This window comes from Heterodontus francisci, chromosome 20 (genome assembly GCF_036365525.1).
Source record: "Heterodontus francisci isolate sHetFra1 chromosome 20, sHetFra1.hap1, whole genome shotgun sequence".
Lineage (NCBI taxonomy): Eukaryota > Metazoa > Chordata > Chondrichthyes > Heterodontiformes > Heterodontidae > Heterodontus > Heterodontus francisci.
This window is the reverse complement of record NC_090390.1, coordinates 88,059,877-88,131,965: the sequence shown is the minus strand read 5'-3', so window position 1 is coordinate 88,131,965 and position 72,089 is coordinate 88,059,877. Positions and strand designations below refer to the sequence as shown.

The 72,089-nt window shown below is 49.7% G+C and overlaps 1 protein-coding gene across 1 annotated transcript; it reads right to left on the bottom strand.

Annotated features, from left to right (window-relative positions):
• Positions 1–12,197: 12,197 nt before the first annotated feature.
• Positions 12,198–59,623, bottom strand: LOC137380985 (kazal-type serine protease inhibitor domain-containing protein 1-like). Its single transcript, XM_068053405.1, has 5 exons — positions 59,417–59,623; positions 45,830–46,415; positions 37,835–37,995; positions 13,703–13,850; positions 12,198–12,410 (listed from the first exon to the last, which is right to left on the bottom strand). Exons 2-5 carry the CDS (start codon positions 46,317–46,319, stop codon positions 12,334–12,336), a joined length of 876 nt encoding a protein of 291 aa, XP_067909506.1. The 5' UTR covers positions 46,320–46,415; positions 59,417–59,623; the 3' UTR covers positions 12,198–12,333.
• Between the last annotated feature and the right edge of the window lie 12,466 nt (positions 59,624–72,089).

Sequence of the window (72,089 nt, the reverse complement as noted above, 5' to 3'; positions counted from 1 at the left end):
AATAACACACTGTAATGTCAGAGAATAATGCACTCTAATGTCAGACTGTCAGTAACACACTGTAATATCAGAGTGTTAGCAACACACTGTAATGTCAGAGTGTTAGTAACACACTGCAATGTCAGAGTGTTAGTAACACACTGTAATGTCAGAGTGTTAGTAACACACTGTCATGTCAGAGTGTCAGTAACACACTGTAATGTCAGAGAGTAACGCACTCTAATATCAGAGTGTCAGTAACACCCTGCAATGTCAGAGTGTCAATAACACACTGTAATGTCAGAGAATAATGCACTCTAATGTCAGAGTGTCAGTAACACACTGTAATATCAGAGTGTTAGCAACACACTGTAATGTCAGAGTGTTAGTAACACACTGCAATGTCAGAGTGTTAGTAACACACTGTAATGTCAGAGTGTTAGTAACACACTGTAATGTCAGAGTGTCTGTAACACACTGTAATGTCAGAGTGTTAGTAACACACTGTAATGTCAGAGTGTCAGTAACACCCTGCAATGTCAGAGTGTCAGTAACACACTGTAATGTCAGAGTGTCAGTAACACACTGTATTATCAGAGTGTTAGCAACACACTGCAATGTCAGAGTGTCAGTAACACACTGTAATGTCAGAGTGTTAGCAACACACTGTCATGTCAGAGTGTCAGTAACACACTGTAATGTCAGAGAGTAACGCACTCTAATATCAGAGTGTTAGTAACACACTGTAATGTCAGAGTGTTAGTAACACACTGTCATGTCAGAGTGTCAGTAACACACTGTAATGTCAGAGAGTAACGCACTCTAATATCAGAGTGTCAGTAACACACTGTAATGTCAGAGTGTCAGTAACACACTGTAATGTCAGAGTGTTAGTAACACACTGTCATGTCAGAGTGTCAGTAACACACTGTAATGTCAGAGAGTAACGCACTCTAATATCAGAGTGTCAGTAACACACTGTCATGTCAGAGTGTCAATAACACACTGTAATGTCAGAGAATAATGCACTCTAATGTCAGAGTGTCAGTAACACACTGCAATGTCAGAGTGTCAATAACACACTGTAATGTCAGAGAATAATGCACTCTAATGTCAGAGTGTCAGTAACACACTGCAATGTCAGAATGTCAGTAGCACACTGTAATGTTAGAGTGTTAGTAACACACTGTAATGTCAGAGTGTCAGTAACACACTGTCGTGTCAGAGTGTCAGTAACACACTGTAATGTCAGAGAGTAACGCACTCTGATATCAGAGTGTCAGTAACACACTGTAATGTCAGAGTGTCTATAACACACTGTAATGTCAGAGAGTAACGCACTCTAATATCAGAGTGTCAGTAACACACTGTAATGTCAGAGAGTAACGCACTCTGATATCAGAGTGTCAGTAACACACTGTAATGTCAGAGTGTCAATAACACACTGTAATGTCAGAGAGTAACGCACTCTGATATCAGAGTGTCAGTAACACACTGCAATGTCAGAGTGTCAGTAACACACTGTAATGTCAGAGTGTCAATAACACACTGTAATGTCAGAGAATAATGCACTCTAATGTCAGACTGTCTGTAACACACTGTAATATCAGAGTGTTAGCAACACACTGTAATGTCAGAGTGTTAGTAACACACTGCAATGTCAGAGTGTTAGTAACACACTGTAATGTCAGAGTGTTAGTAACACACTGTCATGTCAGAGTGTCAGTAACACACTGTAATGTCAGAGAGTAACGCACTCTAATATCAGAGTGTCAGTAACACACTGTAATGTCAGAGTGTCAATAACACACTGTAATGTCAGAGAATAATGCACTCTAATGTCAGAGTGTCAGTAACACACTGTAATATCAGAGTGTTAGCAACACACTGTAATGTCAGAGTGTTAGTAACACACTGCAATGTCAGAGTGTTAGTAACACACTGTAATGTCAGAGTGTTAGTAACACACTGTAATGTCAGAGTGTCTGTAACACACTGTAATGTCAGAGTGTTAGTAACACACTGTAATGTCAGAGTGTCAGTAACACACTGCAATGTCAGAGTGTCAGTAACACACTGTAATGTCAGAGTGTCAGTAACACACTGTATTATCAGAGTGTTAGCAACACACTGCAATGTCAGAGTGTCAGTAACACACTGTAATGTCAGAGTGTTAGCAACACACTGTCATGTCAGAGTGTCAGTAACACACTGTAATGTCAGAGAGTAACGCACTCTAATATCAGAGTGTTAGTAACACACTGTAATGTCAGAGTGTTAGTAACACACTGTCATGTCAGAGTGTCAGTAACACACTGTAATGTCAGAGAGTAACGCACTCTAATATCAGAGTGTCAGTAACACACTGTAATGTCAGAGTGTCAGTAACACACTGTAATGTCAGAGTGTTAGTAACACACTGTCATGTCAGAGTGTCAGTAACACACTGTAATGTCAGAGAGTAACGCACTCTAATATCAGAGTGTCAGTAACACACTGTCATGTCAGAGTGTCAATAACACTCTGTAATGTCAGAGAATAATGCACTCTAATGTCAGAGTGTCAGTAACACACTGCAATGTCAGAGTGTCAGTAACACACTGTAATGTTAGAGTGTTAGTAACACACTGTAATGTCAGAGTGTCAGTAACACACTGTCGTGTCAGAGTGTCAGTAACACACTGTAATGTCAGAGAGTAACGCACTCTGATATCAGAGTGTCAGTAACACACTGTAATGTCAGAGTGTCAATAACACACTGTCATGTCAGAGAGTAACGCACTCTAATATCAGATTGTCAGTAACACACTGTAATGTCAGAGAGTAACGCACTCTGATATCAGAGTGTCAGTAACACACTGTAATGTCAGAGTGTCTATAACACACTGTAATGTCAGAGAGTAACGCACTCTAATATCAGAGTGTCAGTAACACACTGTAATGTCAGAGAGTAACGCACTCTGATATCAGAGTGTCAGTAACACACTGTAATGTCAGAGTGTCAATAACACACTGTAATGTCAGAGAGTAACGCACTCTGATATCAGAGTGTCAGTAACACACTGCAATGTCAGAGTGTCAGTAACACACTGTAATGTCAGAGTGTCAATAACACACTGTAATGTCAGAGAATAATGCACTCTAATGTCAGACTGTCTGTAACACACTGTAATATCAGAGTGTTAGCAACACACTGTAATGTCAGAGTGTTAGTAACACACTGCAATGTCAGAGTGTTAGTAACACACTGTAATGTCAGAGTGTTAGTAACACACTGTCATGTCAGAGTGTCAGTAACACACTGTAATGTCAGAGAGTAACGCACTCTAATATCAGAGTGTCAGTAACACACTGTAATGTCAGAGTGTCAATAACACACTGTAATGTCAGAGAATAATGCACTCTAATGTCAGAGTGTCAGTAACACACTGTAATATCAGAGTGTTAGCAACACACTGTAATGTCAGAGTGTTAGTAACACACTGCAATGTCAGAGTGTTAGTAACACACTGTAATGTCAGAGTGTTAGTAACACACTGTAATGTCAGAGTGTCTGTAACACACTGTAATGTCAGAGTGTTAGTAACACACTGTAATGTCAGAGTGTCAGTAACACACTGCAATGTCAGAGTGTCAGTAACACACTGTAATGTCAGAGTGTCAGTAACACACTGTATTATCAGAGTGTTAGCAACACACTGCAATGTCAGAGTGTCAGTAACACACTGTAATGTCAGAGTGTTAGCAACACACTGTCATGTCAGAGTGTCAGTAACACACTGTAATGTCAGAGAGTAACGCACTCTAATATCAGAGTGTTAGTAACACACTGTAATGTCAGAGTGTTAGTAACACACTGTCATGTCAGAGTGTCAGTAACACACTGTAATGTCAGAGAGTAACGCACTCTAATATCAGAGTGTCAGTAACACACTGTAATGTCAGAGTGTCAGTAACACACTGTAATGTCAGAGTGTTAGTAACACACTGTCATGTCAGAGTGTCAGTAACACACTGTAATGTCAGAGAGTAACGCACTCTAATATCAGAGTGTCAGTAACACACTGTCATGTCAGAGTGTCAATAACACTCTGTAATGTCAGAGAATAATGCACTCTAATGTCAGAGTGTCAGTAACACACTGCAATGTCAGAGTGTCAGTAACACACTGTAATGTTAGAGTGTTAGTAACACACTGTAATGTCAGAGTGTCAGTAACACACTGTCGTGTCAGAGTGTCAGTAACACACTGTAATGTCAGAGAGTAACGCACTCTGATATCAGAGTGTCAGTAACACACTGTAATGTCAGAGTGTCAATAACACACTGTCATGTCAGAGAGTAACGCACTCTAATATCAGATTGTCAGTAACACACTGTAATGTCAGAGAGTAACGCACTCTGATATCAGAGTGTCAGTAACACACTGTAATGTCAGAGTGTCAATAACACACTGTAATGTCAGAGAGTAACGCACTCTGATATCAGAGTGTCAGTAACACACTGCAATGTCAGAGTGTCAGTAACACAGTGTAATGTCAGAGAATAATGCACTCTAATGTCAGAGTGTCAGTAACACACTGCAATGTCAGAGTGTTAGTAACACACTGTAATGTCAGAGTGTTAGTAACACACTGTAATATCAGAGAGTAACACACTGTAATGTCAGAGTGTTAGTAACACACTTTAATGTCAGAGTGTTAGTAACACACTGTAATATCAGAGAGTAACACACTAATATCAGAGTGTCAGTAACACACTGTAATATCAGAGAGTAACATATTGTAATGTCAGAGTGTTAGTAACACACTGTAATGTCACAGTGTCAGTAACACACTGCAATGTCAGACTGTTAGTAACACACTGCATTGTCAGAGCCTTAGTAACACACTGTAATGTCAGTGTTCATAACAGACTGTAATTTCAGACTGTTGGTAACACACTGTAATGTCAGAGTGTCAGTAACACATTGTAATGTCAGAGTGTCAGTAACACATTGTAATATCAGACTGTTAGTAACACACTGCAATGTCAGAGCATTAGTAACACACTGTAATGTCAGTGTTCATAACAGACTGTAATTTCAGACTGTTGGTAACACACTGTAATGTCAGAGTGTTAGTAACACACTGTAATATGAGAGTGTCAGTAACTCGCTGTCATGTCAGAGTGTTATGAAAACACTGTAATTTCAGAGACTAACATACTGTAATATCAGAATGTCTGTAATGCATGTAACCGAGTGTCACTAACACACTGTAATATTGGAGTATCTTTAACATACTGTAATATCAGAATGTCAGCAGTACACTGTAATATCAGAGTGTCAGTAACATTGCTCTTGGACACAAAAATCCAACAGGAAAGGTGAATCAACCGTGCCTAACAAAAGAAGTTAAGGATTGCATTAGGTCAAAGTAAGTGACTTATAAATTCGCCAGATTGGGAGCAATTTAAAATCCAACAAAGGAGGACCAAGAAACTGATAAAGGGAAAAGAGATTATGAATCTAAGCTAGTTAGAAAAATAAAGGCAGACTGTAAAACCTTCTTGAGGTTTGTGAAAAGGAAACGATGAGCAAGGAAGAATGTGGGTCCATTGCAGGCGGAGACAGGAGAGTTTGTGGTGGAGAATGAGGAAATAGCAGAGAGACTAAACAATTACTTTGTGTCTCTCTTCACGGAGGAAGACACAGAAAATCTCCCAGAAATACTCGGGAACCGAGGGACTTGTAAAAATGAGGAACTGAAAGTAGTTATTATCAATAAAGAGGTTGTACTCGAAAAATTAATTGGGTTGAAAGTTGATAAATCCCCTGGAGCAGATGAGCTACATCCCAGAGTATTGAAGGAGGTGGCTATAGAGATAGTGGATGAATTGGTGATTATCTTTCAAAATTCTATCGATTCTGGAAGGGTTCCTGCAGACTGGAAAGTAGCAAATGTAACCCAACTATTTAAGAAGGGAGCAAGAGAGAAAACGGAGAACTACAGCCTGTTAGTTTGACATCAGTAGTGAGGAAAATGTTAGAATCTATTATAAAGGATGAGGTAACTAGACACTTGGAAAATAATGATCTGATTGGGCAGAGTCAACATGGATTTGTGAAAGGGAAATCATGTTTGACAAACCTGTTGGTGTTTTTTGAGGATGTTATTTGTAGCATAGATAAAGGAGAACCAGTGTATTTGGATTTTCAGAAGGCTTTTGATAAGGTCCCACACAGGATGTTAGTAAAAATATTAGAGCACATGAGATTGGGGGTAATACACTGTGATGGATTGAGAATTGGTTAACAGACAGAAAGCAGAGAGTAGGAATAAATGGGTCATTCTCAGGATGGCAGGCTGTTACCTGTGGGATACTGCAAGGTTCAGTGCTTGGGCCACAGCTGTTTACAATCTATATAAATGATTTGGATGTGGGGACCAAATGTAATATTTCCAAATTCGCTGATGACACAAAACTAGGAGGGAATGTGAATTTTGAGGAGGATGCAAAGAGGTTTCAAGGGGATTTGGACAGGCTAAGTGAATGGGCAAGAACATGGCAGATGGAATATAATGTGAATAAGTGTGAAGTTATCCACTTTGGTAGAAAAAATACAGAAAGGTAGAGTATTTCTTAAATGGTGAGAGGTTGGGAAGTGTTGATGTCCAAAGAGACCTGGGTTTCCTTGTTCATGAGTCACTAAAAGCTAGTATGCAGGTGCAGCAAGCAATTAAGAAGGCAAATGGTATGTTGGCCTTCATTGCAAGGGGATTTGAGTACAGGAGTAAAGAAGTCTTACTGCAATTGTATAGAGCCTTGGTGAGACTGCACCTGGAGTATTGTGTACAGTTTTGGTCTCCTCACCTTAGGAAGGATATACTTGCCATAGAGGGAGTGCAATGGAGGTTCACCAGACTGATCCCTGGGATGGTGGGACTGTCCTATGAAGAGAGATTGGGGAAACTGGGCCTGTATTCTCTAGAGTTTCGAAGAATGAGAGGTGATCTCATTGAAACCTACAAACGTCTTACAGGGTATGACAGGGTAGATGTGGACAGGATGTTTCCCCTGGCTGGTGAGTCTAGAACAAGGGGACACAGTCTCAGAATGAGGGGCAGGTTATTTAAGACTGAGATGAGGAGGAATTTCTTCACTCAGAGGGTGGTGAATCTGTGGAATTCTCTATCCCAGGGGGTTGTGGAAGCTCAATCATTGAGCATGTTCAAGACAGAAATCGATAGATTTCTGAATACTAATGACATCAAGGGATATGGGGATTGTGGGGAAAAAGGGCGTAGAGGTAGATGATCAGCCATGATCTGTTTGAATGGTGGAGCAGACTTGACAGGCCGAATGACCTACTCCTGCTCCTATTTCCTATGATCCTATGATATCAAAGACTGCCGAGTACTGAAACCATCAAAGGAATCTGAATAACCCTAGACCAGCTGGACTAAGTGTAAACATAGGTCTGCTCTTAATCAAATATTTATATATGCTATTAAATGATGAAAAGTCTATGGTTTCAGAGAGTACATATCCTGAGTCTGTGCTTGGATATCTTTTAACTACAGACTCTCATTATTGTAAATTACAGCTGATTTCATGCCATTGGCATGATTTGGATAGAGTCAGTGACAGCAAGGGGAAATGGGAAGAGTTGTATGGTTTATTGGAGGGCACTTATTCTCACTCTGTTTCCAGTCTGGGCCACCAAGGGACAGCTTTTAATGTGTTCTGGTGTTAATGACCAGGGGGAAGGGTCCCTGCCTCCTTTCGGGATGTTGTTTCTGGTTAGGTCAGAGGGGCCTTGCGAGGTGTCCCGCAGTGAGTCGTATGCTGGCAGCCTTGGCCTCAGTGCCTTGTCCTTAGAAGTCCCTCCCCGCTTCCACAAGCTTCATCATCCCCTCCAGGCTACTGGCCAAAGTGGAAATGGATGAGGGCAGGAAATATCTCCCAACTGTCAGTGACAAGAAGGGAGATTATCTGACAGCCAGTGTGAAAATTGCTGGCCGTGGTTTTCTCAAAGGTAAGTCTTTTCATGTAACCTGTTCCTGTTCTTGTTGTCAGTTGTGGCTCAGAGGGTAGCAGACTTCCCTCTAGATCACAAGCTCATAGTTTTAAGTCCCATTACAGAGTCTTAAGCTCACAATCCAGGCTGTCACTCCCAGTGCAATACTGAGGGAGTGCTGCACTGTCGGAGGGTCAGTGCTGAGGGAGTGCTGCACTGTCGGAGGGTCAGTGCTGAGGGAGTGCTGCACTGTCGGAGGGTCAGTGCTGAGGGAGTGCTGCACTGTCGGAGGGTCGGTGCTGAGGGAGTGCTGCACTGTCGGAGGGTCAGTGCTGAGGGAGTGCTGCACTGTTGGAGGGTCAGTGCTGAGGGAGTGCTGCACTGTCAGAGGGTCAGTGCTGAGGGAGTGCTGCACTGTTGGAGGGTCAGTACTGAGGGAGTGCTGCACTGTCAGAGGGTCAGTGCTGAGGGAGTGCTGCACTGTCGGAGGGTCAGTACTGAGGGAGTGCTGCACTGTCGGAGGGTCAGTGCTGAGGGAGTGCTGCACTGTTGGAGGGTCAGTGCTGAGGGAGTGCTGCACTGTCGGAGGGTCAGTGCTGAGGGAGTGCTGCACTGTCGGAGGGTCAGTGCTGAGGGAGTGCTGCACTGTTGGAGGTGCTGTCCTTTGGATAAGACCTTAAGCTGAAGTCCGATCTGCCTTTTCAGGTGGATGTAAATGATCCCATGCACTATTTTGATGAGCAGGGGAGTTCTCCCCGTTTTCCGGTCAATATTTATCATGGAAGCATCGAATCTTACAACAGAGAAGGTGAGCATGTTCTCAACCAGCCACTAACATGATTATCCAGACAATAGAACAGCATTTCGTGATGTCATGAGTGGGAATTGTGCACAAAATAGCTGTTTCCAGTTGTGAAGTAAATTTACATTAATAATGCTGGGGAATACTTTCTCAACTCTACACACCTTACTGAAACTGGAAAGGTCCACATTTAGGATTGGCGTATTTCCATCTATGAAAGATGATGGACAGGCAGCAAACAATCCATTTATTTTTATTCATTCATGGGATGTGGCCATCGATGGCTAGGGCAGCATTTATTGCCCATCCCTAATTGCCCTTGAGAAGGTGATGTTGAGCTGCCTTCTTGAACCACTGCAGTCCATGTGAGGTAGGTACACCCACAGTGCTGTTAGGAAGGGAGTTCCAGGATTTTGAACCAGTGACAGTGAGGGGACGGTGATATAGTTTGACAGGGCTGGGTTTGCCGTTGTTGTTTCTGGTGCCAAAGTCGATTCCGAGTGGTTCATCCGGTTTCATTCCTTCTCAATTTTGAAGCGGGTTTGATACAATTGAGTGGCTGGAGGGTAGTTAATAGTTAACCACATTGCTGTGGGTCTGGAGTCATATGTAGGCCAGACCAGGTAAGGACAGCAGATTTCCTTCCCTAAAGGACATTAGTGAACCAGATGTGTTTTTATGACAATGGATAATGGTTTCATGGTCATCATTAGAGTAGCTTTTAATTCCAGATTTTTTTTAAAATTGAATTCAAATTCCACCATCTGCCGTGGTGGGATTCGAACCCCTGTCCCCAGAGCAATACATGGGTCTCTGGATTGCTAGTCCAGTGACAATACCAGTACACCACTGCCTTTAGGTGGGGTGTCTTCTCTTGGTGCACCTTTGCTGATGGCTGTGAAGGTGAATCCTTGAGAGGCAGGTTCTGCTACAAGTGCTGCACGTGAAGCTGCCAAGTGACACTGTTGTCTTTGACGTTGGTGCCTGTTGTCAAGCTGCTGTAGCAACCGGTCATCATGGTACTGCACATCAGTCCACAGGATGTGTCGCCATTTCCCTCTTTCACCAGCTAGTGACTCCCAAGTGTGATAGTCAACATTCATGTCATGCTTGCAAGCATCCTTGAAGCAGAACTTTGGGTGCATCTCTGGTCATCTGGCCCTGGCTACCTCACCATATTGAAGGTCCTTGGATACACGACCGCCTTTCATCCTGCAGATGTGTCTGATCCACCGAAGCTGCCTCTGTTTGATCAGTGCCAGCACACTTGGGAACTCTGCCTTTGAGAGGACTGCTGCATTTGTGATTTTGTCCTGCCAGGATATACCCATAAAGCTTTGCAGACAGCAAAGATGGAAATTACTGAGCTTCTTTTCCTGGTAGCTGTAAGTCGCCCATGTTTCACAGTCACACAGGTTTAAAACAGTGCACTAAAAGCCTGACACCCTGCACTAGTTACAGATTTGAGGGATGTGGATTAACAAACTATTTTAGCTTCATAACTCAATTGCCCTTTCTCTCTCTCTCTCTCTCTTTCTCCATAACTTTCTTTCATCCCTCTCTCTCTCTCTCTCTGGCTGTCTTTTCTTTCCCCTCTCTCTATCTCCCTGGAGCTCTGTTTTTCTGCCTTTTTCTGTCCCTCTTTCTCTCTTTTCTATCTCTTTCTGTCTCTATCCTCTCTCTTTCTCCTCTCTCTGTCTCTTTCTTTCTCTGTCTCTCTCTAGCTGTTTCTCTCATCTCTCGCTAACTTGCATTCCCACTTACTTTGGCTCAGTATTTCAGGACTGTACTGAATGGGCAAATCGTTTATCTAAGTGTTAATGTGCAAAGGATTAACCTTTTAATATGCTGCTCTGTTTTGAAGTGTTCTGAAGGGTTTAGAATGTGCTGATTGCAGAAAATATAAACTGCTGTAAAAGTGCTCAGATTGGGCACAGGATTTCTCATTGAATTGTTTTGACTTGGGCAGAGATTCCAGACAATTGGAAGCCAAGTAGGAGCAACACAACACCCTGGAATTCTACAACTGAGGAAGGTAGTTATTCAGGGACCTGTTTAAAGCAAACTAATTGCTTTTGCCTGCTCGGTTCCTGTTTCTGATCACTGCACAGTACATCCTGTTGTGGCAGGTGTGGGGATGTCAGACTCTCACTGGACGAATATCTCTGACCTTTACACATAGAGAATGAGCAGCTCAGTCAGGTGTGAGACAGAAACCCTGAGAGAGTCTAGGGCACCAGGAGAGATAGCAACAGAAGAAATCTGGGGAAGAATGTGATTCTTTTAAAGAAATGATCCAGAGATTTGGAAGCAGATGGAATCAGAATGGCGTTTGTTATTAGGGGGAGAACTGAAGGAACAAGATCTCCCACAAGGCCCTGAGAGCAGAGGACAGCAGTCTGAGGGAAAAAGGAATGAAGCACCTTACAAACCCTCAACCTCTACCAACTAGAAGGACAAGGGCAGCAGATACATGGGAACACCACCACCTGCAAGTTCCCCTCCAAGTCACACACCATCCTGACTTGGAACTATATCGCCGTTCCTTCACTGTCGCTGGGTCAAAATCCTGGAACTCCCTTCCTAACAGCACTGTGGGTGTACCTACCCCAAATGGACTGCAGCGGTTCAAGAAGGCAGCTCACCACCACCTTCTCAAGGGCAATTAGGGATGGGCAATAAATGCTGGTCTTACCAGCAATGCCGACATCCGGTGAATTAATTTTTAAAAATTCAGATAACCAATGGATGTTAAAGCAGCTCCCCAGACTCGGGAGAAAACAGGACTCATGGAAATCTTACCATAAGCCTTTCATTAAAGTATCAGTCGGAACAGCAGAATTCCATAGCAGTAATTGAGTCAGGTAGAGTATGGATTGGGATCTCTGAGACCTGTCCAGTATGTAATGGAGTTAACACCTAACTCCTTCTCATCATATGGACACTACTGGATGCCAACTCATTGAATGGATCACCCAATGGCCCTGTCTGGAAACAGCTCGTTTTTTTTATTCTTTCATGGGATGTGGGCGTCGCTGGCAAAGCCAGCATTTGTTGCCCATCTCTAATTGTCCTTGACAACTGAATGCCTTGCTCGGCCATTTTGGAGGGGAGTTAAGAGTCAACCACATTGCTGTGAGTCTGGAGTCACATGTAGGCCAGACCAGGTAAGGATGGCAGATTAAAGGACATAAGTGAAGCAGATGTGTTTTTATGACAATCAATGATAGCTTTCAATTCCAGATTATTTTTATTATTAATTAATTAAATTTAAATTCCAGCAGCTGCCTTGGTGGGAATTAACCTGGGCCTTCAGAATTACATTGCCACTACACCACCATCTCTCCCACTCAATTAGCTACCAGTGGAGACCATTAATAGCCAGTGTTACTGGACCAATAGAGAGAAAGAGTGAAAGCAAGATACAGTAATTATCGGGTAGATACTATCACACTTTATTGTAATTTATTGCCACATTCTGGTGGTTTGTGTTGTCTCCTGGTGCACTGGTGTCCTCACGCCTGCCGTTTAGTCCAATGTTTGCATTTCATCAGTAATAGTCTTCAGAGTATTCCTCCACGAAATACTCAGGCTGGATCCATCGATTCTCCACCTCAGCCACCTGATCTGAAAGACAGCAACACCAAGAGAGTATTGGAAAGGCAAAATACTGTGGATGCTGGAAATCAGAAATAAAAAAACAGAAAGTGCTGGAAATACACAACAGCATCTGTGGAGAGAGAAACAGAGTTAACGGTCCGGGTCGATGACCTTTCATCAGAATATTCCAGGTTGGTTATGGAGTACCTTTCCACACAAAGGGTAGTGGAAATCTGGAACTCTCTGTATCACTAAAAGGCTGTGGATGCTGGGGGTTGTTTGGAGTGTTCAGTACTGAGGATGAAGGGTTTTTGCTGGATAAAGTATCAAGGGATATGGAGCCAAAGTGGATAAATGGGATTGAGGTAGAAATCAGCTGCCATCTAATTGAATGGCGGAACAGACTCTGTGGCTGAATGGCCTCCTCCTGTTGGATAAAGACAGAGTCATAGACAGATACAGCACTGAAACAGGCCCTTCGGCCCAACAAGTCCACGCCGACTATCAGCCACCCATTTATACTAATCCTACATTAATCCCATTTTTCCCTCTCACATCCCCACCTTCCCTCAATTCTCCTACCACCTACCTACACTAGGGGCAATTTTTATAATGGCCAATTTACCTATCATCCCACAAGCCTTTGGAATGTGGGAGGAAACCGGAGCACCCGGAGGAAACCCACACGTTCACAGGGAGAACTTGCAAATTCCGCACAGGCAGTACCCAGAACTGAACCCGGGTCGAGGAGCTGTGAGGCTGCGGTGCTAACCACTGCACCACTGTGGTGCGAGTGTAATGAAATCCAGCTGGCTGGTTGAGTTGAACAGGGTACCGGGTTCCCGGGTGTGACCCCAGTCTGATCTGGGGGTCAGTACAGGCTCTATAATTAGCGTCACTGTCCCTGGGCTCGGGGGAGCGAAATTGGCAGCAAGTCGGAACCTCACTGCTTGCCAAGCAGCAAGAAATAATAGGAAGGGCAATCCATACAATCAGACAACACAGAAGGAGGCCTTTTGGCCCATCAAGCCTGTGCTGGCTCTTTCAATGAGCTATCCAATTAGTCCCACACCCCTGCTCTTTCCCCACAGCCCGGTGAATTTTTCCCCTTCAAGTATTTATCCAATTTCCTTTTGAAAGTTACTATTTAATCTGCTTCCACTGCCCTTTCAGATGAAAGACATCTGGCACAGGTATGATAGGCCGAATGGCCTCCTTCTGTGCTAACCTCGAAGAGAAGGGACAGTGTTGGAGGAGCTAGCCACCATGCTCCACTTCCCACTGTGTTCTCACTGTTGGTTACTTGGACTCTCCCTTACCGGGCATGACGACAGTCAGGCTGGCAGCTGCTGACACTTCTCCCAGTTCGTTCCTTGCGGAGCAGTGATACAGTCCCGAATCCGATTTGCGAATTCTCTGGATCAGGAGCCAGCCAGTCGCTTCATATTTAAATGGGCCTCCTCGAACCTGCACATAAAAACAAGCCTGGTGAATTTGAGTCAACAGAACAGTGCGTGGACACGAGGACAGTGGTGTGGACACGAGGACAGTGCGTGGACACGAGGACAGTGGTGTGGACATGAGGACAGTGCGTGGACACGAGGACAGTGGTGTGGACATGAGGACAGTGCGTGGACACGAGGACAGTGGTGTGGACACGAGGACAGTTCGTGGACACGAGGACAGTGGCGTAGACACGAGGACAGTGCGTGGACACGAGGACAGTGGTGTGGACACGAGGACAGTGGTGTGGACACGAGGACAGTGCGTGGACATGAGGACAGTGGTGTGGACACGAGGACAGTGGTGTGGACACAAGGACAGTGCGTGGACACGAGGACAGTGGTGTGGACACGAGAACAGTGGTGTAGACACGAGGACAGTTCGTGGACACGAGAACAGTGGTGTGGACACGAGAACAGTGGTGTGGACACGAGGACAGTTCGTGGACACGAGGACAGTGGTGTGGACACGAGGACAGTGGTGTGGACACGAGGACAGTGCGTGGACACGAGGACAGTGGTGTGGACACGAGAACAGTGGTGTGGACACGAGGACAGTTCGTGGACACGAGAACAGTGGTGTGGTCACGAGGACAGTGGTGCGGACACGAGAACAGTGCGTGGACACGCGAACAGTGGTGTGGACACGAGGACAGTGCGTGGACACGAGGACAGTGGTGTGGACACGAGGACAGTGCGTGGACACGAGGACAGTGCGTGGACACGAGAACAGTGGTGTGGACACGAAAACAGTGGTGTGGACACGAGGACAGTTCGTGGACACGAGAACAGTGGTGTGGACACGAGGACAGTGGTGTGGACAAGAGAACAGTGCGTGGACATGCGAACAGTGGTGTGGACACGAGGACAGTGCGTGGACACGAGGACAGTGGTGTGGACACGAGGACAGTGCGTGGACACGAGAACAGTGGTGTGGACACGAGAACAGTTCGTGGACACGAGAACAGTGGTGTGCACACGAGGACAGTGGTGTGGACACGAGAACAGTGCGTGGACACGCAAACAGTGGTGTGGACACGAGGACAGTGCGTGGACACGAGGACAGTGGTGTGGACACGAGGACAGTGCGTGGAAACGCGAACAGTGGTGTGGACACGAGGACAGTGCGTGGACACGAGGACAGTGGCGTAGACACGAGGACAGTGCATGGACACGAGGACAGTGGTGTGGACATGAGGACAGTGGTGTGGACACGAGGACAGTGCGTGGACACGAGGACAGTGGCGTGGACACGAGGACAGTGCGTGGACACGAGGACAGTGGTGTGGACACGAGGACAGTGCGTGGACACGAGGACAGTGGTGTGGACACGAGGACAGTGCGTGGACACGAGGACAGTGGTGTGGACACGAGGACAGTGCATGGACACGAGAACAGTGGTGTGGACACGAGGACAGTGCGTGGACGCGAGGACAGTGGCGTAGACACGAGGACAGTGCGTGGACACGCGAACAGTGGTGTGGACACGAGGACAGTGCGTGGACACGAGGACAGTGGCGTAGACACGAGGACAGTGCGTGGACACGAGGACAGTGGTGTGGACACGAAGACAGTGGTGTGGACACGAGGACAGTGCATGGACACGAGAACAGTGGTGTGGACACGAGGACAGTGCGTGGACACGCGAACAGTGGTGTGGACACGAGGACAGTGCGTGGACACGAGGACAGTGGTGTGGACACGAGGACAGTGCGTGGACACGAGAACAGTGGTGTGGACACGAGGACAGTGCGTGGACACGAGGACAGTGGCATAGACACGAGGACAGTGCGTGGACACGAGGGCAGTGGTGTGGACACGAGGACAGTGCGTGGACACGAGGACAGTGGCGTAGACACGAGGACAGTGCATGGACACAAGGACACTGGCGTGGACACGAGGACAGTGGTGTGGACACGAGGACAGTGGTGTGGACACGAGGACAGTGCGTGGACACGAGGACAGTGGTGTGGACATGAGGACAGTGCGTGGACACGCGAACAGTGGTGTGGACACGAGGACAGTGCGTGGACACGAGGACAGTGGCGTAGACACGAGGACAGTGCGTGGACACGAGGACAGTGGTGTGGACACGAGAACAGTGCGTGGACACGCGAACAGTGGTGTGGACACGAGGACAGTGCGTGGACACGAGGACAGTGGTGTGGACACGAGGACAGTGCGTGGAAACGCGAACAGTGGTGTGGACACGAGGACAGTGCGTGGACACGAGGACAGTGGCGTAGACACGAGGACAGTGCGTGGACACGAGGACAGTGGTGTGGACACGAGGAAAGTGCGTGGACACGATGACAGTGGCGTGGACACGAGGACAGTGCGTGGACACGAGGACAGTGGTGTGGACACGAGGACAGTGGTGTGGACACGAGGACAGTGCGTGGACACGAGAACAGTGGTGTGGACACGAGGACAGTGCGTGGACACGAGGACAGTGGTGTGGACACGAGGACAGTGCGTAGACACGAGGACAGTGGTGTGGACACGAGGACAGTGCATGGACACGCGAACAGTGGTGTGGACACGAGGACAGTGCGTGGACACGAGGACAGTGGCGTAGACACGAGGACAGTGCGTGGACACGGGAACAGTGGTGTGGACACGAGGACAGTGCGTGGACACGAGGACAGTGGCGTAGACACGAGGACAGTGCGTGGACACGAGGACAGTGGTGTGGACACGAGGACAGTGGTGTGGACACGAGGACAGTGCATGGACACGAGAACAGTGGTGTGGACACGAGGACAGTGCGTGGACACTAGGACAGTGGCGTAGACACGAGGACAGTGCGTGGACACGAAGACAGTGGTGTGGACACGAGGACAGTGGTGTGGACACGAGGACAGTGCGTGGACACGGGAACAGTGGTGTGGACACGAGGACAGTGCGTGGACACGCGAACAGTGGTGTGGACACGAGGACAGTGCGTGGACACGAGGACAGTGGTGTGGACACGAGGACAGTGCGTGGACACGAGAACAGTGGAGTGGACACGAGGACAGTGCATGGACACGAGGACAGTGGCGTAGACACGAGGACAGTGCGTGGACACGAGGGCAGTGGTGTGGACACGAGGACAGTGCGTGGACACGCGAACAGTGGTGTGGACACGAGGACAGTGGTGTGGACACGAGGACAGTCGTGTGGACACGAGGACAGTGCGTGGACACGAGAACAGTGGTGTGGACACAAGGACAGTGCGTGGACACGAGGACAGTGGTGTGGACACGGGGACAGTGCGTGGACACGCGAACAGTGGGGTGGACACGAGGACAGTGCGTGGACACGAGGACAGTGGCGTAGACACGAGGACAGTGCGTGGACACGAGGACAGTGGTGTGGACACGAGGACAGTGGTGTGGACACGAGGACAGTGCGTGGACACGAGAACAGTGGTGTGGACACGAGGACAGTGCGTGGACACGAGGACAGTGGTGTGGACACGAGGACAGTGCGTGGACACGAGAACAGTGGTGTGGACACGAGGACAGTGCGTGGACACGAGGACAGTGGCGTAGACACGAGGGCAGTGCATGGACACGAGGACAGTGGCGTGGACACGAGGACAGTGGTGTGGACACGAGGACAGTGGTGTGGACACGAGGACAGTGGTGTGGACATGAGGACAGTGCGTGGACACGCGAACAGTGGTGTGGACATGAGGACAGTGCGTGGACACGAGGACAGTGGCGTAGACACGAGGACAGTGCGTGGACACGAGGACAGTGGTGTGGACACGAGGACAGTGGTGTGGACACGAGGACAGTGCGTGGACACGAGAACAGTGGTGTGGACACGAGGACAGTGTGTGGACACGAGGACAGTGGTGTGGACACGAGGACAGTGCGTGGACACGCGAACAGTGGTGTGGACACGAGGACAGTGCGTGGACACGAGGACAGTGGCGTAGACACGAGGACAGTGCGTGGACACGAGGACAGTGGTGTGGACACGAGGACAGTGCGTGGACACGAGAACAGTGGTGTGGACACGAGGACAGTGCGTGGACACGAGGACAGTGGTGTGGACACGAGGACAGTGGTGTGGACACGAGGACAGTGCATGGACACGAGAACAGTTGTGTGGACACGAGGACAGTGCGTGGACACGAGGACAGTGGCGTAGACACGAGGACAGTGGCGTGGACACGAGGACAGTGGCGTGGACACGAGGACAGTGGTGTGGACACGAGGACAGTGCGTGGACACGAGAACAGTGATGTGGACATAAGGACAGTGCGCGGACACGAGGACAGTGGTGTGGACACGAGGACAGTGGCATAGACACGAGGACAGTGCATGGACACGAGGACAGTGGTGTGGACACGAGGACAGTGCGTAGACACGAGGACAGTGGTGTGGACACGAGGACAGTGGTGTGGACACAAGGACAGTGCATGGACACGAGGACAGTGGCGTGGACACGAGGACAGCGGTGTGGACACGAGGACAGTGGCATGGACACGAGGACAGTGTGTGGACACGAGGACAGTGGCGTGGACACGAGGACAGTGCGTGGACACGAGGACAGTGTGTGGACACGAGGCAAGTGGCATTGACACAAGGACAGTGGCGTGGACACGAGGACAGAGGCGTTGACACGAGGAGAGTGCATGGACACAAGGACAGTGGCGTGGACAAAAGGACAGTGTGTGGACACGAGGACAGTGGCGTTGACACGAGGACAGTGCGTGGACACGAGGACAGTGCATGGACACGAGAACAGTGGTGTGGACACGAGGACAGTGCGTGGACACGCGAACAGTGGTGTGGACACGAGGACAGTGCGTGGACACGAGGACAGTGGTGTGGACACGAGGACAGTGCGTGGACACGAGAACAGTGGTGTGGACACGAGGACAGTGCGTGGACACGAGGACAGTGGCATAGACACGAGGACAGTGCGTGGACACGAGGGCAGTGGTGTGGACACGAGGACAGTGCGTGGACACGAGGACAGTGGCGTAGACACGAGGACAGTGCATGGACACGAGGACACTGGCGTGGACACGAGGACAGTGGTGTGGACACGAGGACAGTGGTGTGGACACGAGGACAGTGCGTGGACACGAGGACAGTGGTGTGGACATGAGGACAGTGCGTGGACACGCGAACAGTGGTGTGGACACGAGGACAGTGCGTGGACACGAGGACAGTGGCGTAGACACGAGGACAGTGCGTGGACACGAGGACAGTGGTGTGGACACGAGAACAGTGCGTGGACACGCGAACAGTGGTGTGGACACGAGGACAGTGCGTGGACACGAGGACAGTGGTGTGGACACGAGGACAGTGCGTGGAAACGCGAACAGTGGTGTGGACACGAGGACAGTGCGTGGACACGAGGACAGTGGCGTAGACACGAGGACAGTGCGTGGACACGAGGACAGTGGTGTGGACACGAGGAAAGTGCGTGGACACGATGACAGTGGCGTGGACACGAGGACAGTGCGTGGACACGAGGACAGTGGTGTGGACACGAGGACAGTGGTGTGGACACGAGGACAGTGCGTGGACACGAGAACAGTGGTGTGGACACGAGGACAGTGCGTGGACACGAGGACAGTGGTGTGGACATGAGGACAGTGCGTAGACACGAGGACAGTGGTGTGGACACGAGGACAGTGCATGGACACGCGAACAGTGGTGTGGACACGAGGACAGTGCGTGGACACGAGGACAGTGGCGTAGACACGAGGACAGTGCGTGGACACGCGAACAGTGGTGTGGACACGAGGACAGTGCGTGGACACGAGGACAGTGGCGTAGACACGAGGACAGTGCGTGGACACGAGGACAGTGGTGTGGACACGAGGACAGTGGTGTGGACACGAGGACAGTGCATGGACACGAGAACAGTGGTGTGGACACGAGGACAGTGCGTGGACACTAGGACAGTGGCGTAGACACGAGGACAGTGCGTGGACACGAAGACAGTGGTGTGGACACGAGGACAGTGGTGTGGACACGAGGACAGTGCGTGGACACGGGAACAGTGGTGTGGACACGAGGACAGTGCGTGGACACGCGAACAGTGGTGTGGACACGAGGACAGTGCGTGGACACGAGGACAGTGGTGTGGACACGAGGACAGTGCGTGGACACGAGAACAGTGGAGTGGACACGAGGACAGTGCATGGACACGAGGACAGTGGCGTAGACACGAGGACAGTGCGTGGACACGAGGGCAGTGGTGTGGACACGAGGACAGTGCGTGGACACGCGAACAGTGGTGTGGACACGAGGACAGTGGTGTGGACACGAGGACAGTCGTGTGGACACGAGGACAGTGCGTGGACACGAGAACAGTGGTGTGGACACAAGGACAGTGCGTGGACACGAGGACAGTGGTGTGGACACGGGGACAGTGCGTGGACACGCAAACAGTGGGGTGGACACGAGGACAGTGCGTGGACACGAGGACAGTGGCGTAGACACGAGGACAGTGCGTGGACACGAGGACAGTGGTGTGGACACGAGGACAGTGGTGTGGACACGAGAACAGTGGTGTGGACACGAGGACAGTGCGTGGACACGAGGACAGTGGTGTGGACACGAGGACAGTGCGTGGACACGAGAACAGTGGTGTGGACACGAGGACAGTGCATGGACACGAGGACAGTGGCGTAGACACGAGGACAGTGCATGGACACGAGGACAGTGGCGTGGACACGAGGACAGTGGTGTGGACACGAGGACAGTGGTGTGGACACGAAGACAGTGGTGTGGACATGAGGACAGTGCGTGGACACGCGAACAGTGGTGTGGACATGAGGACAGTGCGTGGACACGAGGACAGTGGCGTAGACACGAGGACAGTGCGTGGACACGAGGACAGTGGTGTGGACACGAGGACAGTGGTGTGGACACGAGGACAATGCGTGGACACGAGAACAGTGGTGTGGACACGAGGACAGTGTGTGGACACGAGGACAGTGGTGTGGACACGAGGACAGTGCGTGGACACGCGAACAGTGGTGTGGACATGAGGACAGTGCGTGGACACGAGGACAGTGGCGTAGACACGAGGACAGTGCGTGGACACGAGGACAGTGGTGTGGACACGAGGACAGTGGTGTGGACACGAGGACAGTGCGTGGACACGAGAACAGTGGTGTGGACACGAGGACAGTGTGTGGACACGAGGACAGTGGTGTGGACACGAGGACAGTGCGTGGACACGCGAACAGTGGTGTGGACACGAGGACAGTGCGTGGACACGAGGACAGTGGCGTAGACACGAGGACAGTGCGTGGACACGAGGACAGTGGTGTGGACACGAGGACAGTGCGTGGACACGAGAACAGTGGTGTGGACACGAGGACAGTGCGTGGACACGAGGACAGTGGTGTGGACACGAGGACAGTGGTGTGGACACGAGGACAGTGCATGGACACGAGAACAGTTGTGTGGACACGAGGACAGTGCGTGGACACGAGGACAGTGGCGTAGACACGAGGACAGTGGCGTGGACACGAGGACAGTGGCGTGGACACGAGGACAGTGGTGTGGACACGAGGACAGTGCGTGGACACGAGAACAGTGATGTGGACATAAGGACAGTGCGCGGACACGAGGACAGTGGTGTGGACACGAGGACAGTGGCATAGACACGAGGACAGTGCATGGACACGAGGACAGTGGTGTGGACACGAGGACAGTGCGTAGACATGAGGACAGTGGTGTGGACACGAGGACAGTGGTGTGGACACAAGGACAGTGCATGGACACGAGGACAGTGGCGTGGACACGAGGACAGCGGTGTGGACACGAGGACAGTGGCATGGACACGAGGACAGTGTGTGGACACGAGGACAGTGGCGTGGACACGAGGACAGTGCGTGGACACGAGGACAGTGTGTGGACACGAGGCAAGTGGCATTGACACAAGGACAGTGGCGTGGACACGAGGACAGAGGCGTTGACACGAGGAGAGTGCATGGACACAAGGACAGTGGCGTGGACAAAAGGACAGTGTGTGGACACGAGGACAGTGGCGTTGACACGAGGACAGTGCGTGGACACGAGGACAGTGCGTGGACACGAGAACAGTGGCGTTGACACCAGGACAGTGGCGTTGCCACGAGGACAGAGGCGTTTAAACGAGGACAGTGTGTGGACACAAGGACAGTGGCGTGGACACGAGGACAGTGGCGTGGACACGAGGACAGTGCGTGGACACGAGGACAGTGGTGTGGACACGAGGACAGTGCGTGGACACGAGAACAGTGGTGTGGACACGAGGACAGTGCGTGGACACGAGGACAGTGGCGTAGACACGAGGACAGTGCATGGACACGAGGACAGTGGCGTGGACACGAGGACAGTGGTGTGGACACGAGGACAGTGGTGTGGACACGAGGACAGTGCGTGGACACGAGGACAGTGGTGTGGACATGAGGACAGTGCGTGGACACGCGAACAGTGGTGTGGACACGAGGACAGTGTGTGGACACGAGGACAGTGGCGTAGACACGAGGACAGTGCGTGGACACGAGGACAGTGGTGTGGACACGAGGACAGTGGTGTGGACACGAGGACAGTGCGTGGACACGAGAACAGTGGTGTGGACACGAGGACAGTGCGTGGACACGAGGACAGTGGTGTGGACACGAGGACAGTGCGTGGACACGCGAACAGTGGTGTGGACACGAGGACAGTGCGTGGACACGAGGACAGTGGCGTAGACACGAGGACAGTGCGTGGACACGAGGACAGTGGTGTGGACACGAGGACAGTGCGTGGACACGAGGACAGTGGTGTGGACACGAGGACAGTGGTGTGGACACGAGGACAGTGCTTGGACACGAGAACAGTTGTGTGGACACGAGTACAGTGCGTGGACACGAGGACAGTGGCGTAGACACGAGGACAGTGCCATGGACACGAGGACAGTGGCGTGGACACGAGGACAGTGGTGTGGACACGAGGACAGTGCGTGGACACGAGAACAGTGATGTGGACACAAGGACAGTGCGTGGACACGAGGACAGTGGTGTGGACACGAGGACAGTGGCGTAGACACGAGGACAGTGCATGGACACGAGGACAATGGTGTGGACACGAGGACAGTGCGTAGACACGAGGACAGTGGTGTGGACACGAGGACAGTGGTGTGGACACGAGGACAGTGCATGGACACGAGGACAGTGGCGTGGACACGAGGACAGCGGTGTGGACACGAGGACAGTGGCATGGACACGAGGACAGTGTGTGGACACGAGGACAGTGGCGTGGACACGAGGACAGTGGCGTGGACACGAGGACAGTGCGTGGACACGAGGACAGTGTGTGGACACGAGACAAGTGGCATTGACACAAGGACAGTGGCGTGGACACGAGGACAGAGGCGTTGACACGAGGAGAGTGCATGGACACAAGGACAGTGGCGTGGACAAAAGGACAGTGTGTGGACACGAGGACAGTGGCGTTGACACGAGGACAGTGCGTGGACACGAGGACAGTGCGTGGACACGAGAACAGTGGCGTTGACACCAGGACAGTGGCGTTGCCACGAGGACAGAGGCGTTTAAACGAGGACAGTGTGTGGACACAAGGACAGTGGCGTGGACACGAGGACAGTGGCGTGGACACGAGGACAGTGCGTGGACACGAGGACAGTGGCGTGGACACGAGGACAGTGTGTGGACACGAGGCAAGTGGCATTGACACAAGGACAGTGGCGTGGACACGAGGACAGTGGCGTTGACATGAGGACAGTGGCATTGACACCAGGACAGTGGCGTGGACACGAGGACAAAGGCGTTGACACGAGGAGAGTGCATGGACACAAGGACAGTGCGTGGACACAAGGACAGTGGCGTTGACACGAGGACAGAGGCATTGACACGAGGACAGTGGCGTTGACACGAGGACAGTGGCGTTGACACAAGGACAATGGCGTGGATACGTGGACAGAGGCGTTAAAACGAGGACAGTGCATGGACAAAAGGACAGTGTGTGGACACAAGGACAGTGTGTGGACACGAGGACAGTGGCATGGACACAAGGACAGTGTATGGACACGAGGACAGTGTGTGGACACGAGGACAGTGTGTGGACACGAGGACAGTGGCATTGACACGAGGACAGTGCGTGGACACAAGGACAGTGGCGTGGACACGAGGACAGTGTGTGGACACGAGGAGAGTGCGTGGACACGAGGACAGTGGCGATGACACAAGGACAGTGTGTGGACAAGAGGACAGTGCGTGGACACGAGGACAGTGCGTGGACATGAGGACAGTGTGTGGACACGAGGACAGTGGCGTGGACGCAAGGACAGTGCGTGGACACAAAGACAGTAGCGTGGAAACAAGGACAGTGGCGTGGACGCAAGGACAGTGCGTGGACACAAAGACAGTAGCGTGGACACAAGGACAGTGTGTGGACACAAGGACAGTGCGTGGACACAAGGACAGTGGCGTGGACACAAAGGCAGTAGTGTGGACACAAGGACAGTGCGTGGACACAAGGACAGTGGCATGGACACAAAGGCAGTAGTGTGGACACAAGGACAGTGTGTGGACACAAGGACAGTGGCGTGGACACAAGGACAGTGTGTGGACACAAGGACAGTGTGTGCACACGACAGTGGCGTGGACACAAGGACAGTGTGTGGACACAAGGACAGTGCGTGGACACAAGGACAGTGGCGTGGACACAAAGGCAGTAGCGTGGACACAAGGACAGTGCGTGGACACAAGGACAGTGGCGTGGACACAAAGGCAGTAGTGTGGACACAAGGACAGTGTGTGGACACAAGGACAGTGGCGTGGACACAAGGACAGTGTGTGGACACAAGGACAGTAGTGTGGACAGAAGGACAGCGTGTGCACACGACAGTGGCGTGGACACAAGGACAGTGTGTGGACACAAGGACAGTGCGTGGACACAAGGACAGTGGCGTGGACACAAAGGCAGTAGCGTGGACACAAGGACAGTGCGTGGACACAAGGACAGTGGCGTGGACACAAAGGCAGTAGTGTGGACACAAGGACAGTGTGTGGACACAAGGACAGTGGCGTGGACACAAGGACAGTGGCGTGGACACAAGGACAGTAGTGTGGACACAAGGACAGTGTGTGGACACAAGGACAGTGCGTGGACACAAGGACAGTGGCGTGGACACAAAGGCAGTAGCGTGGACACAAGGACAGTGCGTGGACACAAGGACAGTGGCGTGGACACAAAGGCAGTAGTGTGGACACAAGGACAGTGTGTGGACACAAGGACAGTGGCGTGGACACAAGGACAGTAGTGTGGACAGAAGGACAGCGTGTGCACACGACAGTGGCGTGGACACAAGGACTGCTTGCTATAAAATGGCTGCTTGGATGAAGATTGCGGTTTCTTTGGACGTGGCTAATCAGACTGTCCTGGAATCTATAATTATATTACTATTGCTTTTTCTTTGAATTGTCCTGCACTCCACGTCACTCATCACTTCCAGGTCACGAGCAGATATCTCCATCGGGCAGATGATGCTCACCATTTACAAACCGCTGTTTATCACACATTGAACACACAGGATATTTCAGACAGTTTAATTGTATTCTCTCGCCCTGCTATCATACTGCATTCAGATTGGACCAATGCTGATTTTAGGCAGTCACCAGGACCGGCCAGGACTAATATGGGGGCAAAACGCTGACCATTTCTTCCCAAGTGTGCATCTGATTCCTTGTATCCCTGTCCCGTGGTTACCCAGAATGGGGGAATTGGTTGTAATCCCGAGATTCTGGAAAGGTCCCAATAGATTGGAAAGCTGTAAATGTAACACCCCGGGCTGGATTCTGTTCTCCCCCAAGTATCGGGGTCTGTGGCTGTGGGGGGACCTGAAGTTGTCGCCAGGAGAGGGCCGCCACGCACTCAGACACCGGGAGGGCCCGGCCTGATATTACCGGCGGCAGTGAGACCTCGTGGCAGCCCGCTCCCCCCCCCCCCCCACCCGCCACCCGTCGCTCAGCAATGGGACACCAATCTGAATATTTAAATAAATTAAAATGAATAAATTACTGACACTCACTTCACCGCCTGATGTCCCCCTGCGATCATCGGCACGGTGTCCGGCACTCCCTCGTCCTCGGATCCTCGTCCAGGAAACGAGGTGCCACTCTGCTGTGGCCAAGGTGGGAGGAGGTAAGTCGATCAGCGCAGGGGGGAAATGGGGTCAAATTAACGTCATGGGTGTAGGGGATGGTGGGAAGGGTTGGAGTTGAAAGTTTGTGCAGTTTTGGAGGGGAAGGTCAGATGGTAAAGGTAAGTGTTTTGGGTGGAGGAAGGGCAAATAATTAAATTAATTTTTATTCGGGTTGGGAAAGGGGCAAAAGAAATGTATTTTTTTTTAATTCACTTTACCTTTAAATATTTAAATTAGCTGGTAGGGCTAACAGCCCTTTTAAAATGGCGTCTGCACCTGCGCACAGGCAGCTGGTGCCATTGCTGGGATCGGACTGCCCGCCCCCTCCACATAATCGGGGCAGGGGTGGCCCACCCTGGCTATTTAAATGAGCCTCCGCAATTATAATTGTGGCGGCTCCGTGACATGCGGCCCTTTCACCCACCGCTGTAATTGGCGGCAGGCACATAAAATTCAGCCCACCTGTTCAAAAAAGGAGGGAGACAGAAAGCAGGAAACCACAGGCCAGTTAGCTTAAAATCTGTCATTGGGAAAATGCTAGAATCCATTATCGAGGAATTCATTGCCGGGCGTTTAGAAAATCATCATACAATCAGGCAGAGTCAGCATGGTTTTATGAAAGGGAAGTCGTGTTTGACAATTTTATTAGAGTTCTTTGAGGATGTAACAAGCAGGGTGAATCAAGGGGAACCAGTAGATGTAGTGTATTTGGATTTCCAAAAAGCATTCGATAAGGTGCTACATAAAAGGTTACTACACAAGATAAGAGCTCATGGTGTTGGGGGTGATTTATTAGCATGGATAGAGGATTGGCTAACTAACAGGAAACAGAGAATCGAGAAAAATGGGTCACTTTCAGAATGAAAAACTGGAACTAGTGGAGTGTCACAGGGATCAGTGCTGGGACCTCAACTATTTACATTCTATATTAATGACTTGGATGAAGGGACTGAGTGTATTGTAACTAAATCTGCTGATGATCCGAAGATAGGTATGAAAGAAAGTTATGAGGAGGATACAAAATATCTGCAAAGGGATATAGATAGCTTCAGTGAGTGGGCATAAATTTGGCCGATGAACACAAGAACACAAGGAATTGGAAAAAATTGGAAAAAATTCTGAGACACAGGATTAATCTCCACTTGGAGAGGCAGGGATTAATCAGGGATAGTCAGCATGGCTTTGTCAGGGGAAGATCATGTCTAACTAACTTGATTGAATTTTTCGAGGCAGTGGCTAGATGTGCAGATGAGGGTAAAGCAGTTGATGTAGTCTACATGGATTTCAGTGAGGCTTTTGATAAGGTCCCGCATGGGAAATTGGTTAAGAAGGTAAGAGCCCATGGGATCCAGGGCAATTTGGCAAATTGGATCCAAAATTGGCTTAGTGGAAGGAGGCAGAGGGTGATGAACAAGAACAAAGAACAAAGAAAATTACAGCACAGGAACAGGCCCTTCGGCCCTCCAAGCCTGCACCGATCCAGATCCTCTATCTAAACATGTCGCCTATTTTCTAAGGGTCTGTATCTCTTTTCTTACTGCCCATTCATGTATCTGTCTAGATACATCTTAAAAGACGCTATCGTGCCCGCGTCTACCACCTCCGCTGGCAACGCATTCCAGGCACTCACCACCCTCTGCGTAAAGAACTTTCCACGCATATCCCCCCTAAACTTTTCACCTCTCACTTAGAACTCGTGACCCCTAGTAATTGAATCCCCCACTCTGGGAAAAAACTTCTTGCTATCCACCCTGTCTATACCTCTCATGATTTTGTACACCTCAATCAGGTCCCCCCTCAACCTCTGTCTTTCTAATGAAAATAATCCTAATCTACTCAACCTCTCTTCATAGCTAGCGCCCTCCATACCAGGCAACATCCTGGTGAACCTCCTCTGCACCCTCTCCAAAGCATCTGCATCCTCTTGGTAATGTGGCGACCAGAACTGCACGCAGTATTCCAAATGTGGCCGAACCAAAGTCTTATACAACTGTAACATGACCTGCCAACTCTTGTACTCAATACCCCGTCCGATGAAGGAAAGCATGCCGTATGCCTTCTTGACCACTCTATTGACCTGCGTTGCCACCTTCAGGGAACAATGGACCTGAACACTCAAATCTCTCTGGACATCAATTTTCCCCAGGACTTTTCCATTTACTGTATAGTTCACTCTTGAATTGGATCTTCCAAAATGCATCACCTCGCATTTGCCCGGATTGAACTCCATCTGCCATTTCTCTGTCCAACTCTCCAATCTATCTATATTCTGCTGTATTCTCTGACAGTCCCCTTCACTATCTGCTACTCCACCAGTCTTACTGTCGTCTTCAAACTTGCTAATCAGACCACCTATACTTTCCTCCAAATCATTTATGTATATCACAAACAACAGTGGTCCCAGCACGGATCCCTGTGGAACACCACTGGTCACACGTCTTCATTTTGAGAAACTCCCTTCCACTGCTACTTTGTCTCCTGTTGCCCAGCCAGTTCTTTATCCATCTAGCTAGTACACCCTGGACCCCATGCGACTTCACTTTCTCCATCAGCCTACCATGGGGAACTTTATCAAACGCCTTACTGAAGTCCATGTATATGACATCTACAGCCCTTCCCTCATCAATCAACTTTGTCACTTCCTCAAAGAATTCTATTAAGTTGGTAAGACATGACCTTCCTTGCACAAAACCATGTTGCCTATCACTGATAAGCTCATTTTCTTCCAAATGGGAATAGATCCTATCCCTCAGTATCTTCTCCAGCAGCTTCCCTACCACTGACGACAGGCTCACCGGTCTATAATTACCAGGATTTTCCCTGCTACCCTTCTTAAACAAGGGGACAACATTAGCAATTCTCCAGTCCTCCGGGACCTCACCCGTGTATAAGGATGTTGCAAAGATATCTGTTAAGGCCCCAGCTATTTCCTCTCTCGCTTCCCTCAGTAACCTGGGATAGATCCCATCCGGACCTGGGGACTTGTCCACCTTAATGCCTTTTAGAATACCCAACACTTCCTCCCTCCTTATGCTGCCTTGACCTAGAGTAATCAAACATCTATCCCTAACCTCAACATCCGTCATGTCCCTCTCCTCGGTGAATACCGATGCAAAGTACTCGTTTAAAATCTCACCCATTTTCTCTGACTCCACGCATAACTTTCCTCCTTTGTCTTTGAGTGGGCCAATCCTTTCTCTAGTTACCCTCTTGCTCCTTATATATGAATAAAAGGCTTTGGGATTTTCCTTAACCCTGTTTGCTAAAGATATTTCATGACCCCTTTTTAGCCCTCTTAATTCCTCGTTTCAGATTGGTCCTACATTCCCGATATTCTTTCAAAGCTTCGTCTTTCTTCAGCCTCCTAGACCTTATGTATGCTTCCTTTTTCCTCTTTGCTAGTCTCATAATTTCACCTGTCATCCATGGTTCCCTAATCTTGCCATTTCTATCCCTCATTTTCACAGGAACATGTCTCTCCTGCACGCTAATCAACCTCTCTTTAAAAGCCTCCCACATATCAAATGTGGATTTATCTTCAAACAGCTGCTCCCAATCTACGTTCCCCAGCTCCTGCCGAATTTTGGTATAGTTGGCCTTCCCCCAATTTAGCACTCTTCCTTTAGGACCACTCTCGTCTTTGTCCATGAGTATTCTCAAACTTACGGAATTGTGATCACTATTCCCAAAGTAGTCCCCTACTGAAACTTCAACCACCTGGCCGGGCTCAGTCCCCAACACCAGGTCCAGTATGGCCCCTTCCCGAGTTGGACTATTTACATACTGCTCTAGAAAACCCTCCTGGATGCTCCTTACAAATTCTGCTCCATCTAGACCTCTAACACTAAGTGAATCCCAGTCAATGTTGGGAAAATTAAAATCTCCTATCACCACCACCCTGTTGCTCCTACATCTTTCCATAATCTGTTTACATATTTGTACCTCTATCTCACGCTCGCTGTTGGGAGGCCTGTAGTACAGCCCCAACATTGTTACCGCACCCTTCCTATTTCTGAGTTCTGTCCATATTGCCTCACTGCTCGAGTCCTCCATAGTGCCCTCCTTCAGCACAGCTGTGGTATCCTCTTTGACCAGTAATGCAACTCCTCCACCCCTTTTACCTCCCTCTCTATCCTGCCTGAAGCATCGATATCCTGGGATATTTAGTTGCCAATCGTGCCCTTCCCTTAACCAAGTCTCAGTAATAGCAATAACATCATACTCCCAGGTACTAATCCAAGCCCTAAGTTCATCTGCCTTACCTACTACACTTCTTGCATCAAAATGAGATGGTCGAGGGTTGTTTTTGCGAGTGGAAGCCTGTGACCAGTGGTGTACCACAGAGATCGGTGCTGGGACCCTTGCTGTTTGTAGTGTACATTAATAATTTAGACATGAATATAGAAGATATGATCAGTAATGTCGCAGTTGACACGAAAATTGGTTGTGTCATAAATAGTAAGGAGAAAAGCTTTAGATTACAGGACAAAATAGATGGGTTGGTAAGATGGGCGGAGCAGTGGCAAATGGAATTTAATCCTGAGAAGTGTGAGGTGATGCATTTCAGGAGGACTAACAAGGCAAGGGAATATACAATGGATGGTAGGACCCTAGGAAGTACAGAGGGTCAGAGGGACCTTGGTGTACTTGTCCATAAATCACTGAAGGCAGCAGCACAGGTAGATAATGTGGTTCGGAAGGCATATGGGATACTTGCCTTTATTAGCCAAGGCATAGAATATAAGAGCAGGGATGTTATGATGGAGATGTATAAAACGCTAGTTAGGCTACAGCTGGAGTACTGTGTACAGTTCTGGGCACCACACTATAGGAAGGATGTGATTGCACTGGAGAGGGTGCAGAGGAGATTCACCAGGATGTTGCCTGGGCTGGAGCATTTCAGCTATGAAGAGAGACTGAAAAGGCTAGGGTTGTTTTCCTTAGAGCAGAGAAGGATGAGGGGGGACCTGATTGAGGTATACACAATTATGAGGGGCAGAGATAGGGTAGATAGGAAGAACTTTTTCCCTTAGTGAAGGGGTCATAGATTTAAGGTGGCATAGATTTAAGGTAAGGGGCAGGAGGTTTAGAGGGAATTTGAGGAAAACTATTTTCATTAAGAGGGTGATTGGAATCTGGAACACACTGCCTGAAGAGGTGGTAGAGGCAGGAACCCTCACAACATTTAAGAAGTATTTAGATGAGCACTTGAAACGCCATAGCATACAAGGCTACGGGCCAAGTGCTGGAAAATGGGTTTAGAATAGATAGGTGCTTGACGGCCAGCACAGACATGATGGGCCGAAGGGCCTGTTTCTGTGCTGTATAACTCTATGCCTCTCTATGACCAAGAAATAGGAGCAGAAGTAGACCAAATCACCCATCGAGCCTGCTCCGCCATTCATTATGATCATGGCTGATCTTGGGCTTCAATTCCATTTTCCTGCCCGCTCCCCATATCCCTTGATTCCCTGAGAGACCAAAAATCTATCTATCCCAGCCTTAAATATATTCAATGATGGAGCATCCACAACCCTCTGGGGCAGAGAATTCCAAAGATTCACAACCCTTTGAGTGAAGTAATTTCTCCTCATCTCAGTCCTGAATGATTGACCGTTTATCCTGAGACTGTGTCTCTGTGTTCTAGATTCCCTGACCAGTGGGAACAATCTCTCAGCTTCTACCCTACCAAACCATTTCAGAATCTTGTATGTCTCAATTAGATCGCCTCTCATTCTTCTAAACTCCAGAGAATATAGACCCAATTTACTCAGCCTCTCACGATAGGTTTAGTTTAGTGTAGTTTAGTTTAGAGATACAGCACTGAAACAGGCCCTTCGGCCCACCGAGTCTGTGCCGACCATCAACCACCCATTTATACTAATCCTACACTAATCCCATTTTCCTACCACATCCCCACCTGTCCCTATATTTCCCTACCACCTACCTATACTAGGGGCAATTTATAATGGCCAGTTAACCTATCAACCAACAAGTCTTTGGCATGTGGGAGGAAACCGGAGCACCCGGAGGAAACCCACGCAGACACAGGGAGAACTTGCAAACTCCACACAGGCAGTACCCAGAATTGAACCTGGGTCGCTGGAGCTGTGAGGCTGCGGTGCTAACCACTGCGCCACATTCCAGGGACCAATTTAGTAAATCTTCACTGCACCACCTCCAGTGCAAGTATATCCTTTCTTAAATGTGGAGACCAAAACTGTACACAGTATTCCAGGTGTGGTCTCACCAAAGCTCTGTACAATTTTAGTAAGACTTCTTTATTCCTGTACTCCAATCCCTTGCAACAAAGGCCAACAGGCCATTTGTCTTCCTAATAACCTGCTGCACCTGCATGTTAACTTTGTGTGTTCCTTGTACGAGTATTTCCAAGTATTTTTGAACATCAACACTTACCAGTTTCACACCTTTTAAAAAATATTTTGCTTTTCTATTTTTATGACCAAAGTGAACAGCTTCACACTTCCCTACATTATACTCCATTTGCCATCTTGTTGCCCACTCATTTAACCTGTCTATATCTCTTTGCAGCCTCTCTACATCCTCCCCACAGCTTATCTTTCCACCAAGCTATGTATCATCAGCAAACTTAGATACATTACTCTCTGTCTCTTCATCCAAGTCATTAATATAAAGTGTAAATAGCTGAGGCCCCAGCACTGATCCTTGTGGCACTCCACTATTTACTCCCTACCAACTTGAAAATGCCCTGTTTATGCCCACTCTCTGCTTCCTGTCTGTTAACCAATCCTCTATCCATGCTAATATATTACCCCCAACACCATGAGCCCTTATCTTGCCTATTAATCTTTTATGTGGCACCTTATTGAATGCCTTTTGGAAATCCAGGTATACTACATCTACTGGTTCCCCTTTATCTACCCTATTAGTTACATCCTCAAAAAACTCTAATAAATTTGTCAAACAGGATTTCCCTTTTGTAAAACCATGCTGACTTGTTCTGATCATACTATGCTTTTCCAAGTGCAATGTTAAGACTTCTTTAATAATAGTTTCCAGTATCTTCCCAATGACTGATGTTAGGCTAACTGACCTGTAGTTCCCTGTTTTCTCTCTACCTCCTCTCTTGAAAAGCGGCGTAACATTTGCCAACTTCCAATCTGACTGGATCATTCCTGAATCCAAGGAATTCTGGAAAATCATAGCCAGCGCATCCACTATCTCTGCAGTTATCTCTTTTAGAACCCGAGGATGTAGGCCATCTGATCCTGGGGACTTGTCAGATTTTAGTCCCTCAAGTTGCTCCAATAGTTTTTCTCGGCTGATATCAATATCCTTAATTTTCTCACTCTTTTTAGCCCCTAGGTTACTGCCTATTTCTGGTATGGAACTTGTGTCTTCTACTGTGAAGACAGACACAAAATATTTGTTCAATGCCTCTGCCATTTCCTCATTGCCCATGATGATTGCTCCTGTCTCTGCCTCTAACGGACCAACGTCTACTTTAGCTACTCTCTTCCTTTTTATGTACTTATAAAAGCTCTTACAATCTGTTTTTATATTGCTGGCTAGTTTACTCATTCTATTTTTTCCCTTTTTATCAACTATTTGGTGGCGCTTTGCTGGTTTCTAAAACACTCCCAATCCTCAGACTTGCTATCATTTTTTGAAAATGGAGTATAATGTGGGAAAATGCAAGGTTGCCTACTTAGGCAGGAAGAATAGAAAAGCAAAATATTATTTACCTGGAGAGAGACTGCAGAATGCTGCAGTACAGAAGGGCTTGGATTAGTACCTGGGAGTATGATGTTATTGCTATTACTGAGACTTGGTTAAGGGAAGGGCACGATTGGCAACTAAATATCCCAGGATATCGATGCTTCAGGCAGGATAGAGAGGGAGGTAAAAGGGGTGGAGGAGTTGCATTACTGGTCAAAGAGGATATCACAGCTGTGCTGAAGGAGGGCACTATGGAGGACTCGAGCAGTGAGGCAATATGGACAGAACTCAGAAATAGGAAGGGTGCGGTAACAATGTTGGGGCTGTACTACAGGCCTCCCAACAGCGAGCGTGAGATAGAGGTACAAATATGTAAACAGATTATGGAAAGATGTAGGAGCAACAGGGTGGTGGTGATAGGAGATTTTAATTTTCCCAACATTGACTGGGATTCACTTAGTGTTAGAGGTCTAGATGGAGCAGAATTTGTAAGGAGCATCCAGGAGGGTTTTCTAGAGCAGTATGTAAATAGTCCAACTCGGGAAGGGGCCATACTGGACCTGGTGTTGGGGACTGAGCCCGGCCAGGTGGTTGAAGTTTCAGTAGGGGACTACTTTGGGAATAGTGATCACAATTCCGTAAGTTTGAGAATACTCATGGACAAAGACGAGAGTGGTCCTAAAGGAAGAGTGCTAAATTGGGGGAAGGCCAACTATACCAAAATTCGGCAGGAGCTGGGGAATGTAGATTGGGAGCAGCTGTTTGAAGATAAATCCACATTTGATATGTGGGAGGCTTTTAAAGAGAGTTGATTAGCGTGCAGGAGAGACATGTTCCTGTGAAAATGAGGGATAGAAATGGCAAGATTAGGGAACCATGGATGATAGGTGAAATTGTGAGACTAGCAAAGAGGAAAAAGGAAGCATACATAAGGTCTAGGCGGCTGAAGAAAGACGAAGCTTTGGAAGAATATCGGGAATGTAGGACCAATCTGAAACGAGGAATTAAGAGGGCTAAAAGGGGTCATGAAATATCTTTAGCAAACAGGGTTAAAGAAAATCCCAAAGCCTTTTATTCATATATAAAGAGCAAGAGGGTAACTAGAGAAAGGATTGGCCCACTCAAGGACAAAGGAGGAAAATTATGCGTGGAGTCAGAGAAAATGGGTGAGATTCTAAACGAGTACTTTGCATCGGTATTCACCGAGGAGAGGGACATGACGGATGTTGAGGTTAGGGATAGATGTTTGATTACTCTAGGTCAAGTCGGCACAAGGAGGGAGGAAGTGTTGGGTATTCTAAAAGGCATTAAGGTGGACAAGTCCCCAGGTCCGGATGGGATCTATCCCAGGTTGCTGAGGGAAGCGAGAGAGGAAATAGTTGGGGCCTTAACAGATATCTTTGCAACATCCTTAAACACGGGCAAGGTCCCGGAGGACTGGAGAATTGCTAATGTTGTCCCCTTGTTTAAGAAGGGTAGCAGGGATAATCCAGGTAATTATAGACTGGTGAGCCTGACGTCAGTGGTAGGGAAGCTGCTGGAGAAGATACTGAGGGATAGGATCTATTCCCATTTGGAAGAAAATGGGCTTATCAGTGATAGGCAACATGGTTTTGTGCAGGGAAGGTCATGTCTTACCAACTTAATAGAATTCTTTGAGGAAGTGACAAAGTTGATTGATGAGGGAAGGGCTGTAGATGTCATATACATGGACTTCAGTAAGGCGTTTGATAAGGTTCCCCATGGTAGGTTGATGGAGAAAGTGAAGTCACATGGGGTCCAGGGTGTACTAGCTAGATGGATAAAGAACTGGCTGGGCAACAGGAGACAGAGAGTAGCAGTGGAAGGGAGTTTCTCAAAATGAAGACGTGTGACCAGTGGTGTTCCACAGGGATCCGTGCTGGGACCACTGTTGTTTGTGATATACATAAATGATTTGGAGGAAAGTATAGGTGGTCTGATTAGCAAGTTTGCAGACGACACTAAGATTGGTGGAGTAGCAGATAGTGAAGGGGACTGTCAGAGAATACAGCAGAATATAGATAGATTGGAGAGTTGGGCAGAGAAATGGCAGATGGAGTTCAATCAGGGCAAATGCGAGGTGATGCATTTTGGAATATCCAATTCAAGAGTGAACTATACAGTAAGTGGAAAAGTCCTGGGGAAAATTGATGTACAGAGAGATTTGGGTGTTCAGGTCCATTGTTCCCTGAAGGTGGCAACGCAGGTCAATAGAGTGGTCAAGAAGGCATACGGCATGCTTTCCTTCATCGGACGGGGTATTGAGTACAAGAGTTGGCAGGTCATGTTACAGTTGTATAAGACTTTGGTTCAGCCACATTTGGAATACTGCGTGCAGTTCTGGTCGCCACATTACCAAAAGGACGTAGATGCTTTGGAGAGGGTGCAGAGGAGGTTCACCAGGATGTTGCCTGTTATGAAGGGCACTAGCTATGAAGAGAGGTTGAGTAGATTAGGATTATTTTCATTAGAAAGACAAAGGTTGAGGGGGGACCTGATTGAGGTGTACAAAATCATGAGAGGTATAGACAGGGTGGATAGCAAGAAGCTTTTTCCCAGAGTGGGGGATTCAATTACTCGGGGTCACGAGTTCGAAGTGAGAGGGGAAAAGTTTAGGGGGGATATGCGGGGAAAGTTCTTTACGCAGAGGGTGGTGGGTGCCTGGAACGCGTTGTCAGCGGAGGTGGTAGACGCGGGCACGATAGCGTCTTTTAAGATGTATCTAGACAGATACATGAATGGGCAGGAAGCAAAGAGATACAGACCCTTAGAAAATAGGCGACATATTTAGATAGAGGATCTGGATCGGTGCAGGCTTGGAGGGCCGAAGGGCCTGTTCCTGTGCTGTAATTTTCTTTGTTCTTTGATCTGGGAGTCCTCATACATGAATCACAAGAAGTTAGCAGGTACAGCAAGTAATTAGGAAGGTAAGTGGAATGTAGCCCTTTATTGCAAGGGGGATTGCGTCTAAAAGTAGGGAAGTTTTGCTACAGCTGTACAGGGCATTGGTGAGACCGCACCTAGAATACTGTGTACAGTTTTAGTCACCTTATTTAAGAAGGGATATACTTGCATTGGAAGCAGTTCTAAGAAGGTTCACTCGGCTGATTCCTGGGATGAAAGGATTGTCTTATGAGGAAAGGTTGAGCAGGTTGGGCCTGTACTCATTGGAGATTAGAAGAATGAAAGGTGATCTTATTGAAACATATAAGATTCTGAGGGGGCTTGACAGGATAGATGAGAGGATGTTTCCTCTCGTGGGGGAATCTAGAACTAGGGGGCACAGTTTCAGAATAAGGGGTCTCCCATTTAAAATGGAGATGAGGAAGAATTTCTTCTTTGAGGGTTGTTAATCTTTGGAATTCTGTTCACAGACAGCAGTAGAAGCTAGGTCATTGATTATACTCCAGGCTGAATTAGACAGATTTTTGATCTACAAGGGAGTCGAGGGTTATGGGGGCCAGCAGGAAAGTGGAGTGAAGGCCACAATCAGATCAGCCATGATCTTATTGAATGGTGGAGCAGGCTTGAGGGGCTGAATGGCCTACTCCTGCTCCTATTCCTTATGATCTTATGGTCTCTGCCTAGACTGGTGAATGCAGGGGGTCATTGTCCAGAATGTGGCACACCAGGGGCATTGCCCACACTATGGTAGAATGGGGTCAATGCCCAGAGTGGGGTACACCATGGTGGAAGGATATTTCCCCAACCTGAAAGACCGAAAGCAGGAATGGTGTCACATTGATATGTGCAGCCAGTAGGAGGTGCAATGCAATAAGTTCCTCAAGGGAACGTCATCCCCAGGATCTGTTTTTGTCCCCATAATGTTCCTATAAAGTCCTTGATCGGAACTTGTATTTTGGGTTCATTACAGTTCAGACTGAAAAAGGAGAATAACTTTATAGATCCTTAAAACCAACTTTACATCCAGCAACACAACCTTGGCTTACAATCTCCATCTCCATATCTAATCAATCACTGTCAGATGTTAATTGTTAGGGAGCGTCAGTAAATTGCTGTGAAAGTTTGAAAGTGTCGAGTAATGTTGGTACTGTATCAGTAAGGTACCTGGACGGAGATATGGGGGTCATCACCTGGCAGGAACATTTCCACCCCTTCTTTGTGCCATTCAATAGCTGCCATTGGATAAGCGAAGATCTCACAGCTGAAAATGACATCCTCTCCAGTCATATTCCAGATGTTGAAGGGAGGAGAGATAATCTGAGGGACTGAGAGAGAAAGGGTAAAGAACAAAATGATAGGAACACAGGTTAGACAAGCATTAGATAATTGACAAACTGCGAGCAGTCGGGTACATTCAAAGAATGAAAAGAGCTACAAGACCTTTCATGGTTGCGTATGGAAGCTGAGGAACATCAGGGAACCACTGGATGATCACGCCAAGAGTAGCTAGTCACAGAACAAGATAACTGAAGCACCCGGTCTAACTCAGAACTGACAATAATGGGGTGACTTTAATTCTGCTGCATCATTGCTGCTGAACTGATGAACGGGGATTTAATCGCAGGAGTTAGTGTATCGAAATGCATGGAGAAAAGGCAGGCAAATGGATTTGAGGTATAGATGAGCCATCGTGTAACCGAACGGCAGACAGGCTGGATGGACTGAATAGACTCCTCCTGATCCCTATTTGTAAGTAAAAGTTTCTTTACACAGAGAATGGTAAGAATGTGGAACTCGCTATCATAGGAACAGTAGAGGTGTTTCTGGTCTGAAAACTCAGGAAGACTGGAGAATAGAAGTGCGAGTGTTGATGCAGAAGGGAGCCTGCCTGTTACTGCCCCCAGTATTGACCATCACTATCCAGGATACCAGAGGTAGACAGAGCAGCTACACAAAGCACAGGCAACTGCTTCCCAGTCCTCACACCCCCAAAACCGCCCATCTTGAGAACACATTGTAAAATTTGCATCGTTTTGCTTCTCACTGATATTGAATCCCTGGAACATTGCCCAAACCCAGGAAAACGCAGTTGGACTTGGGGGCTCTTTGGCTGGAATCCGTTAAGAGAATCTCGAGCTGTTGGAGGCCACAGGCAGTCTGCGGCATTCCTTACTCTAAAAACACTCGTCAAACTAATGAACTCTTGAAAAATAACATTAAAAACTCATTCCAGTCAGAAAAGTAGCAGCTGGGAAATCACTTTGGAAATGGAGCAGGGGTAGTTGTGGATGTAGAAATTTGTAGATAGGAAGAGGAGGAGGACATTCAGCCCCTCAGGTCTCTTACACCATTCCATTAGCTCATGGCTGATTGCTATCCAAACTCAATTTACACTCCTTAGTTCCATAGCCCTGAATGCCCTGACCCATTCACCCTGGAGTGGGCCAGATAGTTCTAGGTCCCAACCTCTTCCCCATTCCACCACAATCATCCCACCATCTGTCCACCCCCAATCACAGGGATCACAGCAGCATAAATCTTTAGGAGTTTCAGTGGAATGTAGAAAGATAACAACTCATCACAGAGCAGGGATCAGACCTGGGTTCACTCGAGTAGCTGTGTCAGCCATTCCTCAGTGGGTGGCACTCTCACCCCGAGTCAGAAGGTTGTGCATTCGAGCCTTACTCCAGGAATTTAGTGACATAATCCAGGCTGACATTCCCAGTGCAGTGCTGAGGGAGTGCGGCACTGTCGGAGGGTCAGTACTGAGGGAGTGCTGCACTGTTGGAAGGTCAGTACTGAGGGAGTGCGGCACTGTCGGAGGGTCATTACTGAGGGAGTGCTGCACTGTTGGAAGGTCAGTACTGAGGGAGTGCTGCACTGTTGGAAGGTCAGTACTGAGGGAGTGCTGCACTGTTGGAAGGTCAGTACTGAGGGAGTGCGGCACTGTCGGAGGGTCATTACTGAGGGAGTGCTGCACTGTTGGAAGGTCAGTACTGAGGGAATGCTGCACTGTCGGAGGGTCAGTACTGAGGGAATGCTGCACTGTCAGAGGGTCAGTACTGAGGGAATGCTGCACTGTCAGTGGGTCAGTACTGAGGGAATGCTGCACTGTCAGTGGGTCAGTACTGAGGGAGTGCTGCACTGTCAGAGGGTCAGTACTGAGGGAGTGCTGCACTGTCAGAGGGTCAGTACTGAGGGAATGCTGCACTGTCAGAGGGTCAGTACTGAGGGAATGCTGCACTGTCAGTGGGTCAGTACTGAGGGAATGCTGCACTGTCAGTGGGTCAGTACTGAGGGAGTGCTGCACTGTCAGAGGGTCAGTACTGATGGAGCTCTGCATCAATGGAGGGTCAGTACTGAGGGAGTGCTGCACTGTCAGTGGGTCAGTACTGAGGGAGTGCTGCACTGTCAGAGGGTCAGTACTGAGGGAGTGCTGCACTGTCAGAGGGTCAGTACTGAGGGAATGCTGCACTGTCGTAGGGTCTGTACTGAAGGAGCGCTGCACTGTTGGAGGATCAGTACTGAGGTCCTTCCTGTCTACTTTATCGCGGCCCCTCATAATTTTGTACACCTCAATTTAGTCACCCCTCAGCCTCCTCTGTTCTAAGGAAACCAATCCTAGCCTATCCAATCTTTCCTCATAGCTGCAACTTTCAAGCCCTGGCAACATTCTTGTAAATCTCCTTTGTACTCTCTCCAGAGCAATTATGTCCTTCCTGTAATGTGGTGACCAGAAATTATTATTTATTTATTTAGAGATACAGTACTAAAACAGGCCCTTCGGCCCACCGAGTCTGTGCTGACCGTCAACCACCTATTTATACTAATCCTACATTAATCCCATATCCCTACCACATCCCCACCCTCCCCCTACCTATACTAGGGACAATTTACAATGGCCAATTTGCCTATCAACCTGCAAGTCTTTGGCTGTGGGAGGAAACCGGAGCACCCGGCGGAAACCCACGCGATCACAGGGAGAACTTGCAAACTCCACACAGGCAGTACCCAGAACCGAACCCGGGTCGCTGGAGCTGTGAGGCTGCGGTGCTAACCACTGCGCCACTGTGCCGCCCTTAATTGTACGCAATACTCCAGCTGTGTCCGAACCAGCATTTTATACAGTTCCAGCATCACATCCCTGCTTTTGTATTCTACACCTCGGCCAATAAAGGATAACATTCCATATGCCTTCCTCACCACTCTATCTACCTGTCCTGCCACCTTCAGGGACCTGTGAACATGCACTCCAAGGTCTCTCACTTCTTCCACCCCTCTCAATATCCTCCTGTTTATTGTGTATTCCCTTGTTTTGTTTGCCCTCCCCAAATGCATTACCTCACACTTCTCCAGATTGACCACCTTCATGTGCGGGTGCATCAAGCTGCACGTAAATCCTCAGTACGCAAACACCAAGTGTCACTATGTGCTGAGGTTCTATCTGTCCCTGGATGGGTCTAGTTGTCGCAGAACACTCCATCCAGTTGGACCGTGCCGTACCACCTATCCTTCGTGGAACAGTTTCTGCGGAAAAACACCCATGACCACCGATCCATCAGGCAGTGGTCTGCACGGAATGTCCTCAAGGCCCTATGGGAAAAGGAGATGGTGGATCCTGTTGGATGGTTCCCCGAGCAGACCGCCAAAGTCATTTGGCGGAATGCCTCATCACCAGAACTTTCAAACAAGCACCAAGATATAGCTTGGCTGGTGGTGAGAAGAGCCCTCCCCGTCAGATCCTTCCTGCACGGCCGGAGTCTCACCACCCTCTGTATGCTGCCCTCGAGGAGGCTGTGGTGGGGAAGAGACGGTCGCCCACCTCCTCCTGGAATGTGTCTTTGCAAAGCAGGTGTGGAAAGAGATGCAGTGGTTTTTGTCGAGGTTCATCCCAAGCAGCTCTGTAACACAGGAGTCTGTGCTCTACGGACTGTTCCCAGGGACGCACACTGAGATAAACATCATCTGCTGCTGGAGGACTATCAATTCGGTGAAAGACGCCCTTTGGTCTGCCCGAAACCTGCTGGTCTTCCAGCGCAAAGAGTTGTCCACGACCGAGTTTTGCAGACTGGCACATTCCAAGGTCCAGGACTGCGTGCTGAGGGACGCACTAAAGCTTGGGGCAGCCGCAGCAAAGGCTCAATGGGGAAAGACCACAGTGTAAGGCCCCCCCACCAAGCTGGACTGAGGGGCTGGATCCATGGGAAACCCCTCGGGCTGTATGAACCAAAATGTTTTTACTATGTCATGCCAATGTACATTGCATTTAAAATGGAACGGCAAGAATTGTGAGGCACACCTCATGTTCTGTATTGAAGGAATCGGATCTCTATTGTGAAATTCGAATTATTTTGTTCAGTATTTCTTGCAAATTTTTATGAATAAAGTATATTTTTGGAAACAAACATCCCCCTCCTCCTCACCATCTCCCTCCTCCTCACCATCTCCCTCCTCCGCACCGTCTCCCTCCTCCGCACCGTCCCCCTCCTCCTCACCATCTCCCTCCTCCGCACCGTCCCCCTCCTCCGCACCATCTCCCTCCTCCGCACCGTCCCCCTCCTCCGCACCGTCCCCCTCCTCCTCACCATCTCCCTCCTCCGCACCATCTCCCTCCTCCGCACTGTCCCCCTCCTCCGCACCATCCCCCTCCTCCGCACCATCTCCCTCCTCCGCAGTGCTAGTTTATGCAGAGCACAGCAGACCACCTTGACATGTAAGACCCTCACTGGGGCATACTGCAGGGCTCCCCCGGAACGATCTAGGCAGTGGAATCATCTTCAGCAGCCCAATGGTCTGCTCGATGGTCGCTCGGGTGGAGACGTGCCAGGTGTTGCGCCTCTCCTCGGCAGCAGTGCGAGGGTTCCTCACAGGCATCAGTAACCATGTCTTCAATGGGTACCCTTGTCTCTGAGAATCCATCCCTGAAGGTGAGTGAGGTGGGGGGGGGTGGGGCCAGAAAAGCTGTGCTACCTGAGACTGTCGAAGTATGTCAGCATTGTGGCTGCTTCCCAGGAAGTGGGCACACACTCGCAGGAAAAGCTTTCGGTGGTTGCAGACCGGTTGAACGTTGATGGAATAATGACCTTTCCCATTGATGAAAGGGGTTGGCTGGTCCATGGGGACCGTGATGGCCACTTGTGTGCAATCTATCACCTTACACCCAGGGAAATCCAGCGATGGCCAGTCTGGGCCTGACTGTCAGGGTCAGTCTGGTAGCACACATAGTCTCCAGCCCTCTGGAACTGAGCATTACTCTCCTCCTTGATGCAGCAGTGAGCTGCTGCCTGGGAGAGCTGAATCACGTCCCCAGGGGATCCCTCGAAAGATCCAGATGTGTAGAGGTTTAGTGCCACTCTGATCTTCAGGGCCACTGGCATAGGGTGACCCCCAAATCCCAGAGGTTGCAGGTTGTCCTGCAGCAGGGTGCGTAAGTCAATGATGGCCTCCCTGGAGAGCTGCAGTCTTTGCTGACAATGCCACTCGGACATTTGGAGGAAGCTGATCCATATCCGGTACACTTTCTGGTGCAGGTCTTGACATGGCAGGCGGTTGCGACTCTCATCATGGTGCTTCGTGGGCAGGCGCAGCTGCCTTTCGGCCCTCCCTCCATTAGAGGCGCCGCAGTGCGACACGGGTCCAAAACGTCAGGGTGTATGAGACCCATGTCAGGTGATCAGTGGGCCTCGATCACTGTCAATGCAGACACGGGCACTGCCTTGGCAATTGAGCTTTGGAAATTCTCTTGGCGAAGACCCTGATGGCCCTCGGAGCACAACCTTGCTGATAGCCGACCCAGCAGTGTGAGCGACCAAACATATTGGGCGGCACAGTGGCGCAGCGGTTAGCACCACAGCCTCACAGCTCCAGCGACCTGGGTTCAGTTCTGGGTACTGCCTGTGCGGAGTTTGCAAGTTCACCCTGTGACCGCATGGGTTTTCCTCCGGGTGCTCCAGTTTCCTCCCACAGCCAAAGACTTGCAGGTTGATAAGTAAATTGGCCATTGTAAATTGCCCCTAGTGTAGGTAGGTGGTAGGAGAATGGTGGGGATGTGGTGTAGAATATGGGGTTAATGTAGGATTAGTATAAATGGGTGGTTGTTGGTCGGCACAGACCCGATGGGCTGAAGGGCCTGTTTCAGTGCTGTATCTCTAAATAAATATCACACAGTGGTTTGGTGACCCAATGTAAACAAACCCGCCCCAAAACCCACATTCAACCATTGCAGAGCCTCCGAGACCCCGAACCCCTTTGCAGAGCCCCCGAGACCCTGACCTCCCTTTGCAGAGCCCCCGAGACCCTGACCTCCCTTTGCAGAGCCCCCGAGACCCCGAACCCCTTTGCAGAGCCCCCGAGACCCCGAACCCCTTTGCAGAGCCCCCGAGACCCTGACCTCCCTTTGCAGAGCCTCCGAGACCCCGAACCCCTTTGCAGAGCCCCCGAGACCCTGACCTCCCTTTGCAGAGCCCCCGAGACCCCGAACCCCTTTGCAGAGCCCCCGAGACCCCGAACCCCTTTGCAGAGCCCCCGAGACCCTGACCTCCCTTTGCAGAGCCCCCGAGACCCCGAACCGCTTTGCAGAGCCCGAGACCCTGACCTCCCTTTGCAGAGCCCCCCGAGACCCCGAACCCCTTTGCAGAGCCCCCGAGACCCTGACCTCCCTTTGCAGAGCCCCCGAGACCCCGAACCCCTTTGCAGAGCCCGAGACCCTGACCTCCCTTTGCAGAGCCCCCGAGACCCCGAACTCCTTTGCAGAGCCCCCGAGGCCCCGAACCCCTTTGCAAAGCCCCCGAGGCCCCGAACTCCTTTGCAGAGCCCCCGAGACCCCGAACTCCTTTGCAGAGCCCCCGAGACCCCGAACTCCTTTGCAGAGCCCGAGACCCCAAACCCCTTTGCAGAGCCCCCGAGACCCCAAACCCCTTTGCAGAGCCCCCGAGACCCCGAATCCCTTTGCAGAGCCCCCGAGACCCCGAACCCCTTTGCAGAGCCCCCGAGACCCCGAACCCCTTTGCAGAGCCCCCGAGGCCCCGAACTCCTTTGCAGAGCCCCCGAGACCCCGAACCCCTTTGCAGAGCCCCCGAGACCCCAAACCCCTTTGCAGAGCCCCCGAGACCCCAAACTCCTTTGCAGAGCCCCCGAGACCCCGAATCCCTTTGCAGAGCCCCCGAGACCCTGACCTCCCTTTGCAGAGCCCCCGAGACCCCAAACCCCTTTGCAGAGCCCCTGAGACCCTGAACTCCCTTTGCAGAGCCCCCGAGACCCCGAACCCCTTTGCAGAGCCCCTGAGACCCTGAACTCCCTTTGCAGAGCCCCCGAGACCCTGAACTCCCTTTGCAGAGCCCCCGAGACCCTGACCTCCCTTTGCAGAGCCCCCGAGACCCCGAACCCTTTTGCAGAGCTCCCGAGACCCCGAACCCCTTTGCAGAGCCCCCAAGACCCTGACCTCCCTTTGCAGAGCCCCCAAGACCCTGACCTCCCTTTGCAGAGCCCCCGAGACCCCGAACCTCTTTGCAGAGCCCCCAAGACCCTGACCTCCCTTTGCAGAGCCCCCGAGACCCCGAACCCTTTTGCAGAGCTCCCGAGACCCCGAAACCCTTTGCAGAACATACAGCAATACAGTCTGACAATGGCCTCAGAACCCCTTCTTCCCCGAGGCAGTAATGCTCAGGGCTGCCTCCCATCCCGGCACTGAAACCTCTCGCCTTGGTCCCACCAGGTTTTAACGGTCATGAACCTAGAGGCACGTGAGTGCTGCCCGCCGTCCACTAAATCACAATCCAACCATTAAATAGAGGATAATCAGATATAAATACATTAAAAGCAACTGCTCAGCAATTTAAAATAACTTGCCATCACACTGGGGAGGTAATGCCGCCTTGGTGCCTTCCTGTCGCTGACAAACATCCGACGCCGTATTTCCAGGTAGCTGATTCCGATGCGATTCTCCGCTGCCCCATGCCATCATTCCCGCCTTGAGCCGCTGCATTACATTCTACCCTGAGACTGCAGTGGGCCAAGGACCATGAACATACTGTGGGTGTGACCCTTATTGCCATGCTCAGACACTTCCCTTCCCGCTCCAGTACACACTAATTCCCCCTCCCGTCCTCTCCCCCGGTGTAAGCACCTTCACCCCTAAGCCCACCCTGCCCCCATTCTTACCTCCTTCACAGGGTCCCTCGTGTACCAGGGTAATGTTGAATGTCATGTTGCCATTGGAAGCCTCTTGGAACTTGCAGATCTGTGGGTAGGTCTTCCCATTGGAGCCACACACGGCCTGGTTGGACTGACACATGCACCGTGGTTCGGGAACCTCCCCATGTCTCAGATCCCCCAGGTCCAGCCTACACTCCAGCCTCGCTCCACACCGACCATAGAAATAGTTGCCATTGTCCAGGTCACATATTTGCCCCTCGATGTTGCCACACTCCCAGCAGCAGTCGCAGGAGTCCCTCACCATGCCAGCGAGGCATTGCTGGGGAGTGAGGCACTGGTCTAACTCACAGGGAGGGCACCTAGGTCCTTCCTCCAACAGCCGCTGCCACCCTTTGTGAACATAGTCGAAGGAGTCCACAGCAGCCCACACTGTCCCGAGCACAGCGAGCGGGAGAATCAGACTACAGAGAGAGGACAGACTGCCTGGTCTCATCATTACTGCCTCCCTATAACCCTTGAGCCAATCTCATTCCCCAATATCTTGCTGGATTTTGCTTGATAGTTGCTGCTCCTTCACACCGGTTTCATTTTCCTGAAAAACAACCAGGAAACAAACATTTAGAACCTGTAAAGCTTACAGGGTCATCCGTAATGACAGGTAAACTCAACCCACCCACCTTTTCCTATATCCCTTAGACCGATTAGATTCGGGGGTGAATGAGATGATGGGTAACAACAGTCCCCTCCCCTAATGTATGAGCCCTTGCACATACAGGCTATCTTCAGCAGAGGTCATTGGATGAAGATCTGCTGCAGGTAGCTCATTCTAAACTGTCCCATCAAACACTCCCAGGACAGGTACAGCACAGCGGCCGGGAGGAGGATCTCCTCGTCGGTCTGCTCCTGGGCCTGGCCATGGTGACAATTCACAGGTCCAGGTTGCGGGCCGTCGGGGGTTCCGTCCTCCCCGATTGCCTGCCCCTCTTCTGCGGTTACGTTTGCGCCCGGGTGTCCCTGGAGAAGGAGCATGCGGTGTCCGCCGGTACGCTTGAGGCCTTCCGCGACCGGTGGGCACCGCAGGGACTGGAGTGCATCATTGACACCGAGAATGGCATTTTAACTTGAGTTTTTTTGTTTATTTATCTGGTTTTAATAAAGTTATTTTAAAACTGTAAATATGTATATAAAGGGGGCCTGAGGAATAAAGGCCCCCTCGACGTGAAAAATATAAAAGGGGCCTGGCGTATAAAGGCCACCTTATATAAAAAAAAGAAAACAAAAAAAAAACGGGGTTGGCTGCTGGCGAAGTGGAGTATTGACTGCTGATTGCAGCAACGAGCCTCAGCTGAGAGTGCTGGTGGCAGTTGGAGGTTGCAGAGGTGGAGAGAGGAGCTACAGTGAGCAAGGGAGAGCAGCTACAAACAAGCAGAGGAAAACTCCAACAACAATCACCTTTAAAAGAGAAGAAAGCGACATTCTTTTTTGTTGGAAACAAGGCTTTGTCTGGAGGTGGGTGCTGAACACCAGTAATTTACTTTGGACTGTTGGGGGAGGAACAAGTGGCTGGAACAACAAGGGGTGGGGCTGCCAATTCAACAGTAATCTGTGCTGCTGCAAAAGCACACAGGAAAGCTCCCTCCCCACCCCAATTGCCAAGCCTGGGTCAGCTGAAGCTGCCCGGCTAAACAGACGGAAGGGGATAGATAGTGCCTGGGCAGCTTCAGCTGACCCAGGTGAAGACGACTCCCCCAACCAGAAGACCGGAAGACCAAGTGCAAAGACTGTTTTAAGTGTACTGTGAGCACCACCTCCAGAAAGCAAGTCATCCCTTCCAGCCTGTCTTTACCTCTCCTCTATTACCTCAACCTCTCCCCTAACCTGTTGTTTGTTTGTTTTTAATACATATTCAATATTTTCTGTGAATCTCTGATATTTAGTGTGCAAGCCCACAATTTGGGGTGGGTTTAGCTCTTAGACCCATGGCAAGCCCTTCATCACCGGTGGCGGGGCCCTCTACTACCTATGCAGCTGCAGCTTCTGTGGCTGCCCACGTGGTCCCGTCACCCTTTAAATTGCTAACATCCAGCCATGGGGTGAAGAGCTATCCCCACCCCAACATGTCTATTGAGGCCTGCGTAAAGGCAATGGCCGAGGTTTTCGGCCCCTCGGCCATTGTTGCGGCCTCAAAGATGTATGGGAAGGCTGTGTTCTTTTTGAGGACCGAGCGGGCGGTGTCCCTGGCCCTGAGTAAGGGGCTCGCTGTGGGGGGGACCTTCCTGTCAGAGGACCTTCTGGGGGCCACTGTGCAGCGGATAATGCTACCCAACGTCCCACCCTTCATTCCCAGTGAGCTCCTCCTCCCCCACCTGCACCAGATGGGGGAGGTGAAGTCGGGTATCACCCCAGGCCAGCTTGGTCTTCGGGAACACAGCCTCCAACATGTCTACTCCTTCCGCCGCCAGTTATTTCTGCAGCTGGCGCGGGAGGAGGACTCGGAAGGCCAATTTAATGTGGAGTTCCAGGGGACGGCCTACTGCGTCTTTTGGACCTCGGATGGGGCGCGGTGCCACGTCTGCAAGGGGTGGGGCATGTTCGTAAGAACTGCCCCAACCGCCCGGTCGCCAGCTCCACCTCGGCGGCCCAGGGTGTTTCCATAGCACCTCCTCCCACTCCCCCCACATATCCAACAGACACCGCTCAGTCGGTTCCGGAGGCTGTGGTTTTCACAGCCTCCAGCGGGGAGGGGAGTGTCCGTCCGAGTGAAAGGAAGACACGGAAGAAAAAGAAACATGAAGAGGCGCGTCCCCTGGACACATTGAAACAACCCAAGCCTGAGCTCAGCCCAAAGCCCGTTCTCACGGAATCCACCTGTCCCAGGGCTCGGCTCAGGCCCAGGGTGACTAAAAAAAAAGGAGGGTGCGGAGACCTCTGATGACATGGAGGTCTCTGAGCCTCTGCGCCCCAGTGGGAAAAAGAGGAGAAGGCACCCCTCTACAGAGGTAACAAGGGGCCCTGAGGCGCAGGGCCCATCTGTTGGAGGGGAGCTGTCTCCTGTTTCGGGTCCCCAGGTTTCGCCTACCGCCACCACCGAGGCTACAAAGTCCGGGCAGGAGCTCCCTATTCCTCAGGATGGAGAGGAGGGGAAGGCCCCAGTACATGAGGCCCCTCCTGAAGGAGTAAGTGGGGCCCTGCTTGTGGTGGGGGAGCCTGAGGACGCCGCCCATTCTGCCACTGCCACTGGGTCGGGTGCCCTGAGGAGAGGGGAGGGCGAGGCCCTAAAGGGTCGGCCCTCCCAGCCGGAGTCCACCACCAACCAGGAGACACCCGACCCGGTTATAACTGAGAATGCTGCCCTATCTGCTGGGCCTGTGGGTGCTGGCGGAGCGGGAGATGGCCTCCTCTCTCCGCCTCCGGTCTCGGCTCCGGCTGGATTTCCGGAGTCGGGAACTTCTGTCTCCCCTGGACCACTCATTGGCCTGGGGACGGAGGTGGAGGGGGTTCCTGAACTGCTGCCGCCCACAGGCTCCAGTTTCACAGTAGATCCCAGAGAGGACTCCTCCGCCATCGGTCCTGGGGGTGGGATCGTGACGGAGGCAGGATCAGCTGGCGCGGCCGGGAAGTCCACCCCACAGTGTGTGGTGGATGTGTCAGCCGCTGGCGGTGACGACCCGGAGGAGGATGGGGATTCGGTGTGGGGCACGGAGGATAACCTTGATTCCATCGCCAGTGAGGTGGTGGAGTCCCTCGTGCCTCCCACCGAATCTCCTCTCATCCCCACGGCGGAACTCCGGGATTTCCTCGCGGCTTGCAGGGGTTGCCGCAATAAAGTTCAGCTGGTCCTCGGCCGTTGGTCGAATCTGGCGCTGATCATCCAGTCCGTCCGTGCCGCCCTTAAGAAAGCGGGCAAGCGCGCGGGCGTGAAACTGGTTGAGAGGCGCCGTTTTAATGTGTTCCTCAATGGGCTGCTGGGGGAGTGGAGGGCCAGGTGCACTTCCACTCCCTCCTCGCCGTGAGGTGTTGGTGACGGGTTTTAAGTACCTTTGACATGAAGATAACCATAGCCAGCCTCAACATCAACGGCAAGGAGTCAAGGAGCTCGTGCCAGGTCGCTTGCTCCACCTCGCCGTTCGCCTGGGTAGCGTGCCGCTCCACTTTGTGAACGTGTACGTGCCCAGGCCCGGCACGTTGCAAGCGCGCTTCTTTGAAGAAGTGTCCGTTCTCTTGAGCTCCATCGATAGCGGCGAGTGCATCATCCTCGGGAGAGACTTTATCTGCACCCTCGAGGTGGGGGATCGTTCCGGTCCCCAGCGCAGCCAAGCGTCGGTGGAGAAGTTGAGGGGACTGATCAGCTCCCTTAACTTGATGGACGTCTGGCGGAATCTCCATCCCGACTCCAGCGCCTTCACGTGGAGGTCTGGAGGAGGGGGGTCCCGAATCGTCCGCCTGTACTTTTCGCAGGCGTACGTCTCCCGCGTCTCGGCGGCCTCCATGCGGCTGGTGCCGTGCTCGGACCACCGCCTGGTGTGGGCAGAGTTCACTCCGCTCCGCACGCGGGCGGGGTCCGCGTACTGGCACTTTAACAACTGGCTGCTGGAGGACGAGCGATTTCGGGACTCGTTCTGTCGATTCGGGGCCGACTGGAGAAGGAAGCAGGGGGGCTTCCCCTCCTTGAGGCTATGGTGGGATGTGAGCAAGACTCACATCTGCGTCTTCTGTCAGGAGTATGCGAAGGGGTCGACCAAGAGGCGGGAAGCCGAGATTGGGCGCCTTGAGAGGGAGGTGCTCGACTTGGTGTCCCACCTTGGTCATGCCGTCGCGGACCCGGCCCTGTGGCAGGCGTACAAAGAGAAGGGCGCGCTGAGGGACCTACAGCTCGTAGGGTCCCGAGGCGCGTACGTGAGGTCGCAGATCCAGATCCTGGAAGATTTTGACCGCGCCTCACCCTTCTTCTACTCGCTGGAAAAATGGCGGGGGGTCCGTAAGCAGCTCGTTGAGCTGCTGGCCGACGACAGATCCTCCATCACGGATCCGGAGGGAATGGACCTCCTGGTCCGTACTTATTACAGTGTGTTGTTCTCTCCGGATCCGTCCAGCGAGGATGCGCGCAAAGATTTGTGGGAGGACCTGCTGCAGGTCAGCCCGGATGGCGCCGAAGGATTGGAGGCTCCGCTCACGTTGGCGGAGCTGACTGGCGCCCTCCACCAGCTCTCAAGGGGCAAATCCCTAGGGTTGGATGAGTTGACCGTGGAGTTCCTCAGGGCGTTCTGGGACGTCCTGGGGGATGATTACGCGCGGGTCCTGGGGGGAAACCTGGCGACCGGGGAGATGCCCCTCTCGTGGCATAGGGTGGTCATCGTCCTGCTGCCGAAGAGGGGCGATCTCCGCCTGCTTAAAAACTGGCGTCTGGTCTCCCTCCTCAGCACGGATTATAAGAACTTTGCCCGGGCTATGTCTACCCGCCTGGGCTCCGTGCTGGCCCACATGATCCACCCCGACCAGTCCTACACGGTCCCAGGCCAGTCCATCCAGGACAACATCCACCTGGTCCGGGACCTGATCCATCTTTCCCAGAGGACTGGTCAGTCGGTCGCCTTTCTCTCCCTTGATCAGGAGAAGGCGTTCAACAGGGTGGATCACAAATACCTTTTCGGGACTCTGCGCGCTTTCGGACTCAGGCCGCATTTAGTGGCCCGGGTCCGACTTTTATACGCCACCGCAGAGTGTCTAGTCAAGGTTAATGGGTCCTTGATGGCGCCCCTTCGCTTTGGGAGAGGAGTGCGTCAGGGGTGCCCCATGTCCGGCCAACTGTACACCATCTGCGTGGAGCTGTTCCTGTGCCTGCTTCGCAGGAGGTTGATGGGATTGGCTCTGCGCGAGCCGGCCATGCGGGTCATCCTCTCGGCTTATGCCGGAGATGTGCTCCTCGCGGTCACAGATCCCATTGATTTGCGGAGGATGTGCGACTGCCAGCAGACATTTTCTGCCGCGTCCTCCGCAAGGATCAATTGGGAGAAATGTTCCAGACTCCTGGTGGGTCAATGGCGGGTGGACTCCCTGCCGGAGGAGTTGACATCTTTTGCGTGGAGCACCACGCACCTCCTGTATTTGGGAGTCCACCTTAGCCCCGCTGAGGAAGCCTGGCCGGCAAACTGGCAGGAGTTGGAGGTGAAAGTCACCGCTCGGCTGGGGCGCTGGACAGGACTGCTTCAAGTGCTTTCCTACAGGGGCCGAGCGCTGGTCATAAACCAACTGTTGGCCTCCATGTTGTGGTACCGGTTGGTCACTTTGGCCCCGCGCCCTGCATTTGCCACCAAGATCCAGAAGAAACTCGTCAATTTCTTCTGGGGCAAGAGGAAACACTGGGTCTCTGCCGCAGTCCTGAGTCTCCCGATCGAGGAGGCCGACCAGTCACTGGTGTGCGTCCGCACCCAGGGTGCGACTCTCCGTCGTCGGACCCATTAGAAATACCTGTACATCGAGCATCCTCCCAGATGGTGTGCGCTGGCGACGTATTTTTTCCGCCAGTGTCACTGCCTTCGAGACGACACGCATCTCCCGGTGGAGTCCGTTAGCCGCGCCTCTCTGAGGGAGTTGCTTGTCTTTTACCGGGATCTATTCCGAGTCTGGAACATGGTCGCCTCCAGTCAGGGCGCTCCCCTGCTGGTGGAGGAGAGCGCCTCGGCTGTCCGGGCCGCCGACTCCGGTGACGGACCGGCCGGCGGAGGAGTAGCCGAAGCCCCCGGGACGCCCCTCACTGCGGGTGGCGAGGGGACTCGGGAGTGCGGAGCGCTCCCGGCCGAGCTGACTCCCGCTCGGCCGGAACTGCTCATCGGACCCAGGCCCCGAAACCCTCCTCAGGAGCTGGTCCCGCACAACCCGAGCCACCTTTCAGAAATGCCCTCCGTGCCATTCCAATCGGTGCAGAGGGGTTTCCTGTCCGGGCTGCTCCTGCACACACTCCAATTCCTCGCACTTGTCAGCCGGCCGGACGCGCCCTGGCGGTCCGCGTTGCCATCTGGCGGCGAGAGCAAACCCCGATGGAGGTCTCTCTACGAGGGAGTCCTCCAACTTTACATTGGGGACCTGGGGTGGAGGTCCCGTACAATAGACTTTGAAGTCGGTTCATGGACTGCTCCTCATGTTTTGGTTGCACTTCAGTCCCACGCTCCTGATCTTTGGGCACCTGGTGCGGAGGGGCGTGGGCCAGGGGGAGGATCTCCCTGTCAGTCTGCTCCTGGGCCTGGCCAAGGTGGCAATTCACAGGTCCAGGCTGCGGGCCGTCGGGCGGTCCGTCCTCCCCGATTGCCTGCCCCTCTTCTGCGGTTACCTTCGCACCTGGTGTCCCTGGAGAAGGAGCATGCGGTGTCCGCCGGTACGCTTGAGGCCTTCCGCGACTGGTTGGCTCCGCAGGGACTGGAGTGCATCGTCGACGCCGAGAATGGCATTTTAATTTGAGTTTTTTTGGTTTATTTATCTGTTTTTAATTAAGTTATTTTAAAAGTATGTATATAAAGGGGGCCTGAGGAATAAAGGCCCCCTCGACATAAAATATATAAAAGGGGCCTGGGGTATAAAGGTCACCTTAGAGAAAAAAAAACAGGGTTAGATACAGAGTAAACCTTCCTCTACACTGTCCCCCATCAAACACTCCCAGGGCAGGTACATCATGAACATTGAGCTGCAGCACACAACATGACAATCCCATCTGATAGTGAAATGGCTGATATGGATCTCTGTGTCCCCAAGACTAAGGTTAGAAAACGTGCAGGATTCCTGCTTCTGATCTCCATCCTGTGATCCCTGTTTGTGTATGAAAACTGCATGAGGACAGGATTATTCTGGCCGAGCACACCTTCCCTGGAGGAGCAGTCAGCTGACTGTTGATTCACACAAGGGGAATGGCCAATTCTGTGAGGAATCAGCATTCTGACAGGAAGAGAGATACTGCAGCAAAAGGAAATGGTGTTTCATTTACAATCTCCTGGAATCATGCCTAATCCTGCAGGAAATACTGTTGGAATTTGGGACACCGAAGACTGGAAATTGTTTGAGGATCTGGAGCTATACAGCCTGTCAGCAACATTCCTTCCCGCAAAAACCCTCATCAAACTAACACACACTTGAAAAATATCAAAGACAATGATGTCCGTTGCACTCTATAGAGAAAAAACAAATGAACTGGATTCCGACTCCCGGTCACTGTCCTGTAACTCCTGCTACAAAGTAGGAGAGAGAGAATGTGGAAGACAGAAAGAAAGAGAAGGGGACAAAGAAAGGGTCTGGGAGGCATACGAAAGGGAGAGGGACATGTCTGATGTCATTTGTGACCCTGTAAAGAGCTGATTTGGTATTGTGACAGGGGTGGAAACCTGAATGGAAGGATCCAAATATGAATTCTAGGAAAGATGGACACGGATTTGCGAGGTGACAATACATTCAAGAGATTTGAAGAGGAAAGGGAGGTTGGAGATGGGACAATAGTTTGCAAGGCTGGAGACATCAAGGATTCCTTTTTTTTGAGGAGGGATGGGATGATGGCAGATTTGAAGGGGAGGGGACAGAACCTGAGGGGATGAAACTGTTAACAATATTGGCAAACGCGGGAATCAGGAGGGGGAGTTGGATGGTGAGCATTTTAGTGGGAATAGGGTCAAGGGTGCAGGAGTTTAGGCAATGGATGTGATACTCCCAGGGCTGAATTTCCTGCCAACATTCAGAGAGTGAAATTCGTATTTCAAAAAAGAAAACTATCTGTTTTCTCTGCAAATAATTATTTGCTAATGAAGTCACATTCCGGAAATTGCATGTTTCAAATCCACAGTTTCCTGTAATTTTAGAAATAGTTCATAAATTACAGAGTAAAGCAAGCAATCTCTCTCTTTCTACCCTTCCCTCAATGTCTCATTCCCTATTCCTCTTTCTGTCTTGTTCTTGCTTTCTTTTGCTCTCACTCCCTCTCTCATTTTGTCCTTTGTTCTGCTCAGTTTCTCTGCATCTCTCTTGTCCTTCTCATGCTGTCCCTCACTATAGCTCTGTCCTTCTCTCCCTTTATCTGCCCCCTCATTCTTTCTGTTACTGCCCCTCTCCCTGCCCCTATCAGCTTCTGTCTCCTCTCTGTCCTCCTTTCTCACTCAAATGCTTTCTTTCTCTGTCTCTGTCCCTCTACCTTTGTCTCCCTCGCCTGCTGCACTCTCTCTCTCTCTCTCTCTCTGCTGCTGTTTATCCACTCAGTGTCTGCTTCTTTCTTTTCATTTTCATCTCTCTCCCTTCCTAACAGCACTGTTGGTGTACCTACACCCCAGGACTGCAGCGGTTCAAGAAGGCAGCTCACCACCACCTTCTTAAGGGCAATTAGGAATGGGCAATAAATGCTGGCCTGGCCAGCGACGTCCACATCCCATAAACAAATAAAAAAAAAGTCCCATCTTTCTCTACCTCTCTCCATCTGTCACACTGTTTCTGCTTCATTTTATTTTAGAGATACAGCACTGAAACAGGCACTTCAGCCCACCGAGTCTGTGCTGACCATCAACCACTCATTTATACTAATCCTACATTAATCCCATATTCCTACCACATCCCCACAATTCCCCTACCACCTACCTATACTAGGGGCAATTTATAATGGCCAATTTACCTATCAAGCTGCAAGTCTTTGGCTGTGAGAGGAAACCAGAGCACCCGGAGGAAACCCACGCAGACACAGGGAGAACTTACAAACTCCACACAGGCAGTACCCAGAATTGAACCCGGGTCGCTGGAGCTGTGAGGCTGCGGTGCTAACCACTGCACCACTGTGCCTGGTCTCTTGGTCTCTTTGTGATGGTTACCATGTTGTAATTGCCAGTCTTATTTGAGTCCAGTGTGAGTTTTTGTGTGAATTAGAGGCAGGAGGCAGAGGGTGATGGTCGAGGGTTGTTTTTGTGAGTGGAAGCCTGTGACCAGTGGTGTACCACAGGGATCGGTGCTGGGACCCTTGCTGTTTGTAGTGTACATTAATGATTTAGATGTGAATATAGGAGGTATGATCAGTAAGTTTGCAGATGACACAAAAACTGGTGGTGTCATAAATAGTGAGGAGGAAAGCCTTAGATTACAGGACGATATAGATGGGCTGGTAAGATGGGTGGAGCAGTGGCAAATGGAATTTAATCCTGAGAAGTGTGAGGTGATGCATTTTGGGAGGACTAACAAGGCAAGGGAATATACAATGGATGGTAGGACCCTAGCAAGTACAGAGGGTCAGAAGGACCTTGGTGTACTTGTCCATAGATCACTGAAGGCAGCAGCACAGGTAGATAAGGTGGTTAGGAAGGTATATGGGATACTTGCCTTTTTTAGCCGAGGCATAAAATATAAGAGCAGGGAGGTTATGATGGAACTGTATAAAATGCTAGTTAGGCCACAGCTGGAGTACTGTGTACAGTTCTGGTCACCACACTATAGGAAGGATGTGATTGCACTGGATAGGGTGCAGAGGAGTTTCACCAGGATGTTGTCTGGGCTGGAGCAGTTCAGCTATGAAGAGGGACTGGAAAGGCTAGGGTTGTTTTCCTTGGAGCAGAGAAGGCTGAGGGGGGACCTGATTGAGGTATACAAAAGTATGAGGGGCATTGATAGGGTAGATAGGAAGAAACTTTTTCCCTTCGCGGAGAGATCAATAACCAGGGGGCATAGATTTAAGTAAATGCAAAATACTGCGGATGCTGGAAATCTGAAATAAAAACAAGAAATGCTGGAAATACTCAGCAGGTCTGGCAGCATCTGCGGAGAGAGAAGCAGAGTTAATGTTTCAGGTCAGTGACCCTGCTTCAGAATCCTGAACCCTGAGTTCTGATGAAGGGTCACTGACCTGAAACGTTAAGATTAGATTAGATTAGATTAGAGATACAGCACTGAAACAGGCCCTTCGGCCCACCGAGTCTGTGACGACCATCAACCACCCTTTTATACTAATCCTACACTAATCCCATATTCCTACCAAACATCCCCACCTGTCCCTATATTTCCCTACCACCTACCTATACTAGTGACAATTTATAATGGCCAATTTACCTACCAACCTGCAAGTCTTTTGGCTTGTGGGAGGAAACCGGAGCACCCGGAGAAAACCCACGCAGACACAGGGAGAACTTGCAAACTCCACACAGGCAGTACCCAGAATCGAACCCGGGTCCCTGGAGCTGTGAGGCTACAATGCTAACCACTGTGCCACTGTGCCTCTCTCCACAGATGCTGCCAGACCTGCTGAGTATTTCCAGCATTTCTTGTTTTTATTATGGCATAGATTTAAGGTAAGGGGCAGGAGGTTTAGAGGGGATTTGAGGAAAAAAATTTTTTACCCAGAGGGTGGTTGGAATCTGGAACACACTGCCTGAAGGGGTGACAGAGGCAGGAACCCTCACAACATTTAAGAAGTATTTAGATAAGCACTTGAAACGCCATAGCATACAAGGCTACGGGCCAAGTGCAGGAAAATGGGATTAGAATAGATAGGTGTTTGGACATGATGGACCGAAGGGCCTGTTTCTGTGCTGTATAACTCTATGACTTTGCCCCATATCCCTCAATCCTACCTACCCACCTTCTCCCCATATCCCTCAATCCCAACTACTCACTTTCTTAATGTGCTAATTAATCCCTTCCCTTTGCAGACACTCATGTTCTTGCCCTGGATCCATTACCCATTTCCGTCTCTGGTTACTTGTCTACAACCCAATTTCACCTTGGCTGATAAAGATCTGCAACTTCCCTTCCTGCTCCTAACTCCCCCGCTTTTACTCCTGATCCCTGGGATTTAACCTTCCCCCTCAGGGAACATTGTTCCTGGATTAACACTGTCAAGAATAGGAAAGTATGGAATCAGTAAGGGTCATTTTCTAATGAAGCTCGCTCAACCAGCAGTCCCTGTACAGTCTTCCCTTTTCTGAGGCTCCCTGGGGCCTGAGGGAAGTGAGGGGTCACAGCTGCCACATAGTGTTAATGAACGGACAATCGGATGGTACACCTCCCTGAATCCTCCCTTTGGAGGATACACAAGAGGTCAGAGATGGAGGAACACAGAGCACTCGTAGGGTTGTAGGGCTGGAGGAGATTACTGAGATAGGGAGGTCAGGCAGTGTCTGTTATGGAATCAACAGTTCTGAAAGTAATAATACTGAGTTTGATTAATCTAGTAATACTTAAAATAATGTCACCACAACGTCAGCTAACATTACTAATACTGTGCATCATGTTACTGATGCTCAAACTGTTCTAGTAACATTTTGTAAGCAAGGTTCATTTTTGCATCTGAATAAAAAGACTACAGCTTTAAGTTAACCCTTTGATCATCTCTGCATCCTTCCATCTGTTTTTTAAAGCACAGATTGTCTAATAATAACAGTCAGAAACAGACAGGTACTGATGTCATAGTAAATAACTTCTGAAAGATTCCGATAGAGACAGAGACTTGAGCAAGGGACAGACAGTGAGAGACACAGAGTGAGAGAGTGAGAGACAGAGAGAGACAAAGAGTGAGAGAGACAGAGAGTGAGATAGTGAGAGAAACAGGCAGAGAGAGAAACAGAGTGAGATAGTGAGCGAAACAGACAGAGAGAGAGTCAGAGAGTGAGAAACAGACAGACAGAGTGAGAGAGACAGAGAGCGAGAGACAGAGTGAGAGTCAGAAAGAGAGAGTGAGTGAGACACAGTGAGGACAGAGAGAGACAAAGAGTGAGAGAGACAGAGAGTGAGATAGTGAGAGAAACAGGCAGAGAGAGAAACAGAGTGAGATAGTGAGCGAAACAGACAGAGAGAGAGTCAGAGAGTGAGAAACAGACAGACAGAGTGAGAGAGACAGAGAGCGAGAGACAGAGTGAGAGTCAGAAAGAGAGAGTGAGTGAGACACAGTGAGGACAGAGAGAGACAAAGAGTGAGAGAGACAGAGAGTGAGATAGTGAGAGAAACAGACAGAGAGAGAGACAGAGAGTGAGATAGTGAGTGAAACAGACAGAGAGAGTCAGACAGAGAGAGAGTCAGAGAGTGAGGGACAGAGAGAGAGTCAGAAAGAGAGAGTGAGTGAGACACAGTGAGGACAGAGAGACAGACAGAGTGAGACAGAGTGAGAGAGTCAGAGAGTGAGAGACAGAGTGAGAGTCAGAAAGAGAGAGTGAGTGAGACACAGTGAGGACAGAGAGTGAGACAGCAAGAGAAACAGAGAGAGTGAGAAAGACAGATAGAGAGAGATAGGTTGCAGCTGAAGTGAGGCATTTGCAGCAAACGTCTGTGTTGCATAGGAGAAGATCTCGGAGACTTGGGAACTTGAGAAGCAGCATATTGGAGAGCAGGTGAATGAGGACACTGTAAACTGTGTGTATGTGTCTATGTCTCTGTCACTCCCTATCCCTGTGTCTCTCTGTGCCCCTGTGCTATCTCTCTGGCTGAACAGAATAGAGCAGCTAGAGAGGATTGAGCTGAGCTGACCCTGTCACCCAGCCGCCAACACAGTTACAGATTCTACAGAAACCCAGCGAACAGAGTAACTGAAAGCTCAGAGAGAAGCAGCAGCTCCCTATGCAGCAGGATTTAACCTGATTCAGCCCCATTGCTTACCTTCACCCTGTCACAATGGATTTGCTGCGATTTCCACCTCTCTGGCAGTGAGAGGAGAGCCGGATTTATCTGCTTCTCCTTAACAACCTGTACCAGTAGCTCATTAAATGCACTTTGTGTGTGTGGCTCCTCGGCAGCTCTGCTACAGGGTCAATCCTACACTCCTGTATCTCAGCACACTCTGCAACGCCAAGTGAAATGTGACTCCCGCCCCTGACTCCAACACTCGCTCTTTAACACTTAAGTAGGAAACCACATGTCCTTTAAACCTTTACCTCTCAGAGCATCAGGAAGCAGAGAAATACACATTTCAGGGATCACTCTCCCTCAACTACTTCTCTGTCTCTCTCTCTTTATAACACTAACTCTCTCTATCTCTCTCACTAACTCTATCTCCCTCTCTATCTCTCTGCCTCTGTCTCTCTCACTAACTCTCTATCTCCCTCTCTATCTCTCTGCCTCTGTCTCTCTCACTAACTCTCTATCTCCTTCTCTATCTCTCTGTCTCCGTCTCTATCACTAACTCTATTTTCCTCTTTATCTCTCTGTCTCTGTCACTAACTCTCTCTAGCTTCCTCTCTATCTCTGTCTATTTCTCGCTCTCTCTAACTCTCTCTATCTCTCTCTCTATCTCTATTTTTCTGTCTCTATCACCAACTCTCTCTATCTCCCTCTCCATCTCAGTCTATTTCTCTCTCTCTCACTAACTCTGTCTATCTCTCTATATCTATCTCTCTGTCTCTATCACTAACTCTCTCTATCTCTGTCTGTTTCTCTGTCCCTAACACTCTCTCTATCTCCCTTTCTATTCTTTCTATCTTTCTGCCTCTAACACAAACTATATCTCCAACATTCAATCACTTTATCCCTTCTTTCTCTATCTCTCTTTCTATCTCTACCTCTTTATCACTCCTTTTCTTGCTTAATCTTTCACTATCTCTCTGGGTATCCCAGTTTCTTAATTATGTTCTCTCTCAGTTTTGTACTCTTTTTTTTTTTCTTTCTGTTACTCTCTATCATGTCCTCCCTTTGTCTCTCTTCATTTTCCTCTCCTTGTCTCTGTCTATCCTGCTATCATATTATTTATCTTCGCCTCTATTTTTAATCTATCTGCCTCTCCTCAATATATTTGTAATATGGTAAAAAATCTTCACACATTTCCTCTCAACCTTTTCTATAATAACTTCTGCTATTTATATTCAGAATGGAGAGAGCCTATGTAAAGTGTCACATTGTAATTACACCCTCCCACCAGTGGCGTTGCTGTATTCATTACCCAGTGCATGCAAATTGCACTGGAATCCCAGTGGATTTTCCTCCCATCTCCCCAGCTTCCCGGGGCTGTCATGGGGAAAGTGCTGAGAGGTCTTTTTGATTCATTCAAGTGCAAATTAAATCGATTTCTTTCAGAAAATAGCATTTTGAGATCCAATATATGAGTAATTTGAAACATAACGTGTGGTGAGTGGGATGTGTTAAGGAGGAACAGATGAGTTGGATCAATAGTTGCGAAATCTCACCACCACTGAGGGTTTTCCGCAACGCATGTTTGTAAGGGAACGTGTTATAAGGAGAAAGACAGACTTGCATTTCTATAGCGCCTTTCACAACCTCAGGACATCCTAAAGTGCTTTACAGCCAATAAAGTACTTTTGAAGTGTAGTCACTGTTTTATTGTGCAACAGTGCAGCACTCCCTCAGTACTGACCCTCTGACAGTGCAGCACTCCCTCAGTACTGACCCTCTGACAGTGCAGCACTCCCTCAGTACTAACCCTCTGACAGTGCAGCACTCCCTCACTACTGACCCTCTGACAGTGCGGCACTCCCTCAGTACTGACCCTCCGACAGTGCAGCACTCCCTCTGCACTGACCCTCCGACAGTGCAGCACTCCCTCAGTATTGACCCTCTGACAGTGCAGCACTCCCTCAGTACTGCCTCTCCGACAGTGCAGCATTCCCTCACTACTGACCCTCTGACAGTGCAGCACTCCCTCACTACTGACCCTCTGACAGTGCAGCACTCCCTCAGTATTGCCCCTCCGACAGTGCAGCACTCCCTCACTACTGACCCTCTGACAGTGCGGCACTCCCCCAGTACTGACCCTCCGACAGTGCAGCACTCCCTCTGCACTGACCCTCCGACAGTGCAGCACTCCCTCAGTATTGACCCTCTGACAGTGCAGCACTCCCTCTGCACTGACCCTCCGACAGTGCGGCACTCCCTCAGTACTGACCCTCTGACAGTGCGGCACTCCCTCAGTACTGACCCTCTGACAGTGCAGCACTCCCTCAGTACTGACCCTCCGACAGTGCAGCACTCTCTCAGTACTGCCCCTCCGACAGTGCGGCACTCCCTCAGTACTGACCCTCCGACAGTGCGGCACTCCCTCAGTACTGACCCTCCGACATTGCAGCACTCCCTCAGTACTGACCCTCCGACAGTGCGGCACTCCCTCAATACTGACCCTCCGACATTGCAGCACTTCCTCAGTACTGACCCTCCGACATTGCAGCACTCCCTCAGTACTGACGCTCGTTTGCTGCAGACTTTCTCTCCAGTCCTTACTTTGGGAATAACGATAGATGGGAATGCAGATCTCAAGTTTAGTTTGAATGAAGAAGTCCTTTCAGACCATTTGATCTCACCTTCCCCAACCCCGACCCCAATGCCTCCCCATTACACCATCCGGCTGTTTCCTAATTAAGCCCAGTGTCCTGACCCCCACCCCCTTCCTGACCCCCACCCCCTTCCTGATGACCATCCCAGCTGGTTCTCACTCTGTTTGTAAAGAAAGATTTCCTGATATCTCTCCTACACTTGCCCTTCACTCCCTGACCCTATGCCCTCTTGTTGAGTTAACTTGATCTCTTTAAGGAAGTCATGTCCCTCTACAGCATCCAATCAATCAGTCACGTCCTGTCCCTATGCTGTTATACATCATGCATGCCAATGGTTTTTGTTACCTTTAATTTGTGTCCTGCCCAGTTTACACTCACTGTTTAGTGTTTACCAGTCCCTATTCAGCTTATCCCCATTCACTGCTTCTCAACTGGTATCCGAGTGATGTCAGCCTCGATGAAGATGAACTACTTTCTGACATTGCTCTAAAGCTCTCAACTCCACTATTCTCCTGGCTCTCTGACACTCATTGCTCTTTAATGTAATGGGCAGTTTGTTACTTCACTACTGACAGATCAACAAAGCAAACATGATGTCTCTGTCTTCCTGTTTGTCTCCCACACTTTCTTTGTCCATCAAACTTTCTCTCTGCCGCTCTCCTTTTATTTATCTATTTCTCTCCATCTCTCCTGTTCTGAATCCTTCTCTCTCTGTTTGGCTCTATTACTCTTCTCGTCTCTGTTTCACAATGTTTCTCAGTGTCTCTTTCTCCCTGTGTATCTATCACTCTGACTCTCCATCAATCACTCTCTCTCTCACTAGTGTTATCTAATGTTGACTTTCTCTGTCTCTGTCTTTCAGACTCACTGTCTCTCTATGTTTCATTTTCTGTATTCTTCCATCTCTCTTCCTCACTCCTTCCCCTCTTTCTGTCTTACACTCTCTCCCCCTGCCTTTTCTCTCATCCTTTCTCCATCCTCCTCTCTCCACTGCAAAGAACTGTCGCATCAAACACTCCCAGGACAGGTACAGCACAGGGTTAGATACAGAGTAAAGCTCCCTCTACACTGTCCCCATCAAACACTCCCAGCACAGGTACAGCATAGGGTTAGATACAGAGTAAAGTTCCCTCTACACTGTCCCATCAAACACTCCCAGCACAGGTACAGCACGGGGTTAGATACAGAGTAAAGCTCCCTCTAGACTGTCCCCATCAAACACTCGCAGGACAGGTAAAGCATGGGGTTAGATACAGAGTAAAGCTCCCTCTACACTGTCCTCATCAAACACTCCCAGCACAGGTACAGCATGGGGTTAGATACAGAGTAAAGCTCCCTCTACACTGTCCCCATCAAACACTCCCAGGACAGGTACAGCACGGGGTTAGATACAGAGTAAAGCTCCCTCTACACTGTCCCCATCAAACACCCCCCCAGGACAGGTACAGCACGGGGTTAGATACAGAGTAAAGCTGTGATGGAAAATCGGTATAATAGGCTTAATTAGGTAGCATTTAGATATAGTTTATATATTATACCTTTTAGAATTAAATATTGAATAAATTATCAGTATTCAGGACTCACTGAAATTCCCCTTTAAGAAAGTAGAACTAAATATTTCAAGCTCCCTGTTAGAATAGAATTTCTGTTGCCAGGGAATTGGAAGATAAACACACACATTGAAACATCCTGTGTGACATCAGTAAGAGGTAGCAATAAACTTAATTAGTTTATGGGGTAAAACAAGAAATGCTGGAAATACTCAGCAGGTCAGGCAGCATCTGTGGAGAGAGAAGCAGAGTTAATGTTTCAGGTCAGTGACCTTTCATCAGAATTGGCAAAGGATAGAAATGTAATAAGTTTTAAGCAAATAAACCGGTGGGGGTGGGGCAAGAGATAACAAAAGAGGTGTTGATAGGACAGGGTCACAGAGAATAACTGACCAGAAGGTCATGGAACAAAGGCAAATGGTATGTTAATGGTGTGCTGAAAGACAAAGCATTAGTACAGAGAGGGTGTTAATGGACAGAAAAATGAACAGCCCTGGCCCAAAGCACAAACATGATAAAAAACAGTGGGTAGGCACATGGTAAAAAAAAATGGTGATGAAACAAACCAAAATAAAATAAAAAGAAAAACAAAAAAAGAAAAAATAACTGAAAATAAAAAGGGGGGGACCCGTCATGCTCTGAAATTATTGAACTCAATGTTCAGTCCGGCAGGCTGTAGTGTGCCGATTGGGTAAATGAGATGCTGTTCCTCGAGCTTGCGTTGATGTTCACTGGAACACTGCAGCAATCCCAGGACAGAGATGTGGGCATGAGAGCAGGGGGGAGTGTTGAAATGGCAAGCAACCGGAAGCTCAGGGTCCTGCTTGCGGACTGAACGGAGTTGTTCCGCAAAGCGGTCACCCAGTCTGCGCTTGGTCTCCCCAATGTAGAGACCACATTGTGAGCAGCGAATACAGTATACTACATTGAAAGAAGTACAAGTAAATCGCTGCTTCACCTGAAAGGAGTGTTTGGGGCCTGGGATAGGGACGAGAGAGGAGGTAAATGGGCAGGTATTACACCTCCTGCGATTGCAGGGGAAGGTGCCATGGGAAGGGGACGAGGTGGTGGGGGTAGTGGAGGAGTGGACCAGGATGTCACGGAGGGAATGATCCCTTCGGAATGCTGACAGGGGAGGGGAGGGGAAGATGTGTTTGGTAGTGGCATCACACTGGAGGTGGCGGAAATGGCGGAGGATGATCCTTTGGATCTGGAGGCTGGTGGAGTGGAAAGTGAGGACAAGGGGAACCCTGTCGCAGTTCTGGGAGGGAGGGGAAGGGGTGAGGGTAGAGGTGCGGGTAATGGGCCGGACACAGTTGAGAGCCCCATCAACCACAGTTGGGGGGGATCCTCGGTTGAGGAAAAAGGAAGACATATCAGAAGCACTGTCATGGAAGGTAGCATCATCCGAGCAGATGCGTCGGAGACGGAGAAACTGGGAGAATGGAATGGAATTGTTGAAGAAGTTCTGCTCTTCTCTCCGATGGGATTTCCGTTTGTCTCTTTTACCTTGTTCACCTTCATTGCTTTCTAGTTCCCTCCTGGTGTTTGATAAAGTGTCTACCAAAAAACTTGCAGTTAATAGGTAAATTGGCCATTATAAATTGCCCCTAGTATAGGTAGGTGGTAGGGGAATATAGGGACAGGTGGGGATGTTGTAGGAATATGGGATTAGTGTAGGATTAGTATAAATGGGTGGTTGATGGTCGGTACAGACTCGGTGGGCCGAAGGGCCTGTTTCAGTGCTGTATCTCAAAATAAAAAAAAATAAAAAAATAAAATAAAAACTCGTTTTCACAGCCACATCTCCTTCCTCAGTGACTGTCTCCAGCTCCGACTTACTCCACGTGGATTCCAACTGCAGTTTCATCCTTCGTGTTTTGAATCCACCCAGGATTATAGGCATCTCCGAGAAATACAACGTTCCTCAGATTGCTGTTATCGCCAGAGCCTGAGTTCCACACTCAGTGCTATGTGTCGCCACAGGTAGACACTGGAACTCTCTCTCCAGAAGCACCACCTCACCTTATCTCAAAGCTCTTCCACTCCGCAGTTTCATTTCATCCTTCATCTTACCCGACGCATCTGCCATCGTTTACATCAACCTGAGATGGCAAATGTCTCATCCAAAAGACAACACCTCCAACACTGCAGCACTCCCTCAGTACTGACCCACTGACAGTGCAGCACTCCCTCAGTACTGACACTCCAACAGTGCAGCACTCCCTCAGTACTGACCCTCTGACAGTGCAGCACTCACTCAGTACTGACCCTCTGACAGTGCAGCGCTCCCTCAGTACTGGCCCTCCGACAGTGCAGCACTCCCTCAGTACTGACCCTCCGACAGTGCGGCACTCCCTCAGTACTGACCCTCTGACAGTGCAGCACTCCCTCAGTACTGGCCCTCCGGCAGTGCAGCACTCCCTCAGTACTGACCCTCCGACAGTGCAGCACTCCCTCAGTACTGACCCTCCGACAGTGCAGCACTCCCTCAGTACTGACCCTCAGTGCGGCACTCCCTCAGTACTGACCCTCTGACAGTGCGGCACTCCCTCAGTACTGACCCTCCGACAGTGCGGCACTCCCTCAGTACTGACCCTCCGGCAGTGCAGCACTCCCTCAGTACTGACCCTCCGACAGTGCAGCACTCCCTCAGTACTGACCCTCCGACAGTGCAGCACTCCCTCAGTACTGATCCTCCAACAGTGCAGCACTCCCTCAGTACTGATCCTCCGACAGTGCAGCACTCCCTCAGTACTGACCCTCCGACAGTGCAGCACTCCCTCAGTACTGATGCTCTGGCAGTGCTGCAATATCTCATTGCTTTTTATGGGATCTTGCTATGTGCAAGTCGTCTTCCATGTTTTGCAAATTACAGCAGTGGCAACACTTCAAAAGGACTACATTGGCTGTAAAGCACTTTAAGATATCCTGAGTTGAGGAAAGACACTATGGAAATGAAATGTTTTCTGTCTTTTCAGTGGATTGTGGGGCTGAAATCCTGGAGTGGAGTTTGATGCCAGAATCTCTGAGGGAGAGGCAAGAGGTTCTGCCAAACTGTTGCTGCCCCAGCTCCGCCCGCCGTGTGTTGTTATGATGGGGTCTGTTATTAGTGGGTTTGTGTGGGTCGGGTTTAGTTTGTCGACTGCCAGGGAATCAGACGCTGAGTCGGAGCTAAATTCAAAGCAGCTGAAATGTCATTGTTTCTTTGCTCCTATCCCAGTTGCTGGTCTCAGAGATGTTTGAAGTTGGAGAAACTTCCAGAGAAAACATCAGGATGGCATGATTCCACTAAGAACCATTCTATCCCCAACCTCGCCAGATATCTCCAGTCCTTTGCACCTCTGCTGCTTTTGATCTCAGTCGCTGACTGTGTCGGGGCTGGCGGGAAATGGAGTGGGTTTGAATCCTTGAACTGGAAAGCAAGATCAGGCCATAGAGTCATAGAGTTATACAGCACAGAAACAGGTCCTTCGGCCCATCATGTCATTGCGGCTGTCAAGCACCTATCTATTCTAAACCCATTTTCTAGCACGTGGCCCGTATCCTTGTATACTATGGCGTTTCAAGTGCTCATCTAAATACTTTTTAAATGTTGTGAGGGATCCTGCCTCTACCACCTCTTCAGGCAGTGTGTTCCAGATTCCAATCACCCTCTGGGAGAAAAGGTTTCTCCTCAAATCCCCTCTAAACCTCCTGCCCCTTACCTTAAATCTATGCCCCCTGGTTACTGACCCTTCTGCTAAGGGTAAAAGTTTCTTCCGATCTAACCTATCAATGCCCCTCATAATTTTGTATATCTCAATCAGGTCCCTCCTCGGCCTTCTCTGCTCCAAGGAAAACAACCCTAGCCTTTTCAGTCTCTCTTTATAGCTGAAATGCTCCAGCCCAGGCAACATCCCGGTGAATCTCCTCTGCACCCTCTCCAGTGCAATCACATCCTTCCTATAATGTGGTGACCAGAACTGTACACAGTACTCCAGCTGTGGCCTAACTAATGTTTTATACAGCTCCATCATAACCTCCCTGCCCTTATATTCTATGCCTCGGCTAATAAAGGCAAGTATCCCATATGCCTTCCTAACCACCTTATCTACCTGTGCTGCTGCCTTCAGTGATCTATGGACAAGTACACCAAGGTCCCTCTGACCCTCTGTACTTCCTATGGTCCTACCATCCATTGTATATTCCCTTGCCTTGTTAGTCCTCCCAAAATACATCACCTCACACTTCTCAGGATTAAATTCCATTTGCCACTGCTCCGCCCATCTTACCAGCCCATCTATATCGTCCTGTAATCTAAGGCTTTCCTCCTCACTATTTACGACACCACCAATTTTCGTGTCATCTGCAAACTTACTGATCATACCTCCTATATTCACGTCTAAATCATTAATGTACACTACAAACAGCAAGGATCCCAGCACCGATCCCTGTGGTACACCACTGGTCACAGGCTTCCAATCACAAAAACAACCCTCGACCATCACCCTCTGCCTCCTGCCACGAAGCCAATTTTGGATCCAATTTGCCAAATTGCCCTGGATCCCATGGGCTCTTACCTTCTTAACCAATCTCCCATGCGGGACCTATCAAAAGTCTTACTGAAGTCCATGTAGACTACATCAACTGCTTTACCCTCATCTACACATCTAGTCACCTCCTCGAAAAATTCAATCAAATTTGTTAAACATGATCTCCCCCTGAAAATGTCATGCTGACTATCCCTGCTTAATCCCTGCCTCTCCTAGTGGAGATTAATCCTGTCCCTCAGAATTTTTTCCAATAGTTTCCCAACCACTGATGTTAGACTCACCGGCCTGTAATTACCTGATTTATCACTGCTACCCTTCTTGAATAATGGTACCACATTCACTGTCCTCCAGTCCTCTGGTACCTCTCCTGTGGTCAGAGGGGATTTGAAAATTTGTGTCAGAGCCCCTGTTATCTCCCCGTTCCCTCCGCGACACCCTGGTCCACTCCTCCATTACCCCCACCACCTCGTCCCCGTCCCAGGGCACCTTCCCTTGCAATTGCAGGAGGTGTAATACCTGCCCATTTACCTCCTCTCTCCTCACTATCCCAGGCCCCAAACACTCCTTTCAGGTGAAGCAGCGATTTACTTGTACTTCTTTCAATGTAGTATACTGTATTCGCTGCTCACAGTGTGGTCTCCTCTACATTGGGGAGACCAAGCGCAGACTGGGTGACCGCTTTGCGGAACATCTCCGCTCAGTCCGCAAGCAGGACCCTGAGCTTCCGGTTGCTTGCCATTTCAACACTCCCCCCTGCTCTCATGCTCACATCTCTGTCCTGGGATTGCTGCAGTGTTGCAGTGAACATCAACGCAAGCTCGAGGAACAGCATCTCATCTACCGATTAGGCACACTACAGCCTGCCGGACTGAACATTGAGTTCAATAATTTCAGAGCATGACAGCCCCCCACTTTACTTTCATTTTTAGTCATTTTTAGTTATTTTTTCTTCCTTTTTTTTTTACATTCCTTTTTACATTTTTTACAATCTTTTTTTGCATTTATTTCATTTCATCTTAGTTTGTTCAGTTTGCTCACCCACTGTTTTTTTCAGGTTGTTTTTCTTCAGGTTTGCACTTGCTGCTGTTCAATATTCAGTATATTCACACCTAATCTGTACTAATGCTTTGTCTTTCAACACACCATTAACATATTGTTTGCCTTTGCTCCGTGACCTTTTGGTCAGCTATGTGGCCTGGTCCAATCTGCACCTTCTCCTTTGTTATCTCTTGCCCAACCCCCACCTCACCTGTTTATAATCTGTGACTTTTCTAATATTTGTCAGTTCCGAAGAAGGGTCACTGACCCGAAACGTTAACTCTGCTTCTCTTTCCACAGATGCTGCCAGACCTGCTGAGTGAATCCAGCATTTCTTGTTTTTGTCCCTGTTATCTCCTCCCTTATCTCACAAAACAGCCTGGGATACATCTCATCTGGGCCTGGTGTTTTATCCACTTTTAAGCTGCTAAAACAGCCAATACTTCCTCCTTTTCAATGCAAAGTATATCACAATCCCCCTCCCTGATCTCTACACCTACATCGTCCTTCTCCATAGTGAACACGGATGAAAAGTAATCAAGTGGGTCATTAAACAGGCAAATCCAAACTCACTTCATTCTTCCTGAAGCGACAGGAGTTAAAATTAACCCCTCTGTGTCTCTCTTTCTGCAAACTAAACACCGGGGTTCATTTCTAAAGGGATAGAATTGAAAAGCAGACAATTTATGTTAAACCTGTATCGAACCTTAATTAGCTCACACTTGGAGTACTGTGAACAGTTCTGGGCTCCAGATTATCAACCAAGGACAAAGAGGCACTGGAGATGGTGCAAAATAAAATTCACAAGGCTGTCACCAGAGCTGAGAGCTTATACCTGGGGCTAAGGGGTGACCTGATTGAGGTCTTTAAGGAGACGTTGAGAAGATGTTTCCAGTTGGGGAGGAGAACAAAACCCGGCGCCATAAATAAGATAGTCACTACTCAATCCAATGGAGAATTCAGGAGAAACTACTTTATCCAGAGAGTGGGGAGAATGTGGGACTCTCTGGCACAGGGAGTGGTTGGGGTGAATAGTATAGATCTATTGAAGGGGAATCTGGATAAACACATCAGAGAGAAAGGAATATCACAGAATCATAGAATGGTTACAACACAAAAGGAGGCCATTCAGCCCATCACGCCCGTGCCAGCTCTCTGCAAGAGCAACTCAGCTAGTTCCACTCCTTGTCCTTTCCCTGTAGTCATGCAATTTATTTTCTTTGTCGGTGTTTAATCCAATTGCCTTTTGAAAGCCATGATTGAATCTGCCTCCACCACACTCTCTGGCAGAGCTTTCCAGATCCTAAACACTCGCTGTTTAAAAAAAAAATTCCTCATGTCGCCTTTGATTCTTTTACCAATCACCTGAAATCGGTGTGCTCAGGGTCTCAATCCTAGAAGGTTATGCTGATAGGGTGAGATGAAATAGGGCTGGGGAGAAGTCTCATTGTGGAGCATAAAGACCAGCACGGAGCAGTTAGGCTGAATAGCCTGTTTCTGTGCATTACTTTCTGTTTAATTAATTCTCTCTCTCTCTGTTTGTCCTTCTCTGTTTTTCTCACTCTCTGTCTCATGATTTTGTCCTCGCTCACTATACATAAACTGATAAAGTGGAGAGGTACGATAACATAAAAGAACAGAATTCTGTCAAACTGAAAGGAAACCAAAGAAGGCTGAAAATCGCAAAGCTCTGCCTATGTTCAGTAAGCGACAGATTCTGTGTGATGGTCTTCATCAGGGATTGCATGAAAACTGATAGGAGACAAGATAGATAGTGAGAGACTGATAGAGAAATTGATAAAGAGATAGATGAACACAGAGATAAATGATAGAGAAATAGAGAGATAGATGGGGGATAAACAAGGTGGAGATAAATAGATCAGTAAGGATAATTACATGTGTTGTTTGCTTTTAGTTGACCGTATGTTTATCCACCTCTTATTTTTCACTTCTGAAGAAAGGTCTAGCCCTAAAATATAAAATATAAAATCCTCTCTTCTCTCCACAGCTGCTGTCTGAATGTTTCCGGTGTTTTCTGGGTCTGCTGTCCATATGCAGTGTCTGGATCTACAGTGTAAGGAGCAGTTTCTGTACTCACTCTGTCTGTGTGCACATTGTCAGATTCTCAGCTCGGACACTGACTCAGAAGAGGCACCTTAGGAGGCAGCTGTTGTCTTCCAGCCCACATGAGGCCGTGTCTGAAGAGTTCAGTTTGAAGTGTAATCTAAAGTGACTGAACGGAGTTAGGATGAGAAGTGACTGCCATGCCACTAATTGTGCACTATAACTGGCTCAGACCGTCACAGATCCGAGATCTGTTTTAAAGAGTTTAACCTGTTCAGGATTGGAGCTGATTTCCCGCCCCCCCCAACTCAACACTTTGTACTCGGATTCCATAGGGGAAAGGTCAGAGCTGTAGTTTGCTGCACTGTAATATCAGTGATTAGACACAGGGCAGCTCTTTCATCCTGGACCCAGAGCCTGTCCACATACCAACCCATCGACTGGAATGTTACCAGGCCTGTAAGAACTGGTAGTGGGGGGAGGGGTGGGTGAAGGGGTTTGGGGTGAGGTGGGAGGGTGCCGAGCATGCAGACAGGTCAGGCTCACACACAAGTCCAAAGTTGCGACGTCGCTTCCGAATTTTACGAGCGTCGGGAACGTTGAAGGGCGGAATTCTCACTACGACACGGCGACACATCAGTTTAGCCTGTTTAGAAGACAATTAACATGAATTTAAATGCAATTGACTGTAATCTCTTGGTACAGTTTGTAATTTATGAGCGGCCTTCAGCTCCCTGACTGATTAATGGCGGCTGCCACGAGGTGAGGCTTCGGGGCCTCGGTCATGCTCAAAGGCAAGGGTGCACTGGAGAGGGGAGAGTGGCAACAGAGGCCAAGGGTGGCAGGCAGCAGAACGCCTCAAAGG

Bases quoted from the DNA above. Each gene is read 5' to 3' on its own strand.
- LOC137380985 (XM_068053405.1), bottom strand. From the start codon at position 46,319: ATGATGAGACCAGGCAGTCTGTCCTCTCTCTGTAGTCTGATTCTCCCG. The intron at 37,996-45,829 runs GTAAGAATGGGG...TTTCTCTCTCAG, and splicing joins CGAGGGACCCTGTGAAGGAG to TCCCTCAGATTATCTCTCCT. The intron at 13,851-37,834 runs GTACCTTACTGA...TTTTATGTGCAG, and splicing joins ACCCCCATATCTCCGTCCAG to GTTCGAGGAGGCCCATTTAA.